The following is a 64,707-nucleotide window of genomic DNA, read 5'->3' on the forward strand; positions in this document are numbered from 1 at the left end:
CCTATGAAATAACTATTGTCTTGTGAACTCCCCTGAGCCTTCCCCAGATGTTGAGCATAGCTTTGAACACAGAGGTGGGTCAAATCTTGTTTTCTCCACTGGAAACTGTCTTGGAGAGCCTCTGTGTTGGATGTAAAAAAAGGCAGGGAAGAAGTGAAGATGAAACTGAAGATACAGCATTGGTGAGATTTCTGCAGGACTTTTCACATGAGAGGAGGTGGTGACTCCCTGGGAAGGCAGGTTCATAAGATACAGGGGACCAGAAGGTATGTGGATGCTGGGCAGGCAAAATACCAGATTACAGCACTGTCACAGACTGCATTTCTTTAGGAAATGTGGCAAAAAGCAAACCAGAACCAAACTAAACAATGAGGCAGTGGGATTCCAAATTTGCTGATGTTTTATTAATAACATCTTCAGCAAAAAGAGCCCTCTGCTCCTGGGCTGCTGCGCAGCTGTGGATATAACTTTGTTGTACAATTTTTTCAAGTCCATATCCTCATAGGATGCTGGGAGTCCAGGTTGGTCTGGGAATGGGAACAGAAGCATAGACATGATGAAACTCATTGGAAGCAGTGAAGCTGTTGGCAGTGGGCAGTTGGCTGATCTCCAGTCAGCAGATTCGTGGTAGCAATCAGCATATAGATTCTGGGCACTTCGTAGATGCTGAGGATAGTCTGGGGAGAAGGGCAGGGCTGAAGCAGCTGTTGGGACTCCATGAGCCCTAACAAATCTTACAGCGATTGTCCCTCAGTTCAAAAGCCATCAGGGGTATCCAGGCACAGGCTGGAAAAGTCTTCAAGGGTGGGGGGAAATTGGCCTCACCATCTAGTTCTGCGAGGCTGAGAAAAGCAAATTCCCAGAGCCAAGAGTACGGTTGCTCCCTCTTTCCTCTCCTCTCTCCAAGCCCGGCATGGGATGGGTTCGTGTGAGACGGAAGAAATGTTTCTAAACCAGAAAGCTGCCTGTTGGCAGATATGGTTTCCCACAGTCTCCTCCTAGAGAAACTGATGCGTTACGGTCTAGACAAGTGGTCCGTGCGGTGGGTGGGGAACTGGCTGACAGGCTGCACCCCGAGGGGGGTGGTAAATAGCTCCTTTTCAAACTGGCAACCTGTCCAAGTGGGGACCCCCAGGGATTGCTATTGGGTCCAACATTCAGTATCTTCCTAAGTGATCTCGATTATGGGATCAAGTGTAGCCTGATGAAGTTTGCTGACGATACCAAACTCAGCGGGGAAGCAGATACTTTGGAAGGGAGAGCCACCCTGCAGGAAGAACTGGGTAGGCTGGAAGAGGGGGCTAACAAGAATCTTATGAAGTTCAACGAGGACAAGTGTAAGGTCTTGCACTTGGGAAAATATAATCCAGGAGTGCAAGCTGGGATCTACCTGACTGGGGACCAGCTCCGTGGAAAGGGTCCTGGGGGTCCTGGTGGACAACAAGCTCAATATGAGTGAACAATGTGCTGCTGCAGCAAAGAAAGCCAAGAGGATGCTGGCTTGTATCAACACGGGCATCACCAGCAGAGATAAAGAAGTCATCATCCCACTCTACTCAGTGCTTCTCAGGCCACACCTGGAATACTGTGTTCAGTTTTGGTCCCTGCAATGCGAAAAAGGCATGGACAGGCTGGCGATGGTCCAGAGAAGGGCCACAAAGATGATCAAAGGACTGGGAAGCCTGCCATATGAGGAAAGGTGGGGACAACTGGGTTTGTTCAGCCTTGAGAACAGAAGGCTTAGTGGAGACCATATCACCATGTTCCATTATTTAAAGGGTGGCCACAAAGAAGATGGATACTCCCTTTTTACACGTCACACAGAAAGACAAGGGGTAATGAGTACAAATTACTCCTGGGGAGATTCTGGTTGGACACAAGAAGAAAATTTTTCACAATGAGAACAATCAACTATTCGAATAATCTCCCCAGGGAAGTGGTGGATTCCCCAACATTGGACACTTAAGATTTGGCTCAACAAGGCTGGCAGGGCCTTCTTGTCTAGACCGTGCTTTTGCCATGAAAGGTTGGGCCAGATGATCCTTGAGGTCCCTTCCAACCTGGTATTCTAAGATTCTATGATTCAGATTGCATGTGCACTAGGAAAGATCACTTTTAAAAATCAGGCCCTCCCTCACCCACCAGGGATGTTTCTATGTTCCCACGTAGCTTTTGTTCTATTTAAGTATCTGGCTCTGCCTATTTGGATTGTTTGCACCAAGATGGATTTCCGAGGTGTTACTATTTGCAGTTGCTGAAATCCTACCCTGACGCCATCACATGCTGATTACTAAATGCTGAGAAATGTAGACTCTTGGCTTTTGACCTGGGAAAGACACTTGATGATTTCAGGAATGGGCAGGACAGGGACAGCTGGGGGGGAGCAGCACACCATGTGTTGGGCTGCTACTGAATCAGCGAAGGGAGCATAAATTGTCATATTGTCAATTTTTGTCATAAAATGTCAATTTTTGCTGAATTTACAGATGCATTTGGGCATGCTGGAGACACATAGCATCTCTGATTCCCAAAGCTGATGGCAAAAAAATAACTTTATTCTTTCCCAGAAGAACGCTGGAGCCTTTCAGCGCTGTGTGTGAACGTGGCCTGGGCAAGTGGGGCCATTAGCGCTGGCAGCCCTCTGGTGTGGTTCAGCTCTGGGTGCAGCACAAGTAATTGTTGGGTTTGTTTTTTTTTTTTCTCTGTAGAAGGAAATAGCATGTTCTTGGGAATACAAACAGTTCACAACCTTTCTGTACCACTCCCTGCCACTCTTGTGAAGACTGGAGCCTGTTGGGAGCAGCAGCGGGGCTGCCTGGCCTGGGGTCCCGCAAGGAGTCGGACCCGTGCCAAAGGGTAGTGAGGTTTTAGTGCACCCAGGGAGGCAGATAGCGAAGGAGATGCAGGGTTTGGGGGATTGCTGGTGTTCAGGGCTGGTTGCCAACCCCACACTCCCATCCCAGCCTCCCTGCTGACCTTAAAGAGCTTTGGATCAGGCATTGCTAAATTTGTTCTTGGTAGCTGCATCTTTCTGCTCTGCTGCTACAGGGCTGTACCATGAGGTGGGTCTAGCCTAGACGATCAGAAACCCATTGCTGGATGCCTACCAGGGCATGTGGTTATACAACAAGGCACAAACAACATGCTCAGCATCTTAGGACCTGTTGTACCTTTTGTAGTTGGGCCCCTCTCATCTCCCTGATCCTCCTCCCTTATATTGGAAACACACATAAGAAATTTGGCAGGATGAGAGTTCCTATTGACACTTACTTTAGGTCTGTTCAGCCAAAAAGGCTCAGGGTGATGAAAGGGAGCATCAACACTCGTGCTGTTTGGACAAGACCTACCCATCCTACCCACTGAAGCTCAGCTGCATGTTTAGGACTACCACTGGAACTATGCTGGTATTTGCCTATTGACGATCATCTCCCAAAACATCTTGGTTCCTGGAAAGCCTCAACAAAATGTTCTGCAAGAGATAAGCAGGGAGCAGCTGGAGACTGAAGCTGTGAGTGCCCTGGGCAGAGCTCTCTGGTGAGTCTTCGCAAAGGAATTCTGCATTCCTCCCACTGCTTTGCCCTGCTCTTACTTTTTGCAGTCTGCCCAAAGTGACTGGAGCAGAGAAATGTAGCGTTGTTCTCTTGTAGACTCTGCAGAAGCTTTTCAAAGAAACTGGTACATAAAGACCTTTTTCCAGTTAATTTTAATGCAAATATTAAATGCCTCGATACTAGCAGAGATCTATTGCTGATGGAGCTGTGAGATGTGCTCTGTCCTCTTGGAGTCTCTGTCTTTTCTTGGGACAAGGTGTCTGACTAGATAAATGCTTCCAAGAACTCACCCTGCAGCTGTAGCCCTGGGCTACACATGCTACATATGCAGTAGGAAACTAAATGGCCCATGGCACAGGTCTAAACACTGTCTCATTTTCGTCTGTACTGCACACACCTTGGCACAATCTTGGTCCATGCCAAACAGCATCCTTCAAACAGCATCTAGACATGGTCCAAGGATAGCCCAGGGCAGAGACCATTCCCTGCAAAAAGCCTGGATGTGGCTACAGATGACTGAGAAGCAGTGGAGATGGGAGTCAAGCTGGGTCTCTTGGCATCAGGGACAAAAACTAGCCTCTGGCCCATTTATTTAGTAACGTGGATGAATCCAGTGTGTTTGCAAAGCCGTCATTATGGATTCACTCTGCTTGGTGACTTCTTTGAAGGTAAACGGTCTCAGCTGTTCACCTGCTAGCATCCCTGGGTGAGCAACATTTGCCCTGTTAGCACAGGGAGTCCAGCCCTTGCATTTTCCTGTGCTCACCTGGGTGAGAGCTCAGCATCCTAAGCTCTGCCATCACTTGCTGGATCAGCAAGGGCAGTAACCAGGAAGCTTCTCCAAAACACAGCATTATTTGTCTTCACATGTAGGGATTAGTGAGAGTATTAATCATATAACAATAAGTCTTCCTGTTAACCACATTTGGTCCTGCCAAGCCCATTAGCTGAACGGCCTCTTTGTTCTGTCCGTGCTACAATCTCACATTACCTTCTGAACTAAGCGATCTGTCACCGCACATCACGTGTGCCATTCGGAACAGCTCTCAATCCACAGCTTTGTGACTTTTTTTCACGGCTTCCCCATACTTGCTCATTTGTTTCATTCACGTTAATCTTCCCTGCTGAGCTCAAGTTCCTTATGGTCCTGGTTTTCAGGGGTACAAAAGTCTCAAATTTTCTATATCTGCCTGAAGCCTCTTATCTGGCGCTCCAGGACTCTTCCACTCAGGGCTTCCCATGGCGATGGGAAACTCAAATCTTCTTTCTCCTCTACAGCTTTGAGTAAAATTGCATCTGGGGACATCTGGGCATGCAGGGTCTTCATTTGTGCTGCTGGCTGCAGAGGTCATGGACCCTCAGCAAGAAAGCTGTCTAATGCTTGAACTTCATGACTGCATCTACCATTAAAGGACAAATCTGTTCTCCTGAGGCTAACCAGCGTAGCTGGGCCATGTTCATGCTAGAGAAATCCTTTTGCCACCAAGGAGTGACCACATGCAGACTACCTGTAAGGAACGGTTGCTTGCCCTGGTAACACCTAAACAGCACCTGGGTTACATTTGGCGTAGTGTTAGCTGGGGTCATACCAAAGCTGGGCCATGGACTGTTCCAAATTTCAGCCTCTAGGTGAATTAAATCCAGAGTCTGTGCTCTCGCATTCTTTAAGTTACTAGTATAGGTGTAGCCTGTGCCATGGGGTAAGGGCAAGAAGTCACAGTTTCTCAAGTATGGACTTTCTAGGCAAAGCAGTTGAATGGTTGGTACCTTCTCAGGCCCAAGCGAGGAGCCATGAGACCTCAGGCTGCCTGGGTCATCCCGGGGTGAGCAAACCATGAGTTATGGCCCCCACCCCTCATGCCATAGTATATTTTTTACTCTCACCTGTGCTGGAGTGCTCCCAAGTCTGCAGGAGGCACCTGGATACACTTCAGATGACCTCCAGCTCTGTCCCAGGAAACACACACCTGCTTGTAGAAGTCCTGGGAATGTAAAATCTTCCACCTTGTATTTCCCATTTGCATTCTCCTTGCCCACCAAAACCACCCCAAGCCTGTATTAAAACTCTTTCTGTGAATTTAATTCCAGACCAACAATCCGTATTTACAGCTGAATATATTTGAGCCTGATAATAACACATAATGGCTTTTTTATATCCCAGCCAAGTTCAATGCAAGATCAATTCACTCTGGCCATGGCAAACAAACAACCTCTTCACGTCCACAGACCATGATGTACAATGGCTGTTCACCTGGGCTGGAGATGCTCCAAAGCATGGTCTGTGTTGCTGGACACAAGAGGGATCCCCCAGATAGTCTTGCTCAAGCACTCATCTACTCTGAAGCTCATGCTGATTGCTGAAGTCACCAGTCCCAGGATGTGCTTTAGCTCAAGATCCTGTAAAGGTGACAAGGAGATGTGGCCTGGGGTGGGGATGGAGGCAGCTGTGCCATGAAACCCATTAGCTGGCAGGGGGACTTGCAGACCTGATTCCTACACTTCCACTCCATGCCAGCTTTGCCCATCCTTCCCAAACAAAGCTGTCCTGCTGTGATACAAGGTGGAGAAGAAAGCATGTCCTGTGGGTTGAGACTGGCAAAAGAAACAGACTAGTGCATGTGCAGAGGTGTTTTCAATGGCAAGGTATGCTTTAACCACAAGCAACGTCTGGGCTGCTTTATTTGACCATTCTTTGCTTTGTCAAAGAGGACTTTGTCCTGGCTTTATTACAGCTTTTATTACTGGGTGACAAGTTTCTGGTGGTAGCTACTGGCTGGCACACCTCAAGATGCAGGGAAACACCTAGAACACAATGCCGATCCCTCCCTGCGTCTGCGCTCTCCTTTCTTCTTCTCTTTTCCTGGTTGTGTCATCCACTTCAGTGCTCACCTTCACAGCACACTTTCTCACCAGGACCAAGCCCGGAGGTGAGTTGCAATAGTCCTTTGTTTTTTCAATAGTTAATGGAGGAGGAACCTGACTCAGGCTGTGAGATATAGGCACCTGGTACAGAAGGGAAGGGGTCTGTGGACATCTGCTTTCATCTCTGATTGCAAGGAGGCATTGCTTCTCTCTCTATTTTCTTATCATGTCTGTCAGTAGTACAGATACCGCTGATACACAAGATAAGAGGTGACAGGTGCTGCACCCACCAGCTTTTGCTGGAAATCCTGTTGTCTTGGGGGATCTTACAACTACCTGTAAGACCATGGTGGAGTGCAGGCTGGTGCTATATGGGTTTCCTTCTCCTTAGGTCAATATTGGTATGCAATGAAGACTGTCCTGTTAGAAAGTCCTGATTACTGCAAAAGCAGCAAGACCTGGGCTTTGAGACACAGACAGCAGCGCCATGCTTTAGAGACCAAAGCAAGAGAATCAGTAAAAGCAGTGGGGTGTTGCAGACCTGAAAGACCATGACTATTACCTGGTAGAGAGGAGTAGCCAGCTGGGTGCTGGTGATAAAAGCACTGGTGCTGGTGCTATGACAGAGACTGTCGGAAGTTAGAGGGGTGGTGGTCATACAGGTGCTAGCTGTGCTGGGAAGGCTGTGGCTACTGTTCACAGAACACTGAAGCAAAACACACAGTGACAAATAGAGCCATTAATTAGTGCAGATAAGCTGTTTTGAAACGTTCAATGAGGTCATCAACTGAAAGGTAAGTAAACACATATAGCACCAGCCTGCACACCAGAATGGTTTACAGGTAGCTATCAGATCCCCCACAACCACGGGGAAAGGGAGCTCCCCCCCTCGACATCTCTGTGTGACACTGACATCAAAATCCATTTTGTGGTTCACGGGCCCATTGGCCCATTCTTCTGATTTGTGTCATCTTTTTGGGGACCCCCTTGGGGTCTTTTCCTTATTGTGCCCACACACATGTTCTTCTGAAGTTGACATTTTGTTCTGGTTCTCCATGTTTGCAGACAGCGTTGCCTGTGTCTCGCAGCCCCATGCAAAGCCCAGAGTCTGCCCCAGTGCTCCTGTCATCCTGCTGGGCTTGGACGTGACAGGATTTGTGCTGGGGGCTCCTTGGTGGCTTCTTTGGAGGGGTCTGTTGCTCTTGGGCATGTTCTGACTTCTCTGTGCCCCCCCCTTTTGGTACCCCTCTGCCCTCAGGAAGTCTGAGCCCACCCCAGACATGGTAAAGTGGGGAACCCCAGCCTGGCCATTTTATATCTATGGCTTGCAGCTGTGTGTTTTTAATCTCTATAGCTTTATAAATATATATATGTATACACACAGAGCTATGCATGTATAGAAGAATATATAAAACAGTCTATCCATATCTAAATAAAAAAAAATTATACATATTTGTACACTCCTTTATGTATACTTCTATATATTGTATAGAAGCACAAAATATACATTTATATGCTATATACAGTAGATAAATGTATATATTTTTATTATTTTATTTATTTATATATTTTATATTTTATTTATGACCATTTCCCACTCCAAAGGAAGCGGTCAGCCAATGACAGGGCTGCCTGAGAACACACGGGGCAACGACACCGTCAAAAGTGGTGGTGTCCCTGGGGGGAGGACGTGGCGGTCTTTTTCTGATGTACTTCAGGCTCCACTGGTAGATAGTCCTGCCAGCCGATCAAAAGGCTGCCCGAGACCATGTGGGTAGGACGGTGTCAAGAAATGGCTGCCAGCCAATCGCGGAGCAGCACGATGTCTAAAAAAGCAGGCAGCTCCCTGCCATACGACGGTGGCACCCTGTCCTAAAATGGCCGCCAAACCAAAATGGCAGCCCCATGGAGGGAGACCAAAGGCCGACTGGGTCTGATGTACTTCCAGGTAAACCGGGAGGGGTGGCTGCTCCTGCTAGCCAATCACGACAGCGCACAGCCCTAAGGCTGCTGGGAGGGGGCGGGATTTCTGGCAGAAGCTGGTGGGCGGGGCGGCTGTGGCTCCTCCCCGTGTCTGTCAGTGGGACCTGTGGCATTTCTGCCCCTTCCCGGGTCCCTGAGGTGATGCCTCCCCGTGACGGGGCAGGCCACGGCGTGTCCTGAGGAACCCGCCATGGGCAGCTCGCGGCGCTTCCGGGAAACGAAGGGAGGGAAGAAGGGGCTGACGGGGCAAGGGAGTGGGTGGTGATGGAGGGGGCCGTGGAAAGGCGGCCGTGCCCCGTGGGCCAGCGTGCGCGTGAGCGCCTTGCGCATGGCGCGCTGCGGGCGACCTTTCTTTCTGCAAAGAGGCGGCTGGAGGTAAACGTACTGCAGGTCTTCACGCTGTCCCCTGAGCCCCTGTGCGTACCTCCCTGCCAAACGGGGTACCCAGAGCCACCTCCCTGCTGGGGTCACTGGGCACCCATCACTTGTTGTCCCATCTGTGGTGTTTGCAGATCCATTCATGGAGCTCGTGGAAGGGAGGAAGATCTCAAGCAAGAAACTCCTCATCTTCCTGCTCTTCAGCTTCATCTTCAGCTCCTGTCTCTTTGTTTCTCTTCACCAGTTCAAGACTCCCAAGCCAGAGCATTACAATTCCAATCCCTCTGCACAAAGAGCCCGTGCTGGAAATACCAGCACCCCACCAAAGGGTGAACACAGGCTGACCATCCTGCTGTGGAAATGGCCCTTTGGGCAACACTTTAACTTCATAAACTGCTCAGAGCTCTACAGCATCCCGGACTGCCATTTCACTGTCAACCGCAGCTGGTCCCAAAAGGCTGATGCTGTGATTATGCATCACAGGGATGTGTGCGGGGACATGGAGGGGCTGGCCAAGCTCCCCAGACTCCCATCCCAGCGCTGGATCTGGTTCAACTTGGAGTCCCCAAGTCACTCTCCAAACTTAGGTGCTATGGGCAACCTCTTCAACCTCACCATGTCTTACCGGAGGGACTCGGACATCTTCACCCCTTATGGGGAGCTGCAGCTCCTTGGCCAGCCTCAGCCCCTCAGCATCCCACCCAAGACCAAGCTGGTGGCCTGGGTAGTCAGCAACTGGAGAGCAGACTCCCACCGAGTAAAGTACTACCAGGAGCTGAAGAAACACATTGCTGTGGATGTCTACGGGCAGCATCACTTGCCCCTGCCCTGGGACAAGCTCCTTCCCACTGTGTCCCAGTACAACTTCTACCTGGCTTTCGAGAACTCACAGCATGAAGACTACATCACCGAGAAGCTCTGGAGGAACGCCTTGTCCTCTGGCACTGTCCCTGTTGTGCTGGGGCCTCCTCGAGAAAACTACGAGCGCTTCTTGCCCCCTGACTCCTTCATCCATGTCAATGACTTTGCCAGCGCTGAGGACCTGGCGCGGTACCTCTGGGAGCTGAGTGGGGACACCGAGAGATACCAGCGCTACTTCCAGTGGCGCAAGTGGTTGAAACCCATAGTGGGAGCCGGCTGGGAACTGCATGTCTGCAAAGCTTGTCACTTCTTGCAGACAACAGAGGCCAGGTACCAGGTTGTGCCCGATCTGTCTGAGTGGTTCGTGTAACTGCTGTTTACTCAGCTCTCTGCTGTGCTGCAATCTTTTTATTCTTGCTGGTGAGTTGCAATTTCATGGGATGATTGAATTGATGGAAATGGAGGGACAAGAGGAGCTTTGAAGTGAACAAGGACACGGAAGCAATTAGGTGTTTGTACATCTTTGTCTTACTGGAGAATAGACTGTCCGATAGAGTAGCACATTGGGGGTTTTTTTGATCTGTTAATTACCTGAACAACTTGTTATGCTGGCTGCAGCTTGGTCATTGGAGTAGTTCACCTTCAGTCTCTGCAAACAATTCTGGATCAGCTCCACAGGTTGGAGAGCCGAAGCAAGTGGCCAAGAGGGGAAAGTGAAATAGCAATACCGAGCATAAACATGTTTCAAGGACTTTGTACTTTGCAAAGCTGCGGCTTGAAGGGGTGGCCACACCACGAGGCTGCCTGCTGCTGCAGGAGAACTGGCTGCCCTCCTCTATCCCAGCCCTGCAGCCCCGGTCCTGCCCTTGCTCTGCCTCGGGCTCACCCTGACTGCCTTTGGAGTGCTGCATCAGGATGCTAAATGGGCAGAAGACAACTCAATTTATTTTACAAGGCTGTTTTTTAGACAGGTTAGCAAGACAGTGTGGGTTTGAGGAGGGGTCTGACAGCAGCAGACTAGTGCAGGTAAGGTGTGGGGTGCCAAGGATGCCCCTGAAAGAACTGTAAGTTTTAGTGACTGCAGCACCCTGTGGCAAGGAGACGCTCAGGACCCTCACGTGATGAGCTACCTCCTCCTCCGTGCCTCAAACATTGCAACTTTTGGCATTGGCTGATGCCTCTAGGCCACGTGTTTAAAAAACAGTGAATAATTGGCTTTTCTTGAGCTTCCTGCTGCTGTTCAGGTCGTATCACCAGAAATTGTTTCCTTTTCAGGTTGGGGAGCCCCATTGCATGGAGTCAGTGGACACAGCTGTGCCCTTCCAGGCTCCTTGCTGATACCTCTGGACATTCAGTTTGTTTTCCTGACTGCTACTGATCCCTAAGCTGTGCTTCTCAAAGGTTTGTCCTGACCGCAGGATGTTTCCATGAGGAAAATCAGCACAGAGTCCAGCGATGCATACAGAGATGCAATTGTTTTCTCCATTATCAGCATTTAGCAAACATTTCCAAAGAATTCCCTCTGCATTTCCTCCTGTAGTCATTCTATAGAAGGACCATCAGCAAGACCTTGTCTTTAGCATTGCGAGTCCCTTATTTTCATTAGCAACCTTTGCCACCTTGTTTTTTTTCTGCTTTGCAGATTGGTTGAATACATTGATCAGCACAAACCTAAGAACAAATCCTTCACTCTGAAATCTGAACCTTTATCCCTCCCATCTTTTTCCTGTCCTCCTAACAGTACCTGCCTAGATGACACCTTCCTGAGGCTGCTTAGTTTCTTGAAGAGCCCTGGCTGGACCTTAGGGAACCCCTTTGGAAATTCAGGTAGAAAGAGGTGCCACGTCTTCCTTAGCCATGTGCTTGCTGGCTGCTTCAAAGAAGAGCAATAAATTTGGGAGGCATCGGAATTTATTGCCAAATAATTATCCATGCTTTTGCCTCTGCCTTGTCTGCCTGTAGACATCTCTCCTCCTTTAGTAGCTCCTGGGATCTCATCAACTGACCCTGGTGCTCTTCCCATCTTTAGAGCCAGTTCAGTTCAGAGCAGCTGGAGAAATTTAAGATTTTAACAGTACTGATTGAACTGATATGGATGTGGAGAAGGAATAAATAATATTCTGCAGGTGAGCTCTATGAACAGTCTTTTCCCGTCAATGGGTGGCACTGGGTAGTTGGGATGGATGGTCATTCGTTTCATGGCTCCTGCTAGATTTGGAAGATGATGCCTGTCCCTCAGCTAAATCCTTCCACCTTGAGACTTCCATTGGGAAGACCAGCTTTGCGCATTGGCCTCCAGAGCTGCCTTTTGCTGGCATTGCCAGCAAAAATGATTACCAAACAGAGTGGTTGATTAAACTGAGCAGTGATGGAGCAAATTTCTAGGAGCTGCTAGAGACAACCCATGCTGCATGCATGAACGCAGCCAAGAGGAGCTTGCTCTTGGCTTTAGCCAATGTCATAAAAAGTCTTCCAGGAAGAAACCACAGTGTAAGACCCCATGAACACATTCAGTTCACCTGAAATATTTTTCTTTAGCCTGTTTTGAAAGGACATACTGCAGGGAAGAGGAGTTCCTGGGGGGTGGCAATGCAGGGTGTGTCAGGGCAGGGCCACTGTCTCCACGGTGTTTAGATGCCTCTTGCAGCAGTGGGTGACTGCAGATATGCAGCTCCCTTGGCCAACAGGGTTTCCAAGTATACAAGGTGGCATTTGCCGGGTGCAGAGCAAGTGGCCGTGCAATGGCAGGGAGCCTGGTTTCGGTCCTGTTGGAGACTTGGTGTTTACTGAGATCACCCAGTGCATTAAATAGACATCTTAATAAACAGGCAATTCAGTTCCAGCTTGGATCTCACTCCTTTGAGCGACCTGCAGGTTCACACCAGGGAAGTAAATGCTCATGAACAGGAGCTTCAGTCCACCCCCCTCAAGACCTGTTTTTGTGTAGCCCCTGACCCTGTCATTTGGATTGGGCTCAAGACTGCTCATGCTCCTCCAGAAGGAAACGCACCCTGGGCTCTGAAATTCTCCTTAATAAACACACTAGCAGCAAGTAAATATTATCAACAGCATGTTATCAAAGCAGATTGAGTGGCAAATTACAACGCAGCGATGTCATTAGAAAGGTTTAATTAGTTTGGCTCTTTTGCGTGCCTTTTTGAGTACTAGAGCGTGTATAATCTGTATACATGTATAGTGCAATTCGTGTACCTCATGCTCTTACCTTCAACCTGATTTCAACTTCAAAGGTAAGAAGAAAATCTCTCATTTCTGAGGAAGGCACTAGATTAGATACCAAAGGGGAGAGAGAATTGACTCCAGAAATGACTGAATCTTTTCTTATCCAGGAGCAACACTGCTGCCACAGCCAAGCAAGGAAGGCGATGGGGCCGGGCACAGCCAGAGCCTTTGCTGCTCTCCATCCCTCCCTCCCGCACAGACTGTGAATGGCTGTGGGTTAAACTTCCTTCTAGCTGCCTCAGTCTGTCAAGCGATCAATGTTTCTATCCAGCATGAAATGTTAGGCAGTAGCAGAGGTTTGGGAAACCCACCCAGACCAGCAGTACGAAGCAGGTTGCTTTAGACCCTCACTCAGGTCGGTTTGCAGAGGAGCTCCAGGTGAAGGGACAATGTTGCCCTGTGAGCAGCTGAAATTACAGGTTTGCACCAGTTCAAAGAGTGACAGACAAATTCAAGAGTGACGGACAAATTCCCAGAAGAAAACTTCATTAAGAGCCTTTCAGTGGAAAAACATTCCCCCACCCATTGGTCTAGGACATCCCCAAGTTACAAAAAAACTGGGGGAAAAAGAAACCCCCCCCAAAGTCTACACAAGGAAGGCAGGGTGCACGGTTGAAGCCTGCCCAACCACCCCAGGCTGAGATGCCTCGCCATGCAGATGGGCCCCATCAGAGCTGGCACTGGTGGCATTTTCTGGAAATGCCACACTTTGGTGTCAAGGCACTCTGGGAACAAGGAAACGCCAATGTTTTTGCACCATTGTGCTGTGAAGAGGCTGGATGGGGAAAACCCCTCTGGCGTAGGACTGGGAAGGGAGCTGGCTGCAGGGAAGAGGAGAAGGGAAGAGACTGAATTCAAAGCAAATGCTAGGGGTTTGTCAGGGGAGCACAAAAAAAAAATTAAATTTGGAAATTTTCAGTTGAGGTCAACCTGAAACACATAAATCACGTGCTGAGGGGTGGGAAGAGCCAGACTGAAGTGGAAAGAAATGCCTTTCCAAATTTGAAAAGCTCCCTGATGAAAATGCTGAAGTGAAGCCCCAGGCTAGGGAGGGTTTTCTCTCAAGTAGAACGAGGAGTATTTCTGCAAAGCAGATCAAATTCCATGGCCGATGGCAGGCAACACACACCTTAGAGCAGTGGCTAGCCTTGAGGTGGCCGTGTGCTGTGATGCAAGGGGCTGGGACATGGATGAAGTGGGACGTTGAATGGCAGGAGGGCACCTCAAAGAGCTTTGGGCTCCTTGGCATAGGGGAACCACAGGGACAGGGCTTGACACATCCATTTAGTAGACATCTCGCATGCAGAGAGGGCAAATTGTCCCAAATTTGGGCTATTTACCCTTGTGGAAAACCCCTTTTCCAGCTATGGGGAAAGTCAAACATAATTTATCCATCCCTGCTAATGCTGCCTGCTGCTGCAGCCTCTCCAGCTGTGGTGGGGAAGCATTTTGGGAGCACCTGCTCAGTGAAACAGCTGCAAGAAATCCCCAGTTTTCTCTTGCCAGCCTCCCAAGCCTGATTCCCTTTGCTTCCAAGACCTGGAGCCATTTAACACCTATTAAAAAGAGACAAGTCCTACAGGTTTTTGGACTCTTTTAACTGGGTAGCGACAGCACCAGGGTTATTGGCTCTCTCTCCTTTTGCACTTGAGCCTGGGGTTATTTTGGCAGGTCAAGGCCAGCCAGACTCATCAGCCTCATCTCTCTCCTGGGTCCAAGGGCTATTTGGGGACCTGGGAGCCTTGGGGAGAGCAGCAGGGCTCTTGCTGACCCCGAGGCCGGCGAGCCTTCGAGGCTGCAGGAGCAAAAGCAAAATAAATATGCAGGGGGCATATCTATGAATTGACCTCACCTTCATCCCCCAAATTGTGCTGCAGCCTTCGAGAGGGCAACTAAAATATGAATTTTAGTTCCACTGAAGCATTCAGGGCTGGGCAGACCATGGGGTGTTAGGAGCTTGCACCCAGCTAGGCTTAAGCCTTGGTCCTTGATGAGGGGACGTGGGTTTGGCAGGACAAAAATATCACATTAAACCTTCCTTCCTCTCCTCTAAGCAGCGGCTCAGTGCTGCCGTGGCCTGGGGAAGGGATGCCTGTGGGCGACACGGAGCCACACACAGGCTGATTTCGTTAGAGGATGGGAAAGCTGACACCGCACTTGGGAAACTCTGTAAGGGAGGACTTCATCGAGAGAAACATCTGGATGGCTGCTCCACGGGGGCCCGGGACCGGGAGACTGCACTGAGAAGTCACAGTCCATCTTTTCCCGAAACACCGGTGCTGGGGTTTGCAGCCTCCTTGCCAAAATGGGGTTTCCCCTCCAAACCCAGTTGGTGATACCAGCATGAGGGGCTGCTTCAGTCCCTTGCAGAGAAGATGTGAAAACACCCCATTTGCCCCCAAACCTCTCGTCTTTTTACCCAAAGGGGGTCGGAGGCAGGCTGAAGTGTTCCCAGCTGACGCTTTTGGGCAGAGATGGTCCAAAAAGCAGAGCAGGGGCAAGTTTTACAGGAGTATTTCCCCAAGAGGTGAGAAAGAGACTGCTCCCCATGGGAAACCAGGGAGATAATAATGTTGAAAATGGAGTTTTTGGAGCAGTGTCTGACTTCTGCTCTGCAGAGACACCAGGGCCGGAGGGGAGCCGAGGTGAGACGCACAAGAGGAGAAACACAAGTCCACACCGAGCCCGGCTCAGCAGAGCTTTGCATTTGGGGAAGGGAGGAGAAAAGGCTCAGATACACCAAAATCTTGAAAACAGCAGCTGGAGCCTTACAAGCTCCAGAGTTCCATCATCACTGACTTTGTCCTTCTGGGTATGTGAAGGTGCCTGAACCAGTTCTGTAAACTCAATTATTTCCAGCTTTCCTTAGCCTACAGGCAGATACCCCCCGTGCTTTGGAAACCTGCTCCTCATTTTGTCCAGTGAGGCTGGGAGGGGGAATGTGAAACTCTTAAGCCTCTGTTTTCTCCACAGCTGTCCAGCACCACCGAGCTCCCTCCTTCTCTTGTGGCAAAACCCCAGCAGCAGCTGAAGCAACGAATATTGTTGTTCCTGGGCTTCACATTTTTGGTAGTACTACCAGAGATATTGGGAGAGAAATCACCATATATGTGGGCTTGGGTTTTGGGTTTTTTTAAGACTTGCAAACTCCACAGTCTTGTCACTTTTTATTTCGTGTTTCCCAGTTTGAAGTCAGGCTGGGTTTATTTTCCCATGGTTTTTCTTATGGGGAGGTAATTCTGAGAAGCTCAAACTGAGCGGTGGGGTTGAGCACTCTCAGCATCCCAGTTCCCGCCTGTTACTTTTTCCATTTAAAAATGAAAAAATGAATACAGAACATCATTTGAGAGCTGGGATTTTTAAGCTGAGGCTTTAAAGCAAGCACCAGCCCGTGAAAATCTCCCATTTACACTATGAAAGTTGGCAATGTGCACCTCATCTCCAAAAAATTGCACCCAAAATCATCCTGGCCCCAGCCCGGCAGCATGTTCTGGTTTCATGCTGTTGCCTGCAACTGTTGTTTTCTTTCTATTTTTTTTGTGCTCTTGGAGGAGTCAGATTTTCCAAGCAGCCCTCTCCAATTTGGTCATTAAAACTTCAGTTTGTCCTGTTTTTTTTTTTTTTTTTTTTTTTTTTGGACAGGCTGGCAGCAGGATCGCAGCTTTTCTTAGTTTCTGGAGTGCGCGTGCACACGTACACACATGCACGCATGCGTGCGCACATGCGAAGATTTATGAGTCTCAAAAGATGCTTCATAAAATATTTACAAAGTGGAGCTTCGAGCGCGAATGTTTGACTCGGCCACGAGCCGTCCACGGCTGTCAGGCCTCTGGGTGGCATGAAGGGGGAATATAAACAGACCTTTTTTTCCATTCCCAAAAAAACACTATAAACCTTTGTGGTTCAAAAGCATTTTAGCTTCTTTTTTTTTTTTTTTTTTTTTTCCCAGTTGTTCCCCGCTGTCCAGTGCCAAGCCCGGCAGAGCAGCGGGACGGCTCTCTGCCTTCACTCCAAATGGGATGTTTTGCAAACAAATGCAAGAGCTTGTACCCACTCTCACCATGGACACTAGATAGTTCCAGCGTATTTTTCAGTGGAAAAAAAAATAAATCATATTTTTCTAGACAGACTGGGGTGGGGAGTAATGCTTTTAAAGGACAAGGATGCAGGCATTTCCCTGCATCAGGGACACTGATGCTCTGCATGTTAAATGCCATAATGTGTGTTAAATGGGGGTAATGTGTCTTAAGACAGGTAATATCTGTTAATTGGGGGTAATGTGTGTTCAGTGCAGTTAATGGTGTTAAATGGGGGAGTAATGTGTGTTAACCGGAGATAGTGTGCTAACTGAGGGGGTAGCACATGTTGAATGGGGGCAATGCACGTTTAAAGGGGTCAACGTCTGTTAAATGGGGTTAATGTGTGCTAAAATGGGGCTTAAACAGCAGGTCGCCTCTGGCTTTTGTCCCCTGCGCAGCTACTGGAAACCAGTAGCAGGGAGAAGGAGCTGGGGTGGGACTGGTGCATGTGCGGTGGCAGCATTGGTGCCAACGCTTCCATTTTCCACAGCTTTGAAAAGTGTTTTGTGTCCTGAACTTGGCTGGGCTTTCAAATTGCAACATTTCACCCAAAACAAAATATTAACTACCATAATCATCCTAATAAGAAGAGCAACAAAACCCCAGCCAATGCCTGCTGCTGACTTTGAGATGTTTTCCCTATAAAATAAAATAAATTTCTAAACTCAGCACTGCTTCCAGATGAGCAACTGACACTTTTTTTCTGGCTGACCTTATCAAAACCTTGCGTTTTCTTTTTCTTTTCTTTTTTTTTAATGTCATTTTGCCAGAATTGGCATGTCTTTGAGCCAACCCAACTGGAAGAGCCTTTACAAGAAGGCGGCAAAGATAATTATTTCTGTGGCTAAACCAGCCCAGATCCTTGCAGGCAATGACCCAGCCTTGGTAATGTCTCACGTCATTGGTTTGCATAAATATAGTTTTGCAGGAGATGAAAACGAAAGCAATGGGGCTGTTTGCAGGTCTGCATGGAGGGCTCTGCAGGAAACTGGAAAATAAAGCCAAGCTCCTGCCATCCTTCAGCCTGCAGCCAGCCACATGGACCCTCTCTGCTCTCCCAAAACAAAAGCCAAATTTCCCATTTCCCTGGCCATCCCCATCCCCATGTTGAGGACATAACATCGCTCTACCATCACTTACCTACAGGCAGCAGTGAAAGATGATAACCAGCGAGAAATCAATATAATCCTCATTTTATTTTCACTTTGTCGTGAGTATGTAACAGCATCACACCCGAGTTTATGTTTGTTTAAAAAAAATAATATCATACTGCACTTTTTTTATCCCAACGTTCAGAATAAATGGTAAAAATGTAATAAATGTAAACTGCACTTGGCACCATTTGGATCAATAAATAAAATTAAAAAAAAAAAGAGAGAGAGAAAGAACGCATTACGTAGATGGCACACTATGGTATCTAAATAAATAACATAAGTTACTTCGAATAAATAGAGAGTATCTAAAATATAGATGCATTGCATCAACTTCTGCAGATGGTCGGTCAGACCCGACAATACCGGAAGGGAAATGGATTTATCCGGATGGTGCCGAGCGGAGCCGTGGGCTGGACCGTGCGCTCCCACCCTGCTCCCGCCGACGGCAGTGAAACAAGTCGCCTTTTCTTCTTTTTTTTTTTTCCTTTTTTTCCTTTTTTCTTTTTTCCCCCTCCTCTTGGGCCTCAAGTTTGAGGCTATGCCTTGTTTAACCAAGAACAAAAAAAACATGTGGTAGCCCTATTTACGAAGGGAAGAAGGCTGAGGTTTTGAATACCACCGAAAAATAATTTGTCTTGATAAATTGGGAAAGTGATTTCTTCCCAGCAAGTTTCTGGACCTGTTTAAATAAGGAACTCTCCCTTTGCGAGCGCTTTCATCGAGTGGAAACAATGATGTTAGACCCATTTCCCCCTCACAGATACCAAATCGGGAGTGAGACCATGTCAGCAAATGGGATCCCAACCGATGCGAGTGACGGGTGGATCCCAGCCAGCGCCGGAGCTTCGGCCGCCTCCGGCACCGGCCAGCGTTACACAAACACAGGCGCGTACGTATATAGATGTGTATAGTAAAACACAATGAAACATCCCATAACTCATTGTCAGAGAGCCGGGATAACAAAACACTCATATTTTGCCTTGTCACAACCACGAGAACGGTTTTAAACATCTCCTCGTGTTTCCAAACCCCCTGATTTTTCAAACGCTGTGAAACACCCTCATCTCCTGGGGAGCGATGCTGCTGCAAACAGCAAAGCTGTAGCAATGGATAGGCAAGCTGCAAAAAAAAACCAGCCTAAAAACATCCCCCCAACAGATGTTGCACGCTGTTTATTATTATTAACATTAAATAACGCATGGGATGATGAGGAAGGAGCCAGATGAGATTTTGCTGTAGCTTTGAGTAGGGAATTTTCCATCCTTTTTTGCCCTTTCTGCATTGTAGACATTCTTCCGGACAGCTCCAGCTCCTATTACAGCAGAAAGGGCTGTAGAAATGGAAAGCATTAGGGAAATATCAGCCTTTCTATTGGAACCACATTTCCATGCCCAGGCGGCAGCGAAGCGGTGCAGGACAGCACGGCTTGAGCAACGTTCCTGCAGCGGAGCTGAAGGAGCTTCATGCAGAAGATGGGCCCCGAGTGAGACGCACGAAAGAAGACATGCAAGCAAAAGCCATCCTTTGGCCGCGGCTGCGATGCCGAAACCTGGTCAGGGAGTTTTGTGGTTGCAAATCCCAGCTGCGACCCAGCTGCACCCAAAAAAAAAAAAAAAAAAGCAGGCGCAGCGTGCTCGGCCGCCACGCCGGCAACGGCAGACGTCAGGCACTTCCCCTGCACCTCTGCACAGGCCGGTGTTCAGCTGCCGGCAGGGTGAAAGAAAAAAAAGACAAAAAAAAGATTAATTGGAGCTATTCACGTTGGTTTGTAACACACGCATTGCATCGTTTGTTTTTTTTTTTTTCCCCTAGTGCGCCTGTTTTGGGGGGTTGCAAGCTGGATTTGCGCTGTACGTGGGTGCACCTGGGGGCGTTTTGCAGCTGGAAAGTACGAGAGTGGGTCTGGGGTGCCCGAGCACCCTCTGCCTGCTCCCGAGCCCCCTCACCTCCCCACCGCTCCCAGCAAGACCCTGGTGAGAGGAGGTTCCCTTGGGCCGGGAGAGCCATTAGCCCTCTCATGTGCTCTTCTGGGTATCTGCAAATCACGGCACCCTAAATCCCTAGATATTGTAAAAAAATGCCCAAACCAGGGTGCAAACAGCCCCTTGGGGAAATGCAGCAGCTCCGATATCTCCCAGCCACCTCCTTGGGCTCAGGGGAATACAAGTGGAGGCAACTCCAGGAAACCCAGCTGTAAATCCTCCTCCGCCGGTGCCTGGTCCTGCACTGCTTCTGCAACACCTTACCTTGCTTTATTGCTCTAGTTCCTTTTTTTTTTTTACTGGAGGCTTCTGCAACAAAACTAATTTTAGTTTTATCGTAGTGAGAACTGGAAAGCACCCAAGCCCTTGAGAGTGCAGTTATTATTATTAGATTTGGGTGCTTTTTTTTTTTTTTTTTTAAAGTCAAGAGTGAGCTGCTTATCTGCTGTGAGCACGGTGTGGATCACGCTGACGGCTGCCCATCTGCTGTCCCCATCCTGCTCCCACTGCACATCCCCCAGCTGCTTATTTTGGGCCATCTTTTTAATTTCCGTCCAAACTCTCCCCCGTGGTGCTGCCGCACCTTGCAAAGCTGTTTTGGGAGCTCCGTGCACCTGCAGCGTGGCTCAAGTTTGGGCTCAGCAGCTTTTGCATCCCCCGGGGTGCAGGTTCGTCAGCCCTTGCCGGTTCACCAGCGTGTGCAATGCCCCACGGACGGGTTTCACACCCCGCGCCCACGGCTGCCTTCTCCCTTTCCCAACAGCGAGGGGGAAACTCTGTGTTACAGAGTGCAGGCTGCTTTCCTGGGGACGCTGGGTGCGCGGCCAGCCCTGCTGAAGGATGGTGTTTATATTGCTTCACTACATCCTGGCTCCACTCAGCCAAGAGCGGCATTTGGATGAAAAGCAAGAAAAAAAACCCCACCAGCCTGGCCCTTTGCAGAGGTCGGGAGTGCTGCTGGTCGCCCACGGGAGATGCAAGGGGGAGAGGTGTCTCCCATCCCAACCTGAGCTGTCCCACCCCGGGGGATGCTGACCTGCTCCCCGAAATCCTGCAGCAGCATCCCTCAGCTGTGGTGGTCACCTATACAAGCACTCCTTAACCGCTACCACGCTGGGATGGAGGTGCATGCGATTTTTTTTCCCCTATTTAGCTGGACCGAGGTGCTGGGACACCGTTGCGATTGGGGGGCGGCAAGCGGAGCATTTTCCTTCGCGTTGGTTAATGCCCAGGACATGACACCAATATTCTCCTTCTGTTTATGATTTGCTTTTTCTGGGAAGAGGGCCAACGGGAGAAAACCCATCAATCCCAGGCAACAAATATAGCCTGCCCAGAAAATGCAAAAGTCTGCGGTCTCATTTATTTCTCCGCAGAGTAAACAAGAGTGACACTGCTGTAAATGCGAACCGGAGCCAAACCCCAGGCCTGAGTCCCCTCTCCTGCACGATTCAAGCCCCGCCGAGGCGATGGGCAATACTCACGTGCTATGGCCGGGAGAGCTGGTCCGGCTTTCGGGGGATGCCGAACCGCGGATGCTCCTACCCGCGCTGCAAACCCAGCGGAGGGCTGCGAGTGCCGTGGCTTCGCTGGTGGCCTCGTGAGGCTCTGTCACCTCCCTGGCGGTGGCAGGTCTCCAGCCTGGCTGCCCGCAGGGGGAGGATGGGAGGTTAATCCAGTTACTTCAGATTATCGCGAGTTTTAAGAAGAAAAGCCCAGGGCTGCAGGGAGCGAGGCGACGGCAAAGGGGGCACGAGCGGGTGCGGGGAGCGGAGCCAGAGCCTTTTGCCCCGAGCGCAAACCACTGTTGATGCATCCCTGCTCCCAAACACGGGGATTTGGGGTGCCGAATTGCCCCTGGCGGTGCAGGGACCCTGGCACGAAAACCCTGGCAAACCCACCGGCGCCGTGCCGTATAGAGCAACACCCGCACGACACCCTCTGTGCACAAAACCACACGCGCCCGTCACCTCCGCCGCGTGCGGCGCCTGCTTCGCGACGCCCTCGCCGCCGGCAATAACGCGACCGGTACCTGTGACGTAGGATGCGCCTCGGCGCACCCCGAGCGTAGAACGTGCCCCCTGCATGTCGCACGCCCACCGTCACCCTCCGGAGGGGCCGACGGGGACCCCCTGGGCCAACCCCCGGCGGGGACAACAGCCGCAAGCGGCCGTCACCGCTCCAACAACCGCAGCCTCCGCCGGCACCCGACAACCACGTCTCTAGTCCTGTGCGGCGAGCGGGACGGTAACGCCGAGGGACGCGCCGGCAGCTCAGTCTCTCCTCCTCCGGCCGGAGGGCTGGGGGCTCGTCCTTCTCCCCCCGCCGCAGCCCCCGGTCCCTCTGCCTGGCGGCCGGCGGGATTTCGGGGCCGGGGCATCGCCTCTCCCGGGGGGGTTGGCCCCGGCCCTTCACACGCAGCCGCACTCCTTGGCCGAGAGCTCGTTGACGGTGTAGTAGCGGTTGTAGGCGTCCAGGAAGGAGACGTCGTCGTCGTAGGCCAGCGGCCGGCAGCAGGGTCGAGCCCGGACTTTTTCCTTCTTGATCTTCCTCCTGCTCCTCATGCTTTTCAGCGAGAGGTCGTAGCTCCGGACGGCCGCCTCGCAGGTGCCGCTGCAGTAGCGGAAAAGCACCGTCTCATCCGACTCGTAGCCCAGGCCCAGCTCGCTGACGCTCACCTCCAGCTCCTTCAGGGCGCAGGGTTTGTGGCGAGCGCGGGCGCGCTTCCTCCGGCTGCCCGTCCGGGGGAAGAGCGGCAGCTCGTGGCCCCCCGAGTTCATGGCCTGGCTGTAACGCTCCACCAGCGCCGAAATCAGCTGCCGGATCTCCCCCTCCGTGTAGCTCTCCAGCAAGCTGCTGTCTGCAAGAGAAGGGGAGGACGTCAGCGGCTGTCCCCAGGGGTGGTGGATGTTCCCTGGGGGGGGACGGGTGGCTGTCCCCCAGGATGGACATCCCCTGGGGAAGGTGGATGTCCTCCAGGATGGTGGTCCCCCGGGGCGGGTGGCTGTCCCCCCGGCTCCCTCTGTGCCCGGCGCCAATTGCAAAATTCATCCCCGCAGCCCGACAACGCGTGGCTGAACCGCAGCGTCTCCCAGAAGCCGCCTTTGAGGTGTGCGTGAGGTGCCCAAAGGCTTTAAAACCCAAAGCCCAAGGCCAGAGATCCCCGTGGCCTTGGGAGCCCCAGGGTGGGCACAGCCAAGCCACCCCCAGCCCGCGAGGGCAGAAAGGCGTCAGGGCAAAAAAACCCCAAACCCCTCCTTGCCCTTTCCCTCTTCTGCCCTATTTTCTTTTTTTCTCCCTACCAGCTCTCTCCCCTGCCTGGAGCTGTCCCAAACAGCCCCTTCCACTGCACAACATCAAGTGCATGCTTAAAAGTCAACTATTTAGGGGAGAAAAAACCCAACCCACAATTAACTCCTGCCAAGCTCATGGGTTCCAGATGCTGCGGCTGGGGAATGGGGCAGCCATGCTTCTCCGGCATGGCAGGATGCTTGGCACAGCAGTTGGGATATCGAAAGGAAGAAGCGCCTGCAAAGAGCATCCCGGCAGGAATTAAAGATGCCAGTGCTGCTCCTTGGTGGCATCACCCCAATGTGCAAAAAAAAAAAAAAGTAGAAAAACCATCTGATCCCAACCAAGAGATGATGCTGCAGAAAAGACGTGATGGGATTGAGGAGAAACACCAAAAAATTTAATATTTGCACTGTTTCCCTATGGCCTGGGTGGAAGGGCTGCACCCCAAGACCCCTAGGTCAGCAGCCAACATGCAAACTTGTCCCCAACCACCACTGGCAATTTTGTCCTAATCCTAAAGCCAGCGTTAGTCCAGCTCACTGCTGGGGGAGGCACAGGAAAAGCAGAGGAAAGTGTAATTTGACAACTTGTCATCGATTTCAAAATTTCAACCCAAAAAGAAGTTCTTCTGGTTTGGAATCAAAACAAACATGCTGGAGATTTTCAGCACGCTGCCAGCGTGAAGGGGCGAGCGGTGCTGCGGGGGAAGCCGCTGCCTCCCCGCGGAGTGGAGCCGTTCCCCCTCGTTTTCAGCTCCTGTTTGACATTTTGCGTTTGTAAAAATAGTGCAGAAATAAAAAAAAAAATAAATTAAAAAAGCACATTTGGAGCTAAAAAAGCAGCTTCTTCGCATTAGGATGAGCTGTTTGCATTCAGTTTCCCTAGGTGGAGAGCTGACGTGCTTGCACCAAGGTTTGGTGCCCAGCGGCTGCGTTTTTGTAGGATCCTTCACTCGCCGCCCCGAGCCCTCCCCGCTGTACCCCAGGCTCCTCTTTGACCGCTCATAAAGGGGATGCACAGAAGCGAGAGATGGCGGCGGAGAAAAGCAAACAGGGAATAAACCCGCCGGGCTTTGCTTTGCGAGGCGAAAGCGTGCCCCGCTGGGGTTTTGGGGCCGGATCCTGCAGGCGCGGGAGCGATGGTGGCCCTGGGGCAGAAGTGCAGCAGCTTACACTGGGTGAGCAGCGAGCTGTGGCGTTGCAGGGCCCGTGGGGATCTCCGCGGAGCCGCCGGCAGCGAGGAGGAGGAGAAGGAGGAGGAGGAGGAGGATGCCCGTGAGGAAGACGGCGAGGAAGGCAAGGGGCTGTATTTCCGGCTTCCGTTGAACATGTCTCTACAAACTAAAATGGATAACATGGAACTGAGGAGCATCGATGCAATGGCTGCAAACTTCCATACCTTCATCTTAGAGCAAGTCAGAACATTGAAACTCTGCAAAACAGGCAAAACAAATATCCTTATTACGCGGCCTTCGCCCGTGGCCCCCTCTTCCCTCCCCCCATCCCCATGGCTCGGGCTGGTGGACCATCTCCCGCGGGACCACCAGCATCCCCTTGGCTCCATCTCGTCCCCTCCACCCTCCCGAGACTGGTCCAGCGTTGCGATAGGGAAACTGAGGCACAGAGATATGGCGCAGCCCAGGGCTGCGCTGCAAAGGGGAATCGGCCACGGTGGGTGAGGGCGGCTCGGAGCTGGTGGTGGCAATGGGGACAAGTCGATGTCCTCGCCCCATCCATCCCCAACAGCACGCAGCCTGGCCTGGCAGGTGGATATCCACCTCCCCTCGCTCCAGCCAGGTTTCCTTGCACCGGGGGCCGATATCACAGTGGGCAGCTGTGAGTAAGGGATGGGCAAACTTATGCCATGCCGGTCTGTGACACCTCTTCGCCCGGCACATCCCCTTTGGGATGTGGCGAGCAGCGGAATGAGCTCCTGTCTCCATCGTCCTCCCCGCTCCCTCCCCGAGCCCCGGTGTGGTTTGATGTCCCCGTCCTTCGGCGAGGTGCGTGGAGCGCCGCGAGTCCGCTCCTGCCATCCTCTCACCCGGATGCTCGACTGGAGCCCAAATCCCTCCCCCGCCGGCGCACCGACACGGCAGCTCCATCAAACCCAGCCAAAATCATGAAAAACTCAGGAAAAATGAACGGGGCGGCTGGACTGTCCTGGCGCAGCTGGAAGGCTTGTGGTGGGACGGGGCACCTCGGCCACGCGGATCACCCGGAGTTGCAGCCCAGCATAAACCCCCCCGCTGGCATTTCCCTCACAGGTGAGCCAGGCCCTTACCTTAACGCCATTCAATTTTCTCCATCCAAAGCAGATTGGATCTGGTGGGATTTTACAACTGAACCTGCAGCCAGGCAGGGCAGCAGGGAATCGGGTCCGTGCTCCCGTCAATGGGCTGGCAGCCATTAAATCCCCATCAAAGACAGGCTCTGGAAAGCGGCACGGACTTGCAGCTGCCTCCTGGCCCCTTTTTTTATTTCAGCTCCTTGCAAACTCCAAACATTTCTCCTTTTTAAATAAATTTTCCACCAGGGAAAAAAAAGAGAGAAGGAAAAAAAAAAACCCCATAACCCCAGTTTAGCAATATTTGCCAAATAGAATTTACCAGGGGAAAAAAATGTTTATTTTAAAATGGAATTTGACAGGTTTGCTTTTACTGTTATTGTAGAAAACAACAAGAAGGGCTGTGAACGCTGCCTCATCGCCAGCAACCCTTTATTTTACGGGATGCAGATAATTGCACATTAACTAACAGTAATTATATGCCCCGTAGGTTACAAGATAATTGTAGAAACCAGCCAGAGTCTAAATATTTTCAACTGGGCTATAAACAATGCCAAGCTAGAAAAAGAATAGTTTTGCCATATAAGGAGGTAAGATCATGAAATCCCGCCGGGGTACAAAGCGGCGGAGCTGGCTGAGACACCGCGCCGATAAGCACCGGCAGCAAAACGTGCGTCGGGTCGAGAGTTTGCAGCCGGCTGGTGGGGAGCGTTGGGAGCACTGGGAGGGGGACGGTGCCGTCCTCATCTGCTGCCACTTCTCCTCCTGCGGAGCCAAGGTCGAGCCGGTTTCCTCGTCCCGCAGGCATGGGGAGGGTGATGGAGGCCGCTGGGTGTGTTTGCATCTACTTTCGTCACCATAATTAGGTGCCTTAAATTCAGATTTCTCCTCTGAGATAAAAGCAGGAGCAGGGAACAGCCACCGAAAATGCTCATTGGCATCAAACAGTTCCCGGCAAGGCAGCAGGGATAGGTGCTAAGTGGTGAAGGACCGAGGAAATTGCAGTTTGTTCTCGGACAGCTTGCAAAATTTGGGGAATGATGGGCTCGTGAAGAAATAGCAGCTTCGGGTGAAGCAGAGGGCACAGGTTTTGGAGGTGGGGAAGGGACCCCGCTTGCGGTGACGTGTTGGATGGCAGCGGTTGGTTGTCCGGGAGGAGGAAAAGCAGCTTTCGGCAGCTGATGTTCGGGCATTTTGGGAGGTGAATTCCATGGTGGACAACCAGCAATGGGATCACACAGGACCTAGAGCTCAACCTTCATCGTCACCTCCAGAGCTGTTCCCGGGGGGCTCAGCCCCCTTCACCCTGCGCCAGGGAGGAAAGGGCTGCGATGGAGCAAGGCTGCGACACTTGATCCGTCCACCTGAGGAAGGGCCTCTGGCTTACTGCAAGCCCATAAAATTTTAGGAGAGCGGTTTCAGCCTTGCTGCACGTCCCGTAAAAAAAGCCTCCTATTTCGGCAGCCAGTAATTTTGGCCCCCACCCGCTCACCGGTGACCTTTCAAAAGACTAAACCCCTAGTTCCAATGTGCAAAACAATAAAAAAAAAAAAGAAAAAAATTCTGGGCTTTGCCTTCAGTTTCTCTTGCTCTAAAAAGCCACAGACCACATGTGCCAACCTGTGGGGAAAGCTGAAGTTCAGGCTGAGGGAAAAGGAAAAACACACACACGCACACGCACACAGGAGTGACAGCCGTGACTCACCCAGGACGATGTTCGAGCTGCACCCTCCCATATTTCTGGTTTCTACGTATTTTAAACCCACTCTGAGCAACAATAAATAATCACAAGGGGTCTGACATGTGCTCGCTTGGACCCGCCGCTGCAGGCATCGCTGCGGGGCTCTCCTGCCACTCTGGACACATTGGGTACAGCCCCACTGGCTCAGCCCCATCCTGCATCCCTCATCCCCAAAACCTCCCCAGGTGCAGACCTGTAGCCAAAGGTGCCCGTGCCCCGGGACGTGCCATGCACCCTGAGCTGCCCAGAGGCAGCGGTTTGCGCATGAGCGTGCAAAACATTTGTGAGGAGCTGAAATGGGTGAAGCTGGCAGCCGGTGAGACTCAGCGACAGCTCTGGCCATGCTGATCGATGCCGGGCTCCCATGGGGAAGAGGACCCGGGGGCCAAACCTTCACATCTCGAGTGTTTGCTGGCAATGCCAGGCTGCTGTGAAAAAGTTGCCTATGGCTATTGCTTAGTATCTGGTGGGGCAAGTGTTCATAGAATCATAGACTTACAGAATGGTTTGGGTGGGAAGGGACCTTTCAAGGTCACCTAGTCCAACTCCCCTGCCACGAGCAGGGACATCTTCAACTAGAGCAGGTTGCTCAGAGTCACATCCAACCTGACCTCGAATGTTTCCAGGGATGGGGCATCCACCACCTCTCTGGGCAACCTGTGCCCGTGTTTCTCCATCCTCATCGTAAAACATTTTTTCCTCATATCTAGTCTGAGTGTTGATGAGTCCAAGTCTTGCTCCCGCTGGCACAGCAAGGCTCCAGCAAGGAAACACCAGGGTCTTCCCAGCCTGGACCGTGCAGTGCTGGGCACGGCCGCTGCTGAGTCTTGCTGCTGCTGCTTGTTGCTCCGGTCTCATTGCAGCTACTCCACAACGCAAAGGTGCAGCCACCTCCCTGTGTCATCAGCTCCAGGCTCGGCACGGCAGGATGGATATCCCATGTTCCCAGGGCCAGGAGGCAGCCCTGCCACTCAGGGTACCCCAGCTGGCACCCAGACCTGGAAAGTTGCCCATTAAATCCACACTGGTGGGTCGTCCCTCTTGCTCAAAGCAATTTTGGACAAAGTGTATTGCATGGGTGGGCACCCTGCTCGGCTTTTACCGTGCGTCTCTGGGAGCCAAAACCCATCGAGGCATCGCAGCTTTACGAGTCATCCTCTGCCACAGGCTGTACCTGTGCATTTACTCCAGCCCCAAAATACACCCACTGAAGCCACGCCACCCATGATCCATCGGTCTGTGTCCGTGGTGTGCTGTCAGGGGGCTTTTCGGTCGAGTCCTGGCAGGGTTTGGGTGCTTGCAACAGCGTTACATCCCGGGTAGGGACCCAGGGATCCTCCCCAGCTTGATGAAAGGCCAAAGTTTGTGCTCAGCTTTTCTTCTGGAGAACAGCCCGAAAGCTCCCTATTTTCCTGCATTCTCCTGATAATCCATTAATGCGATCACAACTGTCTAGCCGCACTGTGCCTGCTGCCAAGACGGGAAACTCAATCCCACAGAAGACCCTTCCCTGCCGGACAGCCCCCAAACCAGCCTCGTTTCACAGGAGCCCAGCACTAAAACCACTCTGGCATGAAGCCTTTGCTCCCGCAGCCTTTTCTGCTGTCACCTGCCCCGCTCTCATCCCCACTGCAGCCAGCTCCTGTCCGGGCTCGCTGCTTTCCAGGCAGAGGAGAAACCGCTCCGTGTCCTGAAGAATTGGAAATCTTAAGGAAAAACAACAAATAGCAGCACAGCCAACTCCCATTGCTTAGTCTGGAGGGAGCAAGTTGATTATCTTGGCTCCCCCCACCGCTGCAGATCCTCCCAAAAACCCTCCATGAGCTCCTCGTGCCTCTCATCTTTCTTTTCAAAGGGGATCCAACAAATCCACCCCACGGCCCTAAGTAAACTTTTCCAAGGCTTGATTACCCTCGCTGTTCAGCAAAAAAAAAAAAGTCAAATCAATTGACTCTCATTTCTAGTTGGAGTTTTCTTTGCTTCAGCTCCCGAGTGTCGATGTTTCCGCTGCCTTTTCCTACTAAATCAAAAAGCAGCAACCCCTTCCCTGCAGATGTGTTACCTTTGCTCACAAAAACAGAACATTATGGGCTTCTCGGACTTCCCTCGCTTTTCATGGTCTCAGTTTTTCTCATAGCTCTTTTTTTTCTAACCCATTTCCAATTTTTCAAGCAGACTGAGGATTTGTTTCCAATATCCGCTGACTCATTAAAGCCTCAGCTCCTGGAGTCACGAGATGAAGGAGGAAAAGCAGAGTTTTATTTTTTTTTACCCTAAATCCTCCTTGCTGCAGGGGGAAAGAGGAGACGCAAAAACTTTCAGTCCTCACGCTTCAAAGCCCAGAATGCAGAGAACCCAAAAGACATTATATTATAAGTGTGTCATAAATTTTCAGTCGATTCATGCTTCCGGGCATTGACTCATTATTTTCAAGCGCTCGGCCTCAGCCACGCCGCAAGAATGGATGAGGCCACGGAGTGGCCGAGGTTTTTTTGGCAACACAAACCACTTGGAAAGACGAAGGCCTTGATGGGACATCAGAGAGAGCTTCCACCTGCCACACACTGTTTATTTTAGTGCCTTACATGGGAGCCAAGCTGCTTTGAAATCCTGGCTCCTCATGACTCACCCCGCAGGAATTAAACAATTTCCATCCAGGCTCACCGTGAAGCAGCTCCAGGGGCTGCTGAAAAGCGGCTCCTCCAGCAGCAGTCTCCGGCTCAACGCCTGGTCCTGCTCGGAGGACGGTCGGCCGGTCCCGGAGGGGATGGGGGTGGCAGAGAGACCACCTGGGCAGACTTTCCGCCAAACTTATCGCAAGCTCCTGACATGCTTTTTGGGGAATTGAACCCCCCAAAAGAGCATCGGGGTGTCTGACACCCCTGACCAGGGCGGATGCTGCACTGAGAGTACCAGAGCCTGCAGCGGGATGGCCAATGCCCCAGGGTCAAACCAGCCTCCAAAATGGCAAAATTGGCCCCAAAACGGGGAGCGTTGAAAGGAAAAAAGCCCCAAACTCTGATCTGAGTTGAACTGTTGGATTTTCCTGCTCGTTTGACAGTAAGTGGGTGCATAAAGGAGGGGAAGGAGGACAATGTCCCCATCTCCAGCTCTGCTCCGGGGACATGGAGTGCCACCACCTCAGTGCAGACATCCCCTTGGCTGGGGACATGGGGCAGCAGCACCCACGTCCTTGCCAGCAGCTCTCTCACCCCGGCACAGCCTGATGCTTTGAATGCCAAAAGTGACGATGGCCGTGGCGCATCCCACAGGCCCGCAGCGTTGGCTCATCCCTGCACCGCCTTCCTCCCCTCCCCAGCTCTCCCCGCTCCCCCGTAAGCAAAACCAGAGCCGAGCGCGGGACAGATGGTTCTGCTTTGCCTAAGTGAAAACCAGCCCAACGCGAGAAACTCCAAAGCTCTTCCCGCAGCCCCAGCTTCCCCCAGTCCCCCCCCCCCCCCCAAAAAAAAAGAGCCGACCAAAAACAAGCCAGACCCTCATCCCTGGGCTCCCTGCCGCAGCCCAGCTCCTCTGGGAAAACCTTTTGGGGCGACCGCCAAAGCTCCTCCTGGCTGCAGCCGCTCGGCTCCGGTGAGGAAACGGCAGCGGCGGAGCTGGTCCCGGACCCACGGGATGGCGGAGGGGGAGAAGGGGCCACGGCTGGGCGGGGGGAGCATCAGCGTTCCCGGCAGCGCGGGGAGCCCCTTGGCTGAACACGCCAACCATCGGCAAGCTGCACCGTTCCCACGCTGACATGACATTTACATTCAGGCTGAATTACGGCGGGTTTGGTTTACATCCCTCCACGCAGCTGGGTAAAAAAAAAAACCAAAACAACAAAAAACCCCACAACCCCATCATCACAATAAAAATAATAAGAAAAATAAGTCCTCACCAAGCCCATGCGACACAGCTGAAGGATTTGCTAGGGGCACGTGCGCCCTGTGGTGCCGCAGGCGATGCCAGGGGATGATGGCCACGCTGTGCTCCAGGTCGTGGCTGGAGAAGGAAGATTTCACAGCTTTGCCACAGCTGGGATGCTGCGTCTCAACGCGAGCAGCAAGGTTGGGGCACAGCTTTCCAGCCCTGCTGAGCTCAGCCAGGGTAGTTGCCATCAGATGGAGCAGCCCCGCTCTTGGCCCCATCCATATTCCCACCATTTCCCTCATTTCGGATTTCAGGGAGCCAAACCAGCTCAGAGGCAGCCAGGCTGAGCACCGGAGATGGCACCAGGAGGTGGCAGGAATTTGAGGTACATTAACTCATCCGAGCCATACACGCATCCTGCACCCCTCGGCACCTCCGGCGATGTGCCTCACCGAAGGGCATCATCTTCTCCCCACGGGCCGTAGAGCTGGGAACGAGCAAGCACAGGACCCCCTGCAGACCCCACGGCATGGCCAGAGCCCCACGCCAAGGAGGAGATGCCCTGTCCCGTGTCCCTGAGCTGGAGGAGCCGATGGCACCGATGGGAACTGAGCAAATTCTGCCAGCGAGGGGGTTTGGCAGCTCTTCCAGGAGGGGATGGAGCACAGGGGAGAAAAATCCCAAATTGTGCCACAGCCAAGGGGCACCTTGAAGAGCTGTCCCTGCATGGCAGGGGACAGCATCCTGCTGCCCCAAGCCACGCTGGCTTGGACGGGCAGGAGAAGCCAAACTCACTGGGATGGAAAACCCAGAGCCAGTGCCCTGCGCAGCACCTGGCACCGCTCCGGTGCCCCCAGCCCAAAAACCCCAGGGCCACGACCCACTCATCTCCCCTGCCCACCTCCCGGAGCACAGCCAGCCCCACTCAGACCCATTTTGGGGCTCTACTCCTCCAAGGAGTCCTTGCGAGCCAGATGCCGGGATGATGCCGACCAGTCTCACCATCTCCCGTCCCTCCCGTGGGATTTCTGCTCTCACCGTCCGGCGTGCGCTCCGACACGGCGTGGGGCTGCGGGGAGGCGGGCGGCCCCGCGGGACACATCCACGCCGTGGGAGGCAGCGCAAGCCCCTTTGATTCCTTCCCTGGAGGTCCCACGCGAGCTTTCATGTCATTAATTAACAGGGGATACAGCGGGCGCGTGGCGGGGAGGAATCCCGCTGCAGACGCGGACCCGAGCGCAGCAGCATGGTGATTTCTGCCGCGGTGTCCCGCTGGGTCCCCTCGTTGGGACCGGTTTAGCCCTGGCTGGGCTTAGCTGATCCCTGCGTGGGCAAATAAAGATGCTGCTTTCTCTCCAGCCTTGGCTGCCCTCATCTCCCACCCTGCCGCTCCCGTCCTTGCTGTTCTCTCTGTCGCTCGCCGGGGCACGACGGAGGCAGAAACGCAGCTGCAATATAAATCAGCATTAAAAAAAAAAAAAAAAAGCGGTTTAAATGCAGCACGACTCACTGCAGTGTTCACCCTGCCCGGCCAGCACAGGGACACCCGGGTGATGCCTGCACAGAGGTCTGGGGGCACCCAGCCAAGACCTCCACCCCCAACATCCCTCATACGCCAGTTCTGCAAAAAAAAATCATTGAAAACATCACATTTTGGGGATCTCTGTTCTTCTTCCTAGCGACAGCGTTTCTAAATCCTAGCTGGTTGGACATGGGCGGTGTGGTCCCCAGTTTGTGGGTTCCAGCACGTGCTGGGCCCCAGCCCGGCGGCTGCAGGTCCCTACTGACCCTGACAAGGTGTAACTGCTTCGTCAAGGTCAGCAAGGCTACAGCAACCCAAAAACCTTTATAAGCTGATTCAGTCAGGTCTAAGCAGCAGCAAGAGCCACCCTTTATGATAAGAGATGAGTAATTAGAGACAAAATTATGATAAATGCTTCAGGATGGTATTGCTTGGCACGTCAGCTGGAGCAGAGAGTGTCGCTTGTGGCATGACGCGAAATAACGCTGTAGTGGGAAACAAGGTGGGAATAAAAACTGCAAAAAACCCCCATTGATGCAGCCAAATCCCATTTGCTGATGGGCAGAGAAAATAAAAACATATTGTTTGAAATCCCACTAAACCTAGGACAGTTTCTGTAACCCTGCAGGAAATCAGGGATAACTCCAGCCAAAAAAAAAAAAAAAAAAGCACAAGCAAGACCCCCCGCAGTGCTGGGCACCCATGGGTGCTGGTGTGCCAGCAAGCAGCAGTCTTATGCACTGCCTGACACTGTTTCTCCAGCCCCAAATTTCTCCCTCATGCTGAAACCTGAAGTTTGAACGTAAATTTTTTTTTTTTTGGAGTGACAAACCACCCCCCCCCATGCACTAAATAACCGCACGATGCCAAAAAGGGGCGGTTTGTCGGAGGAAACTAATTACTGTGGCTTGTTTGAACAATCCCAGTGCCTCAGGAAATAGGGTTAAAAGCTTAAATTTTGGCAGTGAGATGGAGCCCAGGCCCCAGATGTGCTTTCCTCTGGGCCGGTTTCGACACCGCTGGTATCTGTGAGCTGCCACGGGTGTGCTGGGGGCAAAATCTCCTTTTCCCAAGAAAGGAAAAGCCCTTGGTGGGATCCAGGAGGGAAAAACATGACGGAGGCAGGAGGGTAAGAGGGCTGCCATAAAAGCATCGCCTCCTCCCACGCAGCAGCTTTGGCTGCTTTCACCTTCCCTGTTTTGTAGGGTTTTCCTTCTTTGTGGATTTGGCTGGTGTCGTGGCACACTCTGGCTCCCCCAAATCCCCGGGGGGTTGGGCACCGTGCTGCAGTGTGCCTCAGTTTCCCCTTTGCAAAAATGTCCTGGGAGCATGATGGCCCTTGAAGGACTCCGTGTATTAACTCCCCATTTTTCCAAGGCGCCCGTGGGAGCAGAGTGGCCACCTCTGGCTTTTCCATGTGTCTCCGGTGAGCTGGCATTGTCCCTTCAGCTCCCACCTTAATAATTCCCATTCTCATCCCCAGAGAAACAGATCCTGCCCTATCCCAGCATCCCTGCAAGCAGGACAGACTGAGCCAGAAACAAGCCATGCCGGGGGCAGGATGGGGGAGTTACAGCCCCCAGGTGCCCCACGAGGGATGAGCACCCATCTGCATCCCTGAACAGCACCCATCCGCATTCCTCAACAGCAACCAGACCAAGAAGCACTGGTGATGCCGATGCCGCCTCCAGCCTGGCAATGGGAAATCCCCTGTATCTTCACTCCTTTTTTCCCCTCTATATATTTAATTTCTTTTTGCACAGAAGGAGCTGGCTTGTCAAGGCGCCCGCCGGGGATTACAGCGCTTTGCTGAGGGCAGAGAGACCCGAGAGAGGTTTGCAAATCCAATTTGCACTAAACCCTTCCAGTGGGTTTTGGACGGTGCACAGACTAATATCCCATTAGCATTTACTGTCCGACTCCAGCAGCAACTGCCGACATATTGAACCACTTAGTGCTGCTCCAGAGTGAACAAATGAGAAATTCCTCCTGAGACAGAAACAGCAGTGGACTGGGAATGGAGATTTTTGGGTGGTGGAAGTTCAAAACTGGGAGATGCTTGGGATAAAGAGGGCTGGATATGATGGGAATAGCTGGAGGATCCCCAAAAGGCAGCAGGTCAGAGTCACCTGGGCCTTTGCATGCAGAGATGCCGATACAGTGGTGCAGCATCATGCTGATGCAGACAGACAAGTCCCTGGAGCTTTCCTGTCGCTGTGGGGAAAACCTGCTTGGGATGCCCTCAGGGACCAGAGGCTTTCGGCATGGAAGAGCCACGCAGCTCCCGAACAAGCAAAGTTTTGCCCTCTGAGCCCTCTGATCACACCCAAGCGATCCCAGGACATCGGTGTGGAAGAACTACAGAGGCATTGCCGGCATTGCCCTTCCCACCCATCTCCTGCAACTCCAGATTGGATCGAATCGAGCTTGTGGATAAGAGATCGGGATCGGTTTTCCTGCCCCAGCCGACAGCGTGGTGTGCTCTGCGCTGCCATAAAACATTCTTTGCAATCGAAGCGCGGCCGTTCAAACCCTGCCCGTGCTCCTGTGGAGAAGCCGGCACCGTCAGCAAGGTGAGGGCAGGACTGCGAGGCGATGGGGGCAGGAACAATCTGCCCCTTTTCTGCCAATTTTCCACCCTTCCCAGCCCAGAGGTTGCAGCGGGACCCGCTGGCGCTGCTCAGAGCAACAGGAAATTAAAGAAAGAGCTGCTGGAAGATAACGGCGCGGCTGGAGGAAGAGCTCCGGCGAGAAGATGGGATTGCTGCGCATCTCCTCTCCTGCTGCCTGCGGGAGCGGAGCCGGCAGGCACAGCCAAGCCCAACACCCCGCCGTCATCCCCGTCCTGGCTGGGAGCCCTGGGCCGGCGTGCCGATGCCACCTCTCCTCCACAGCCCATCCCACCACAGCTCCTGTGCCGGTGTTTGGGGATGGAAAAGATAATTGTCCTCAGATCTGCTCCCGGAGATAGGAGGAGGGCCAGATCCCCCTCTCCTCCCCGTCAGTCCTCTGCCAGGGAGATCCTACCGCAAGTGATGCTTTGCCAGGGCACAGCTGGCCATCACCATCCCTTCATGCCTATGCATCCCTCCTCCATCCATGCTCAGAGGGCTCGTGCCACCCAAATCCTGGCTGGGTCCTTTCAGCCTCTCCCAAGCACCCTTGGGCACTAAAGAGGCGTGTGTGTGTCCCCGGTTTGGGGAAGCGAGGTGATGCCGCCGGCACCCAGCCCAGCTCGGCTCGGCAGAGCATCGCTGCCAGCGGCCGCCTCCCTGCGTCCTCCTGCCACGTGCGGCGGCTCCGCCGCTGGCACCGTCCCTCCCAGACAGCTCCGTGGAGCTGCTAAGCCTCAAAAATGTGCTCTTAATAAGCCAGCACCACTTAACGAAGACAGCAGCTGCCCTATTAAATCAGAGGCGAGCCTTTCCTCGGCGACACCCCAGAGGGACAGGACTGGTGTCCCTGGGTGGGATGCAGCACCTGCTCGAGGGGATGAAGATGTTTTAGTTGGTACCCAAGGTTTTCACTGGCTTTGGTCCCCCATGTTGCACAAGGGCACAGCATCCCTGCCTGTCGTGGGGAAGGCAGCAGAGAGGGAGAACCCCAGGGAAAAAACAAAAGGCCACTCCAGCACCTTTCTGGGAGCATCCCCTACCCGTACCTCCCGGCACAGCTCTGCCGGCTGCAGCCCAGAGCTGCTTGGGGATGACAACCACTGGGATGAACCCCACAAGGATTTGGGATTTTGGTTTGCAGCCCTGTGGTCAGTGGCACAAGGAGGAGCTGACCCTGCTCTGCTCTGGGAGCGCAGCACGAGGCTGCCCGGGGCAGCAGGACTGGGAGCTCTGCCCCATTTTACGGAGCCAAGAGGTCTTTAGCCACCAGCCGCCTTCACCCCAGTCCAACAGCCCCAGTCTTTTATAGGGGAGGGTCAGGGAGCAACAACAGCCGGCAATAAATACACCTCGTGCTCCCAGCCAGCTCCATCAGACCACAGCCAAAACCAACATTATTAAAAGCAAAAAGCCACCACAAGCCATGCAGAAGCCCGTGGCCTGGTCAGTGATGCGAGCGCTTAGCGCTTTTGCAAACAGCTCTGCCATCATAAGCGAGACCCAGAGACAGCAACGACAGGGCAAAAGTGGTTCTCAACCCAGGACTCGCCCAAAATGTGTTTGTCGATGCCTGGATGCCCCTGGAGCTGCCATGGCCTGGAGACAGCAAGGGTAGTGGGCTGCCAGCCCTCTCCAGCCCCAATGATGGCTGTTTACTCTAGCCATCCCCAAAATCTTGGCCTATTTGCTTGCTTTACATAGGCTTCAAAAATCGGCATTCATTTGGTTCCTTCGAGGACATGTTTTTCTCCCTGGGAAGGACTAGCGGTGGGCTTACAACCACCTCCCTCCTCTGCTACGACCTGGAAAAAAGCAGGCCAAGATGAAATCGAGGGGGTCCCTAAAGCCCTGAGCCCCATTACAGCAAACTCCGCAAGCCCAGACCCTGCTCACGAATGATCTCCTTGCTCAGCACCGGTCATCACCCAGGAGACCTCACAGATGGGATTTATTGCCCTGCCCCAAGCACCACGTAGCCAGGTCCTTGCGCTGCAAAAAAGCTGCTGAAATAGAGAAAAATGCAACTTCTGCCATGGATTATTGCGGCCAGGGTGTGATGCTAAAGAAGGAACTTCCCCTCCTGGGACATCTCCTGCTGCGCCGGGGCTGTGCGGGGATGCCGGCTCCTCGGAGCGCTGCCTTCCCCCAGCAAGCGCCAGGCAGGGCTACCCTGCTTCCCTCCCGGCAGCCACCATCCACCCCCTTACACGCTCGGTTTGGACAAAGTTCAAAGGAAACCTTTTCTGCTGGGAAAAAAAAAAAAAAAAATGTGGTTCCATCAAAATCAAAACACTTCATGAAAACCAGCGTTGATGCGGCTGACATTGCTTATTAGGGGACTGACATGCTGGCGACGCGGCCTTTGAACAGCTGCGGAAGGAAATGCTTTTTTGTCATCGTTTGAGAACAACGCGGTGGCAAATAGATTGTTTCAATTTAGCTCTTTGGATGCTAAGTTACAAAGTGAGCCCGTTTTGGGTTTCGTGACGAAGAAGCGGTGGGAATGAAACTGTTTGTGGCATTTCCCTTCCCAGGGTGATCGCAGAGGGGGTTGCTTCGTTCCTATGCTCTCGGGATGCTCCTTCACACGAGAGCATCTCTGCACCATGCCCGGCACAAGCAAGAGGGAGCAAGTTTGGGTTTCTTTTCCTCTCCTCCAAGTTTAATGGAGAAAGACTACTCCAAACTGGCCAATTCCCAGAAGAAGCTGGGTTGGGTGGGATTTCTCCAGTCCAACCAGCTAACGGTAGAGCTGGAGCAGACGGCTCACCCTGGCTGAGGGATCGGTCCACCCCATGGCTGCATCGCTGCGGCAGCACTTCTGGGATGCCAAGTGATCCCTGGCACAGTGGGAATGGAAGGACCGGGTGGTACCCGGGTCCTCATCCGCTCCCTACACACACCGAGCCCTGGGAGCCACTGGAATGGGATCACATGCTGCTGCTCTGCTGGGCTTAGCAAGGGTCCTAGAAGTGGAATAGTGCACATGTGCTTTAGCTTAGAGCAGCAATGAAATTACCTGTGGCACCAGGGGGGAAAAAAACCCCACACCAGTAAAACACACACCCCAGTCCTGAGCTGCACTACTGCACCTCCTGCGACGGGCACCCACGCGGGGCCCCAGGACCTTCCCCTGCTCTCAGCATCTCCCTCTCCGCCGAGGCTCAGCCCCACTGGGTACCATGAGATGCTCTGTAGGCAGAGGCTGCCATCAACAGGCAGTTGTTGGCTCTTTGTGACCCCCCCCAAGCCCACCCCTGCGTAGGCATGGCGTGGCTCAGCATCTCACAGGATGGGGCTCTCCTGGGTAAGAAGCTGCCTGCCCTGTGTGCTGAATGCCACCGGACCAGGAGTGTGCACGGCATGCTGCGCTGGGGACAGCCAAGGTGACGCCTGCTCTGGCCACGCTGGGCTGTGTTTAGGGCCACACGAGAGGTACCTCGACCTCAAAAAGTGGGTATTGCAAAACTTACATCCTCCCTTGCAGTCCCCCAAAGGTGGAAATCAACCTCAAAAGCATGCCCTGGAGCCCCCGAGCCTGGTATGGTCACAGGAGAGCAGCCCAAGGGCAGCCCTAGGAGGGGCCTTTCACTGGGAGAGCAGGGAGATGGCCGAGTGGAGAGCTGTGATTCGCAACTGCACCGTGGGAGGGCACCCAGTGCAGCCGCAGCCAGGCCTGCTCCAGCACCCAGCACCACCCAGTCCTCCCTCAGCACAGGCACCCAGGGGTGCCCACCTCCCAGTAAGAAGGGACACCAGAGCAGTGCCAGCACCAGCATGTCCACCCCCCCCAGGCTGTATCACAGCGGACTGGACCAGCTCGTCTTATTTACAGGAGGCCTGGAAGGTGCTGGGTGCTCCCCTTGCCCTTGAAAATCCTGTGACCGTTGCAGCCCGGGAGGAGCCTGGCCCCGGTGCCGCATCCTGCTGCGAAGTAGCTGCAACCGCACACAGACTGATTGCAAAGCGGGAGGGACAGCCTGGCATCCCCCGGGACGCCTGCAGCCGGCATAGGGATGCACTGCACCTCCTCTGCTCCTTCCTCCAAGCAAGACACGAGCTGGACCAGGATTGAGCAAGCACTTTGAAATCCAGCGCTACTTAAAAACTTGAAATATAGAAACGTAGGAAAGTCTCATTTTCTCCCACCCAGCTCAGCCCTGGAGCTGCTGGGGATGGAGGCGGAGGACGAGCCCGCAGCCTGCCGCCGGCTGACGGGCAGCTCTGTGGTGACACCGAGGATGCTCACACCGGGGCACTGCCACAGCCCAGAGCAAATCTCAGGAGCAAGCGTCTCTAGCTCTGCTTTGCAACCAGAGTCAGCGCTGCTCTGCTTTGCAACCCAGAGTCAGTGCCGCTGCAGGTAGATTTGGGTCTGAACCAAAGGCCCTGTTAAAACCAGCAGCTAAAAAACCAAAACCAAGCGCTCAAGCCTCCTAAAATCTTGCCCAGAAACCCTCACTTCCCTGCTCGATGCTGCCCTGTACCATGCAGCATCTCGACCGCTTCTACCATTAAATCTAGGAGCACCCACAAATACGAGAGTCTGAATTTGGGCTCCACAGATGATCCTGGCTTCAGACCTGGGAGTTCAGCACACATCCAGGACTCGCACGCCGCTTCCGACAGCAGGCAGTCCTTTCTCCCGCTGCGATAAACCATGCCCTCGACCCAGCGCCTAATTGTGGATTGGCTCCCGAAGCAACGATGGGATTTAAATCAGTGCTGGCTACAAGCTACCATATATGTGCAATAAAGACATCCGAGGTCTAAGTTGTTTTTTTAAAGCCTTCGTACAGACCGCAGCAAGAGTGGGAAATTCCCTCCCTTGACGCCGGGGTGAAATTCGCCTCCCAGCCCCTGCAAAGCTCTGGATATGGTTACCACAGCTCGGCGGCGGCCGAAAGCTGGCGGCTGGAGCCGGGAGAAGGTGACGGGGTTGCAGATGCAGGCAGAGCCCGGTCGTAGATCCTTCCGTTTCTTAAAACTAATATTTAGACAGGACGCATTTCCCCCCCCCCCCCCCCCCACCTCCTGTGAATAAACTGCACCCTGAGCCGTCCCTCGCCGTGTTTGTGTTTCTGCGTGGCGGGACGGTCTCCAAGTATGAAGCAAACTCCTTCGGCAGCCGCAAAGGCCGCTCCGACACCGAGCGGGAGGTGGGCGGCGGGGGGCCAGATCCTGGCTCTCCCCCCCCCCCCCCCCCAATTCCTCCTCCTCCTCCTCGCATCCTCCGAGGAAGCCCAAAGGACCCGATTCTGCCCCGTTTGCGGGTTGGCAGCATCCGACCCTGCCGGGCTCGGATGGGACCGGGGAGAAATAAAAAGGGGCAAAACCCAGGGCCGGGCACCGTGGGACCGGGTTCCTTCCCCCCGGGGGAAAGAGGCTCCGCCGGGACCCCCGGAGCCGCTCCCCGGGTCCCGCACCGCCGGGTGAAGGGCAGGATCCGTCCCGGTTACGGGCAGGTGCCCGTGGCCGCTTCTCCCGGTGGAACCGGGGACCGGGACCGATCGCGGGGCTTACCTGGACGCCGGGCCGGTACTCAGGGCTCAGCGGCGACTCCGTGCCGGGGCCGGGACACGCGTGGGACCGGGGACCTCCATGGACGAGAGGCGGAGGAAAAGCTCGCTACGGCGTGGGTCCGCCTGGGCTGGGCTGGGCACGGCACGGCGCGGCTGGAGCACGGCACGGCTCGGCACGGCACGGAACGGCGGGGGGGGGGGGGGGGGGGGCTCGGCCACCGCCTCCTCCCCGCGGCGGGGGGCGGGTTTGGAGCCGGCCGGTTCCCCCGCCCCACCCGCGACCGCCTCCACCCGGTGCCGAGCCGGGCTGCGCTCCGGTGCCGGTGTCGGTCCCGCAGCCCAGGCGTGTCCGTGACACCCCCCCCCCCCCCCCCCCGGTGGAGGCACCGGTCGCTTCTCGCAGCGAAGCCGCTGGGGCCGGCCCGGCCCCGCCCCGCCCCGCCCGGGCGCAGCCGGACCCCCCCGGTCCTGCCCCGCAGCCCCGGTTTTGTGTGTGTGTGTGTGTGTGTCCCCCGTATCGCCCCTTTCCCCCAGTTCCCTGCCTCTGGACCCCCCCGGTGCTGCCCCCGGACCCGGTGCCCGAGCACTGGCCCACGGGGGGGCTGTGGGGGCCGGGGGCTTCGATCCCCCCCCCTGCCCCCCGGGGAGGCACCCACCACGCAGGACTGGCTGCCGGCAGCGCCCAGCCCGGTCTCGGTGCCTGAATCTTCCCTCGCAGCGGTACCCAAAGCCCCCCCAAGCTGCATCCCCCCCCATAGCGGTACCCAAAGCCCCCCCAAGCTGCATCCCTTCCCAGAGTGGTACCCAAAGTCCCCCCGGCCACAAGGCACATCCCTCCCCACAGCAGTACCCAAAGCCCCCCTTGGCCGCATCCCTCCCCAGAGCGGTACCCAAAGCCCCCCCCAAGCTGCATCCCTCCCCACAGCAGTACCCAAAGCCCCCCCAGGCTGCATTCCTTCCCACAGCAATACCCAAAGCCCCCCTGGCCGCATCCCTCCCCAGAGTGGTACCCAAAGCCCCCCCAAGCTGCATCCCTCCCCACAGCAGTACCCAAAGCCCCCCCAGGCTGCATTCCTTCCAACAGCAATACCCAAAGCCCCCCTGGCCGCATCCCTCCCCAGAGCGGTACCCAAAGCCCCCCCAAGCTGCATCCCTCCCCACAGCAGTATCCAAAGCCCCCCCCCCGGCCACATCCTTCCCCACAGTGGTACCCAAAGCCCCCCCAGCCGCAGGGCGCATCCCTTCCATGTTAATTGAGGGCATCATTTATGTCATGTCTCAAACCGGTCTCAGCAGAGGCACGCGGTGGCTATCAAAGGCTTTGTGGCACAGTAATCTTTAGCTTTACATCAGGGCTTTTCCCACACCGGCTTTGCAGATCGAGGACACACCGAGAGCACGGCAGGATCTGATGAATATGTGGAACGTGTTGTCCGGTGATGAAGAGCGTTCTTGCACTTTCTGTGGGAGAACCAAATTGTTAGATTGGATTCAGCCACATTGTGCGCACGGTTCCCCTCACCCCGTGCCCGATAACAGCCCGGCTCAGGCAGGGTAAAGAAACGAGCCTGGCTGCACAGCTCCACAGCTCCCAGCCTCTTGGGACGAGTCACCCGCTTTGCTGAAGATTCCTGATATCCCAATCAAAAAAAAGGGTGCATTCAGGTAAACTGAAACTTTGTGGTTTATGTTGGGCAAAGCTAAAAATCCCAGGAGTGCATCACATTCCCCTAAAGATTCCTCTTAAATTACACTTTATCGGTTAAAAACTAATGCTCTTCATGTGCAAAGTATTTTATTTTTCAGTTGCATCGCTTCATCTCATCCCAAAGGTTTCTTTTTTCTGGCGACTTCTTGGTTTGCAGAAGAGAAAGAAACAGTTTGGAGCAGCCCAGAGATGATGGTCATTCCCAGCCTTGGTACACAAGCATATAACAGACCCCTACAATTTGTCCTGGCCACGCAGGGCTTGGACAGGGTTGGGGACAACGAGGGACCGGGGTGACAAACATCCCAGCTCCAAGCTCCTGTCTCTGGCCCCGGCTGCTGTGATGTTCTAATATGGCAAAGTTGGGAGAAGTTATTTCTAATAATAAATAAATCCAGGTCAGCTCTATAGAGAGCAATGTCAAGGAATTTAAATCCCACAAGAAACAACTTTTAATTTAAGCCAAATCTGGGACTCTGCATGCTTGAAGTGCTGCCGTCCCTCAGCCTAGCCAAGATCAGAGGGGTCGTTCTGGCTGCCCTGTGGTGGCCCTGGCTGGGGGGGGGCTGAAGCCCTTGCTGGGAAGGGCCACGGCAGCACCCACAGCTGATGCTTGTACACCTCGGGGCCTTGGAGGGGATGCTCAAAGAGAGCCAGGGACATCCCCCTGCTTCATCTTTTCCACTTGTCAGCTGTCTCCTAATGGGACATACACTTCCCCAGCCTCATGCATCCCCATACCCTCACCCCGAGGCCGTTGGGACTGATTTAAGTAGCCCCATCGCTCCCCTGGCTCCTTGCAGTTTGGTAATGGCAGTCACCTCGGGGATGACCACAGAAAGGCACTTTAGTTTACAAATGAAACGGAAAGTATCATCACTCCTTCTTGTGGGCTCGGTTAGAAACAAGACAGTTCTTGCTGCTGTTTGCCCTGACATCATTAGTCTTCAGAGTTAACAGCCAGCTTGTAGGTACAGACACCCCCTACCTCTCTGTGCTCTTGATGTAGCCTCTTTGCAAGCACCAGCAGATGCCGTAGTCCCAGATTTAGAGCTGGGTGAAGCGTTCTGATGTGGGAAACTGGAATAGGTGCAGACGGACATTGCTGCAAAGCTTGGCTTAATGATTTCTTTCCATAGTACAGGAAAGTTTCACTTAAATCCTCCCTCTCTCCAGCTCTCCAAAAGTGGCATCGGGTTTGTTTTGTGGCAGGTTTTGGAAGAAACGCGATCCGTGTTTTCCGCTTGCTGTTGTGTAAGTTGGAGGGGTGCAGGTCGGGGCAGGCTGCGTGCGCCGGCCGGGGTGCTGGGGGAGGCAGGCATGTGTGTCCCAGCTGGGGCACCCCAGGCACTTCGCTGTGGGCTGAGAAGGGTTCAGCTTTCCTGGAAACCATTACAAATTTCACAGAACAAACAAACAAACAGAGAACCCCAAACTGAATAGTTCCGATTGGAAATCTGCAAAAGAGAAATCCTGTTTATACGGATATTTTTGGAAAAGCACCAGGAAGAAAACAAAGAGTAGAGCTAATTGACAGACAGCTGGGCAGGTAGCTTGGATGGGGGACACTTCCTTGGGTTTGGGGACAGATTAACGCCAAGCTAGACTGCCACCATCTGCTGGGGACGGTGGGTCCCATGCTGGAGGTGGCAGGTCTGATCCAGACCAGAGCGGAGCAGGAGGAACATCCACTCCCATCCCTTGGGACAGTTTTGGGGCTGGACCCAGCCTGTATCCGTGCTGCTTGAGGAGGAGACTGGCATGTTGAGCAGCGCTGGTACTCTGGGCAACAAGCATCAAGGGAAAGCTGTGAGCACATTAGCCGTGTTTGGATTTAATCAACCAAAAGGAAAAAAATAATAACCTAAAAATTGAGTGAAATGGCACCACAGATATCCTCTGGCCATCCCCAACACCTGGGGCTGCAAGGGTGGCTCTGGGGGAGGAAGACAGCCCATCTTTGCCTCCAAAAGTCCTCTGGCCGCAGCGGTGGGGCTGGAGCAGCCTGGAGTGGGGAGGAAGGAGCCCAGCCCCAGCAGTGGGGCTGGAGCCGAGCGGGGAATACAACCCAGATGTGCCTGCTTTCATCCAGCTGTGCGTCTCCAGGACCCCTCTTGCAGGACTGGGACTTGAAGGCATTTTCAGTCCTCCCCCATACATCTCCAGTGCAGACCTAGAGGGACACTGCTGCACAAAGGCCTTCGTCTCCCTAGCTCAGGATGCTTCCCGATGGCACCAGCACCAGGGATGTCCGAGCAGGACATGGCTCAGGCACACATCAATGCAGTGGCTCGTCCCCGGTGCAGCCCGGTGAGCAGAGGGCTGCTCACGCACCGCCGGCAGCTGACAACGCTCACAACTCGCTGCATGCAGCAATTCCTCCTCGGCAGCAAATCCTGAGCGGTGATTTTGCACCGGGGTGGCAGGCAGGGAGGCTGTGGGTCCTCTCCAGCTCCAGCCGTGCCACCCACCTCGGGGCAGCTTTGGGACCACTCTGCTGGCAGAGCATCTCCTATGTGGTCTCCCTTGCCTGTTCTAGTCCCAAGGAGAAGGGTGAGCTCTCAGACATACCTAAACACCGTTAAATACCCTTTAAACATCCTTAAGCATGCAGATGCAAACTGGGATGGAGGTAGCCTCCCAGCGCTCCCCATCACATCTGCACCCCGAGTCCCAGCAGTGCTGCGCTGCTGGCTCGTGTTTGGGATATGCTCAGCATTGGCTTTCCCCCAGCAGGCTCCTGCGTGGAGGGGCTGAAGCCCCCCGACTCCTGCCTGCTTGGACCTCGGACGGGGGACAGGTCCTTCATCCTCAGCAGCAGGCAGAGCTGCGGGCAGGCACCCTCGGACCTGGGCCCCCTCCATCCCCAGGTGTCTCTTAGGGACCAGGCAGCCGCTGGAGCCAGGGATAATTCACCCTTACTCAGCCTCTCCTCCATCAGCCCTTCCCGGCTGGTTCCCGGAGAGGCTGGGCAATCTTGGAGATGGTCAAAACTCCTCAGGATAAGGCCCTGAGCAACCTAATTGAGGCCCTGCCCTGCACGGGGGTTTGGATCCATCACCTCCAGATGTCCCTTCTGACCTTCACCCCCCCCCCATCCCCAAAATACTCACCCAGTTCAGCAGGAAACTTTGGCGAAGCATTACCTTAGGACGAAGCACGGGCTACGGTGCGTGGCTTTTTGCGCTGCTCACCAGCTGCTTTCTCTGCCATGGGGTGCCGGGATTTCCTTCACTACCTCCCCAGCCACCCCTGCTGTCGTTTTGGACCTGCCACACCAGTCCCACGGCGAATTGCACACCCAGACGTGTCTCTCTGCAGGACCCGGTACCACGAATGCTTCTGGGTGAGTGGGCTGAATAAACCTCATTTGTGTCGCCTCCTCTTCCTAAGCGTGAAAGAACACAACGCTAACTTGCGTGCCGGTGCTAACCTCTTCCAGCTGCCACGCTCTGCAGCGTTAGCCTGATTGTACTTGTTGGGCTCAGGAACCACCTAAAATCAGTTGCTAGCCTCTCCTAAAATTAAAAAAAAAAAAATTAAAAAATTGATAAGTACCGAGAAGGAGAGGTAAAAACCCTTGCAAGGCCCTGGGAGGCATGTTGAGCTGCTGATCCTGCAGTGTCTCCTGTGGCCATGCCACGTCTCCCTTGGTTGTGGCTCCTCTCCACACTCTCCCACCCAAGCAGAGCTTTGCCATATTGGAAGTCAGGATGTTGCGTTGCAACGCGACTGCTGGAGTTGCTGAAGAGACCCTGAAAAAGAGGCAAATCTTGGCATGGGGTGTTCAGGGAGGCAATGGCCATAGGAAATGGAGGGATCAGAGGTCTAGAGAGGGGCGGCTTAGCGCTCCCTTAATGGCTGGCTCATTCCTTCTCCTGTCTTCCTAGTGTTTGTTTTTGCAAGTATTAATAAGCTGGGACTGTTTTCTTTAGTGCACATCGGGCCTGGAGGGTTTCGCTGGGGGTCTGGGATCTGGGTGACCTTGCCCCATGGGGAGACCTTCCCAGGAGTGGTCTACGGAGCCTGGTCCACGGTTGCCCTGGGTCCCCACGGCCCCGGCGGGAGCCGCAGGGACACCCCTGCCACCAAGACCGCCTGGCCTGAGCCCACAGGGTGCTGCGAGATGGTGGGACCCACGGGGCAGGCAGCAGCGATGGGTGCTGTTGCTCTTCTCTCTGAAACGAGGAGGGTTTACCTTGACATGCCTAGCTGCTCTGCAAAGCAGCATTGCATGACACCCTCCTGCTCTGCAACCCGCAGAAGACAACAGCTGTCCTGCCAAAAACCCAGTAGCTGCTAAACAAACAATTTAATGCGAAACAGCCTCAATGGAGCGGGAGCAAACGTGCCCAAGAAAGCGTCGAAGCCATTACAGAGCCGCAGCAAAAGCACATGACGTTGCAAAGGCTTCGCAGGCTGCTCAGGAAGCGCAGCCTGGTACGATCCGCATCTTTTGTTGTAGCTAACATTTTCCTAATGACGTGTGTAATATGGTTAGTGATATGTAGTTTCCATCTGCATTTGCTAAGAGCCCAAACGTCAGTCTGTCTGGTTGTCCCTGCAGCCAGCGCCTGCCTGTCCCCACACCTCACCCCGCTCTATCTAGCAGGGTTGGTACCAGCACCTTCTGCCTCAAATTACGAGGCAGTGAAATCCAGAGTGTAACGGGGAGCCTCTGGCTCGTGGAGGAGGTTTGGGAGTTGCTCGTATTTGGCTTGGCTGCCTCTTCTTGACCAGTCAAGCTGCCCTTAATCCACCAGGGTTTAAACCGGCCCCAAGCTGATGTCTTGCAGGCTGACTGTAAGCAGAGTCCGGAGATCTCCCTTTGCTCTTCCAGCATTTTCTGCTTGCAGCTGCAAAAGGAGCCTGAGCAGGATGCACATCTGGGTACCTAAAAAGGACACCCACCTGGGCATCTCACAGGGATGGGTCAGGACCAGGAGGGTTGCTAATAAAACCGTTGCCTGTAGCAGCATGGACTGGAAAGCTTGGGGTGCTGCCTTTGAGCTGTGTGAGCAGGGAGCAGACGGTGGGCACGGGGAAACGGTCGTGCAGCCATCCAGCTCTGGCCTCACAGCAACAGGCTGTCGAAATACAAGACGTTTTAGAAAAGCCTTCTCGCTGCAAGGCATGACGGTGCATGGAGCAGTCCTGCCCCGGGCAGGTGGGGAGCAGGCGAGGCTGAGCTCTACCTTGTCTCCATGGGGAGATGAAGCCAGACTTCACTTCCAACATGCACTTGGCCTCCTATCCCACTGTGCATCCTCTGGAAGGTGAGAAAGGATCACCTGTGACCTCAAGTCTCACCCAGCATGGTGGCCCTATGGATATGAAGGCCCGCTGTGATGAAGCAAGCTGCCTACAGTGACCCAGGCAAACCAAAGGCAGCTCAGAGCCCCAAAGGGCAATGCCTGCCCAGGTGCTGTGCAGCTTCCCAGCGCAGATCCGGGATGCTCCGAGCAGGGTTACCCAGAGCAAACCTTCATGCAGGAGTTGGGGAGGCACAGACAGGAGCAGCACCCAGCTGGTCTGCCCGCTGCAAAGGGTGGGGGCTCGTCAAAGAGGCAGCAGTCCCTAAAAATGAGAGATTTGGCAGAAAGCTGCTGAGGAAGCCTGCTCCCAGGCTTGGGGCTGAAACCAGCTGCCACCAGATACCATGGGCGACTCGCCCTGATCCCGCGTGGCATCTACAGCCCAGCCACAGAATGGGTACTGCACACTGTGCGATGACATCTCAGATATCTTCCTTATGCTGACATCTTAAAAGAGCCATTAAAGGCCCTGGATTCCCATGTCACTTGGCACAGGGAAGGATGCGCTGCAGGTTGATGTTACTCTAGGCTACCTCTCGCAGCCTTGCTTGCCCCATCGACCTGTTGGGAGATGACAGAGTCCAAAGACTGATCTATAGCAAGAGGAGATGTTGTGAACCACTGGGATGGAGTGAAAAATTGGAACCAGCCAGAAAATACATGGTACATAATGTCACACTCAGAATCTACTACTAACAAGTGTCCATAAACAATGAGTGGGAAAATCTAAGCAATTAAGTCATTTTAAATGTCAAATAGCCCACGGACCCCACATTTGGACATGACAGATGAACAAAAACATAGACATTAAAAATTCCTGAAAACTAACAAAGTAACAATGATTAATTTCTCTCTGTTCCAGGGCAATCGCATTATATACACACAAAGGAGTCATAAAAATTCCAGGATGACGGAACAAAATCCTTACAGAGCTCCACAGATAAAATACAACCATACTGGAAGGAGCTGGAACAGTCCAGGGAAGGAGCATGGCTGGGGCTGGCTCCTATATATCGTGTTGGATAAAACACCTTCCCCAGAGGATGCAACTACAAGATTACACGTGGTGAAAGTGCTGGTGAGCATCAATGACATGTCCCAGCTCGAGATGGGACAAAACCTGCTTGCTTACAGCAGCAGTTCTCCCATGCTTGCTGCAAACAGCCACCCGCGAGACGAACCGGGCATTGCCCTCTTTGCAAAACCTGAGTGCCACATGGCAAAGGAATCAAGGATGTGGATGTGTCAGTGGTGGCACAAGCGAGGACAGTGCAGAAGATGGTAGGAAGGAAACAGATAAAGAGGTCAGCATCCTAACCCTGCTATGGCCAATTTAAAACTCCTGCTGAGCCCTAGGTGCCGGAGCTGAGCAGTTAGGAATGCAAGAAAATGAAGGGATAAAGTCAAATCATTTCAGTCCAAGAGGGGGGCTTCTTTCTTCATTTAAGAGAAAGATATTCCAACCCAAAACCACAAAGAAAATATCATTAAAAGAGGCCGCACTGTTGCTCGGTGACTGCTCATTGGCTTTTTGTGGGATGTTTTTCATCAAAAACGGCTGTGTAGTCTGCAAAACTAATTAAGGAGGGTGCTGAGCGGTGCCAGGGGCAGAGGGGGGTTGTAGGGGCTGCCCCCGTGGGCCACAGACCCCGTATGAGGAGAACAGTCCCTCCGAGAGCAGCAAACACCAACCTCAGCTCTGCGGCGATGGTCGCCCGGGACAGGCAGCCACAGAGCGGGGGCAACCAGAGATCGGGGTCCCCAGCATCGGCCACCCCAGCACTGGGAGAGCAGCATCCCCTGCACTTCCTCGCTGGCCGTATCCTGAGTAATCCCATCCTCGCCGGAGGCTGTAGCCCGGCTCCGAGCCTGCTCGTAATTCACTCTCCGCTTCTCGGCAGCCCGGAGCAGTGAACCCAGCCGACGGGGATGTCGTTCCCTTATCCTAATGGGCCGTGAAACTTCAGCATGCTCAGGATACCCAGAGCCCTGTCTGGGAAAAGATATGGGAAAAAAGTGGGGCTTGTGGCAAAACGGTGTGAAACAGCTTGGGAAATGGCAAAATGCATCACAGCAAGAGAGGGGTGAAATGGGAACGCGGGGCATCGCTCTCAGCCGTGGTGCTGGGGACCGGCCAGGGCTGCGGAGATTCCTGCACCCTGGTACATCCCTGGGCGCAGCCGTGTCCCCGTGTCCCCGCCTGGCCCTGGCAGGCGATGGCAGCAGCCGTGCCTTGCGCCTTCCCCGTTCCAGTCCCCCGACTTCCCGACCAGGAGAGGTGTGCCGGGCGAGAGCCATGGCAACTCTTACACAGAGTGTCAACAAAAATCAGAAAAATAATGACTTTCTCATTGAAATCTCCGGGGAGGGAAAAAGGCTTCAGGCCAGATCTGCCTGCCATAAAACAGGCTTTAAAATTTTTCAGCGGATGCTGAAGCGGAGCTAAGGCAAGAGCCTGCTCCAGCTCAGCCACATCCCAGCCTGCCGGGAGTAAGAGCTGGGGGAGCCACGGGCACAGGCTGTCCAGTCCTCCCGCAGTGCCGGGAGAGATGGCACGGATGCGGTGGTTGCACCAGTCCCTGCACTTGAGCTGTCTCACCCCGGCCGCACCAGCCTGAGGACGGCTGGATCTTGGTTACTGGCCTGGGGAGGTGGGAGAGGGTCACCTTGGATTAATCTGTTTCTTTGTTTGGCTTACATCTTGAAAAAACTATTTTCTTTTAAACCCAAATCCAGTGGTTTCCAAAAAAATCTTTTTTTTTTTTTTTTTTTTAAATGGAAAAATTCAGCTAGAAGACAGTTTTCTACGCTGGGTGTGAAATGCTCCTCCTTCGCAGTCTGTCAGGGACAGTCCTCCACCTTCCATGCGAGCAAAGGCAACCCTCCCGCCTTGCTGCTCAGCAGGGACTCAATTACACATATGAAGCTGACCCGGCCAAAACGCAGCCCAGAAGAGTTTGACACAAAGTTGGGAACCTGCCAAGAAACTCCTAATTGAAAGTGGTTACTGAAATGTCTATCAGTGGGGTCTCTGCCTGGTGAACCCTCCTCTGTCACCGTGAATTACGAGCATGCTCTGGTTTGAAATGAGGCAGAGTAAATCTAATCATATTTTTATGAGCCCTTTTTCCTCTTGCATGGGCTGAGCTTTGGGCACACGCTGTGCAGCAGAAGAGCGGTGGCTTTGCCTTTTTCCATATCCATCTCCTTTTTTTGAGTAACATGTCAGATTATTAACAGATTAAAAATTCAAGCTGTAATAAACTGAGTCCCCAAAAACGAGTTGCAGTCACGGGCTGGGCAGCGACAGGCAGGCAGAAGAACAAATGCCATTTCCAGCAGCATGGACTCTGCCATGTGTGCCTCAGCTTCTCCCTGTAACGTGGTCCAGATGGGATGCTTGGAAGGGACGGGGATACAGAGCTATTGGGGGGACACAAGCCATGCAAGTCGCTCCTTAGTGGCTGAGCAGGGCTGTTGAGAAGCGAAGCAAGAAGTGCCGTAACATCGCTGGTGCTCCCGTGGGCTCTGCCTCGGTGCCTGGCAGCAGGGCTGTCCCAGCCGCCTGCATTCCTGCATTTCTCCCACCTCCACCTGAACTCGGACCGCCTCGACCGCCGCTGAGCCGCAGCAGGCAGCTCCCAGCAATCCCCAAAGGTCTCCGGGACCTTGCCCAGGGCTCCGCTCTGGAGCAATAACAAGCCACTGTAAAGCATCCTGCCTGCTGCGGAGCTATCTCCAAAGAGTTGTTTCACACCTCCTCGGGCGTGAAGGTCACAGACCAGATGTTCCCCATCAGCAGTCAGATCCTAGTACATTTTACACTGGATTTAAGCCCTGCAGTCAAATTGCCTTCATTTTCTCAGAGGCAAGTGATACTCATTCTTGGAGCAGTATTTGGCTGGGAAGGGAAGGGGATGAATGCTGATGCACAAGGAGCATGATCCTTGGGATACAGAGAAGAGCCTGCCTTCCCAAGGTCTCTTTCAAAATAACTGCTGGCAGCCGGAGGTGCCTGGCTCTGGAAAAGTGCATCATCATCCCGGATGCTGACCTTACCAGTCGGGATGCCTCAGGGTACTGGGTACCGCAAGCAAACTCATTTCATCGCCCACCCTGGCAGAGCAGGGATGCTCAGAGCTTCAGCAGCCGACATGCTGATGGGGAGCTGAGCTCTTAAAATGCCACAAGAAATGGCTGCACGTGGGCTCCTTGCTGCAGGTCCCCCACCAGGAACGGTCCTTGTTGTGCCACCGGTCCTTGTTGTGCCACCGGCCACCCACAGCCACAGGGACCCTTGGGATCTGGTCTTGCAGCTTCATCCCTGGTGCGGGAACCACAGCAAATCAGCGGGAGAGAGGACGGGTCTGTGACCCACAAGCATGTCCAGGGGAGAGGAACGGCTTTAGATAATATCCCTTCAGACAGCAGCAGCCTCTGCTCCCAGCAGGACAGCCCTGTGGGAGCTCCAAGCAGCAGACCTCGGCCTCGTAGACCTGTTTGCAGTCACAGCCTTGGGGGCTGCAAATCGATCACTGTGCACCAGATTTCGGTCTGCAACAGGATCAGCGCTGGTGGCACAGGGAGCAGCTTAAGGACATTGTCCTGGCACTGCCCAGGGAAAGCAGAGGAGGGGCCATTCTCACAGGAGGATTTATCTAATGCCCTCAATGCTGTCGAACACAATAGCCTAATCTCTGCGACATGCACCCTCCAAGGAGGACCGCGTTAGTACCCCTCTCACCAGCCTAAAGGGAAACGTCTTGAAGAGCAGCCCTGAGCCTGAGCCTCACCCAAGGCAGCAGAACCAGCCCAGGAGGTGGTTTGGGTCCTGCTTCCTCCAGTCTGCACAGAAATAACCCAAGTCCTGATCAGACAGCCTGGTCACTGACTACGAGCCAAATGCGAGAGAGGAGGGATCCGTTACAGAAAGCACGAGGAGCGGCTCCAGGATTGTTATCTCCTTGCAAAGAAATCTCATACCAAAGCTGTTGCTTTGTGCTTGCTTGTAAAGAAACCGTGCTTTTGCTGAATGCCAAAGCTGGGAGGTGCTGCTAGCTCTTGACTGACCATTTAGACAGACATAGAAAAAGATGGCTGGGTTGCTTAAGGGAAAGCCACGGTTTTTTGAGAATCAAAGGCTGGGGAGAAGTCCTGTTCACTGGGAACAGCGACCAGGAGACACAGTGCTGGCGTGTGACTGGTGGCAGGAGGGAGGGAGCTTGGTCTGGAGCAATTGCCTTGCAGGGCCATCTCAGCCAGGTCAGGAAGGCCAGAGCATCACAGAAACACGCTCCAATGTTCAGGTCCTGCCACGATGCAGACCAAAGGGTTGCCTCCCTCCACCCAAAACTTCTGTTGCTGAATGGCTTTCGCCAAGTGCCTGGGCAAATTCCCTCGTGCAGGCAGTCACCTGCCTCCTTCGTACCACTCTCAGCCCGGCTTGGGCTTAGAGCAAAGTGACACGGCGAGTTTGGGGTGCTCAGATCAGGAGCTGCAGGTCCGGAGGGATTCAGCATCCATCTGTGTCCCTACTACAGATCCTTGCGGGCAACCTCATGGCTCAGCCCTGGCAGTTCTTCAGGCCACATCCATGCTCCAGCACTAAGAGAGGGCATCGGAGAATTGGTTTAATTCCTCCTGGCAAAGCAGCGCGTGAAGGACTCACCTGCCCCTGGGTGCTGGTGGCCGTGCTGGCAGGGCTGGAGTGCTGCTCACTCCTCCCTCCCCTTTACATTCCAGGCGGGTATAATCCTTTAAAAGGCTCATAGCTGGGCTCAGCACGCAGCCATCCTGCATTACGGACCCACTGTGGGACTCCGGCTCTGGCTGAGGGTTTGCAGCTGGAGGTGCCTGCACAATCAGGCTTCCGACCCTGCTGCTGGTACTGGGAGAGCTGCTGGGGGCAGAGGGGGTTCACTTCAAAGCTGTTCCGCCTCTTATAAAATCCCCTGCCACGGAAATGGGGATGCCTGGAATTTACAGATGCCTGGCAGGTCTGCAAATAAAACATTCAGATCAATTGGCCGGCTCGGGGGCGTTTTTTTAAGTATTGATATGATGGTGACTTATGGAAGCATCAGCTTAGAGCAGAGCCTTGCACTGCACACACAGAGGCAGGTTTTGCCCCAAAGAGATGCGAAGCACTCAGAGAGAAGGACCTTGTGCATCGGGATGGAGGAATAAACCAGGCTTCGAGCTGAACTGAGCCACGTCCCAGCCGTGACGCTCGGAGTAGTGGTGGGGGTCAGCACTGAAACTGGAGGGGAGACACGGGCAGTGACTTGAGGCAGGTCCCTAGCAGCCGAGTTGCAGGCATTTTAAAAAACCCTCAAGCATAAATGCGATGCTGGGAGATCCTGCCTGCCCTTAGCCGAGGAGCAGGCTGCACGCGTGCTCCTAGTCAACAGCAATGCAAAATACAATGGATTTGCTTAAATCCCCCGCACAGACCACAGCCAAAGCAACCTGCCCCCAGGACAAACACATCAGGAGCCTGTTATCTCCTTTCCTGAATGTGCCTCTGTTCCCAGCAGAGTTTTCCCCCAGGGCCTATGAACCCCAACGTGCGGCCAGCCCTCCGCTTCCAGCTCCTGGCACAAGGACAAGTCTGTCCTGTTCCTCGGCTTTTAGCCATCGCTACTTGTACCGGGAGATGGTCAGCAGCTCTCGGGGATTGCTGGTGCTGTAGCAGGGACAGACGAGCATGCCAAGGGTGACCTTCAGAGGGCAAATCTCTTTTGACTGTCGGAACGTCTCTGGACATGATGTGCTTTAAAATACCATTAAAAAAGATGCACCCAGAAAAGCGACTGAACCAGCAGGGAAAGCAAGTTGCTCCATAATTATACTCCAAAAAAGAGACTTCAGATCCAGCCTTTCCTAGCCCTCTGGGCTGGCATCTACCTCCCTCTCCGCGGAGCACGCTGCTCCTGCCAGACGAGCCCTGCACACCAGCTCCACAGCCAATAAATCCTCTTCTGCATTAAACATTGCAGGTCTCAATTAATTAAATGAGCACAACAACCACAGTCCCCTCAGCAATTAGAGAAGTGGCTGAGTAATTAGATGGAATGTTAATTTAATTTCCAGGAGGGGGAAAGAAAAAGAATGAAAGGAAAAGAAGAAGGAGCAAATGGGATTACATTTGACGAGAGGAAAATTAAAAGTCACTTAATCATAGAGCAATTAAAGTTCCCCAAACTATGTGGCTAGAAAAAAAAACCCTAGAAGGACAGGACCACCAGCACGTATTGTGACCGATGCTCACCCAGGTAAAACACCAGCTGAAGGCCCATGCGTACATGGATTTGTATAACACCCACCCCGGCTTAGCCTTGCCTTTCCCCTTCATTAGGGAACCACGAGAAGGCTATTGCCTTGCAAACAACTGCTTCATCCTGGCCGTACCTCCAGATAATGCTCTTATCGGCCTTCCTCAGCTAAGTAAGATCAGTCGTCCTCTGCCAGGAGAAACAGAAATGCAAGGCGAGCAACTCCCTGCAGCCCAGAGGCCATGCTGCAGGGAAACCGGGGCTGGTGGTCCAGGGCACGGACAGGCAGGGCCACCCCCAGGGCCAGCGGGTCCAGGGCTGGGGGCCACCCCCCCACCACCAGCACCAGGCTCCGAGCAGCTGCACCCCACGTGGCACGTGCCCTCCCAGCGGGTTGTCTCCTCTCTGCGTTTTTTTTTACATCTGCTTCTGATTTAAATATTGCTTTCCAGCCATTTGGAGCATCAACAGGTACCAGGTTTCACCCAGGACCCTCCCGACAGACCACGAGTGGTCCTGCCACAAGCGATTCCCGGAGCCCATCAAAAGGTTTGCTAGAAGGATTGGAGACTGAAGTGGAAAAATCCCCCCCCCTTGGGCGTAAGACATGGGCAAGACATTCGGCATCAAATTTGCTAGAGGGCTGACAGCCCCTGTGAGGTTTGGTGTCATCGGAGGAGCTGGAGCAACCCAGCTCACACCTTTCCCTTTCCTGACCTGCCTTTCAGGGTGGCACACACGTTCCCCAGCCCCTCCACGCTCGGCGAGATGCAGGGGTGGGTGCCAGGCTCTTGGGCGCGATGAAGCTGCCTGAGTTCAGCTCCCGGTGGCCTCCTGCCTTATCCCAGCCTGCGGCAAGGTTTGGAGATAAAGGTAGGTTTTGTTCGGTTTAATTAGAGCTGGCGTGGCAGAGCTTCTTGCTGCCAAGGGCTGACAGGCAGATTAATTAATCCGCTCACCGTTGTCACTCGGAGACGGCTCCTCAACAGCAAAATGGGGGGAAGCCTGGAGAGGAGCTGAGAGCCTCAGCACCGCAGAAAAACCGGTGGGGAAAGGAGATGGAGGGAAATGTTTTCTCCCTCTTGATGCTTTTCCCGTTTTCCCTTCCCAGGGCTCAAACCTCCTCCTGCCCGAGCGTCTCCCAGGGGCTCAGGACCTACACTGACCTCCTGCGAAAGCCAGAACTTCTTTAGCTACAGAGCTGAAGGACTCAAACCCTCCACCGTGAAACCAGCCGGGACGATGGCAGGGGTTTTGCAGAGGGTAAAACAGGGAGTTAATGCCCCTGCAGACCTTTTGGGAAGCAGCAGATGGTTTGCTAGCACTAGAAGTCTGATTTTATTACAGAAAGCTGTGTGAAACAAAGCAGAGCAGAAGCCTCGTGCGAGCGCCGTGCCTCTAACCGGCAAGCAGCCCGCCAGGCTGCAAATGCCCGTGCTAATTCCAGTACCCACAACTCACTGGCTTTTAATTACGATGTGGCGCATTCACAGCGATCCAGGAGGAAAAAAAAACTATTTTCCACCAAACAGCTGCATCTGAAATGTTATTTGAAGGCTGGAAGCAATCACAGCGGGCAGGGAACGGAGGTGTAACAGCAGCTCAGAGCGCAGGACTGTCACTCAGGGCCAAGTTAGATGTTCCCAGCTCCGCTGACACGTCACGGGCAGGGTTTAGTGCTCATGCCCTGCTCCTGCGCAGGGCTGGCTGCTTCCCACCTCCAGCCGCCGGCCCCACGTGCCGATGGGGGCAGGCAGGGAGGATTGTAGGCTACAGCAGGTACAGACTTGCTCGGGAGAAAAGAACAGTAGGAGAGCGGGGACCGAGTCCTTGGGAAGGCTCAGGGGGAACAGTTGTGGTCACTCGTGCTCAAGAAAAATAAGGGGAAACTGGGATGGATGAAGAGGAACTGGGAATCAAAAGAAATAGAGTGGCCGGCTTGCAGGCAAGGACTACGGGACCTGGCCTTTTTAGCCTGGGAAAGCGAGGAGCGAGGAGGTAGGCTGGAGTGCTGTAAGCACCCTTGAAGGCAGGGGAGACCGCAGAGATGGGGGGGGGGGCATTTAGGCTAAAGACGAACATTTTCTCTGGTGTTAATGGGGACTAGCTGGCTGCATATAAACCTGGAGGATGGCTCCCAATCATTAGGGAGATAGAAACAGCTTTGCTAGGCAAAAGCCTAGCTGCTTTGGGGTAAGGCCATGCGATATATGAACTCTGTACAAGGGCCCTTTCCCCTCCTTGGGTTCCTCTGCGTACCCCCCGTAGACGACCTGTCCCCAACATGCTCCCCTGTGGCAGTACCTGCAGCCAGTATTCCCCAGCTTCACTCCAGCCTTTCTCTTGGCCTCTGGCGCAGCATCGTCCCAGCCTGACTGCAAAAAAAAAAATGGGTTTAGGAAGACAGAAGAGTGGCATCTCCAGCAAGCCCTGCTGCATCCCCCTCCTCGGGGGTGTTAACCCCCACCATGCCACAGGAGCATCAAAAAAGCTGACGGGGGATGTCCCTGGAGCGGGGAATTATTTTACGTGCGCCGCAGTCACTCCCAAAATGTGGCTTTGCTGGGCACTGCCCACGTTTAAAGCACACAAATCAGGGATGAAGCATAAGCGCCGACACAGTGCCAGGCATGAGACAGCCAGTACTTACTCTATTAAGAGTAAATGAGTGCATAAGCCGCGTCTCTCTCTAAGGTATGAAGGTCTGGCCTTTGTCGGCGAGGGCATGCCGCCGGAGGGGAGGCTTGGGTGGGCGCCAGGCTGGGCTGCTCCACCTGGCTATACACAGGCTCCAGGCGAGAGGCCAGGTCCTGTCCCGCATCCCTCAGCGATGCCCTGCCTTCCGAGAACCACCGTGGGCAGAGCTGCTGGACCATCCCTGGAAACCTCGCAGAGGTGACTCGCTGCTTGGCTGGTTTCATGGGGTGAGAAACTCGCTGCCTGCTCCACTGGCGGGCTCGGAGATCCCGCCGACAGATCCACTTGGATCCAAATAGCCCAGAAAGAGAGCAAAGAGGACTTTCATCTAGTGGAAAGGTGTCCTCGCTGTGCAAAATACACACAGAGACGCTTCGCTTTCCCAATTCCCTGTCTCCCCGGGCTGCTCCTGTGTCACCCCAACTTGCCCGGAGCAGGACGCTGTAAAATCAAGCATTTGCTCCAAGTCCATCCCCTGCTCTGCGAGCCCCGGGGGGAACGCACATGATCTGCTCCCAGGGTTTCGCAGAGGTTGCATAAGTCCCGCATGCCTCGGGGATGCTGCTGCCCTTTATTGTTTATTTGCTTAGCAGTAATTATAGCAGCGTAATTATAATCAGCGCTCGTTTACATAAAGAAATCACTTTGCTAGGCTTCTGGGCCCCCCTGCTCTCTGAGCCACGTGCCAAGAGAAACCTTGGGAGCGCAAAAATTGACATGACACTAGGTCCAGAGAAATGGAAAATAGGAGAGAAGGAGAGCGAGGGCACCCCTCTGCCAACTTGGCCCACGCTCCTCTCTGGATGAGATGCTGGATGGGAAAGCTGGGAGCGCTGCGGTGTTTACACACGCTGTCAAGGGGAACAGTACAGCTACACTGCACCTTTTAGTTGTGAATTAACAGCCAGCCAGCTCCATCCCAGTAATTAATGGTTTTGTACAGACCGGTGGGTGCATCACTCCTGTGATTGCTCCTCGCTACCTATAAAAACTAAACATGTTTATGCAGATTCAAGCATTTGGGCAGGGTCAAAACTCACCTTTTCGAGTGTGTGCAGCATCTAGAGGTGTCAGCTAAGGACAGGTTAAAATAAAAAAGACCAGAGACACAAGCTCATCCTGAGTTTTCTTCCTCCCCTGCAGCGAGCTGACTTGGCTTTACTCCTGAGAAATCAAAAAAAAGTCTGTAAGTATTAGGTTGATTTTCAAAACAGTTCCTGTCTGAGCTTTTTAAATAAGACCCAGGTTTTCGAGTAAGCTCAGTACAGGGCTGCCGAAGACAGCAACAAGGGAAAAAAACTTTTCATCTACAAAAACCGTGGATGAAAATATTTGCATTTTCTCCATCTGTGCTTTCAAGGCTTGGCTGAAAAAAAAAGAAGCCTTTTTATTTGGGAAAGCAGCTTTTCTGAATCTTTAGGGGGAAAAAAAATAATCCAAAAGTCAATTGATCTCTTCCAAAACTCAATAGGTGAGAATAAAGCCAGTCACTAAAAAAATTCTGTTTTTAAAATCGGATTCTTTGATAAGCATTTGGGGAGCTCCTGTTGAAAAGCAGCTGTATTTGGAGGGTTTATACTGCTGCTAGGCACACTCTCATCCTAGCCAATTCTTGTCTTCACCTTTTCAGATAAAAAAACTAATCTGAGGTTTTTGGCAGCTCTGTGAAGGTTAGGAGCATGTGAACACCAGGGATGGATGGTGTGGCATCAACGCATCTGCACGCCATCACGTGCCGGGAGAGGAGCGTCAGCTTCCCCGGCAGAGCTGCGCTCTCCAGCAGCCTCGGCCGTGGCTGTTTTTCTGGACAAGTTTGCCTGAGCCCAGACACTGTGTGCTGGGGTTACATTGGTCAAAATCAAAAAGGATTTATTCTCTTTGCCAGGCTCCAAGTGCAGTCTGAGCCTGCCTGTCCTGGAAAGCCTGCTGCCCTGTTCTGCCTGGAGATGGACTATCCCCAGCGTTTGTGCCTGGGCTAATAATTATTATTACTGGGGAAGGCTAAAGCCCACCTCTTCAGTCCTCTCTTTTCTTCGCCTTCCCCAGGATTCCCAGATTTTTTAAGTGTTTCCCCACTGCTAACTGCAAATTACTCGTGCCACTTAGAGGACCCACACCCCTTCCAGCATCACCCCCTCCTCGTCCTGCAGCCCTGCTCAGGCAGAGAGTTGGGGGGGGGGGGCTGAAAAAAGCCACCAGCAGCAGCTCTGCTCTCCATTCTGTCCTGCTAAACTCTCCTTGCTTGCCTCTGCCATTTCAGAAGCAGGCTTGCCCACCAGGGCACAGAGCCGAAACGGTGAGACAGGACCCTGCTGCCTTCATGCCCTTCCCCTGGATCCCAGGAGCTCTTTGGCTTTCCTCCTTCAGCAGCCAGTGACTGGGGGGCATTATTTTTCCCAGGGCTTTTTTGGGGATTTAAATAGGATCAACAAGGCAGGAAGAGTCCAGTCACAAGGGAGAGGATGTCTGTGAGTGCCTGCCTCGGGAGAGCACTTGTCTGGGCTTCCCGGCTGCTCAGCCCATGGTCTCTGGGATCTGTTCTCTATCCAAAGTGGCGACGACAGGCTTTGCCTTGCTCCTTTGCACAGAGGGATCCTGGCAGCCACCTCAGTAAGGGATATTCATCCCAAGGCCAGTCATGGGAGATGGTTTGCCTAGAAGTCACATCATTTGTGGTTTAAGGGAAGACATTCCCAAATCCCACTCTGCTCAAAAGCCTCCTCCTTCTTCTCCAGCAACATCTTTGCTCTGGGAGATGCCCTTCCTGGCCAATAGCCCACGCATTGCTGATCTGCTTATCATACCTCTAAAGATGGACGGGCACCCAGTCAGAAGGCTTTGAGTCCAACAGGAGTTACCGAATAGCTGGCAGGGATCAGTCGTGGAATAATACATTTTTCATGAGCTGTTTGCATTGCAGAGATGTTATAAATCACCCAGGGACAGCTGGTATGCGGATTAGGTAGGCTCGGAGGGTGGATGAGGTGCCTACAGATGAGATGCAGAAAGCAACCATGCACGAGCCACGCCAAGGTTTTGGTTTCATCGATTATGTGTCAGTCTCAAGGAAACAACTTTCAAGAAATAAACCAGCAGAGCTCATTACTCCTGCAATTCCCAGCTACCAAAATCAGTCGAGGGCACCAGTAGTGGCAATAGAGTTGGTTTATAAAAGAGTTCAAGTAGGGCAAGGCTAGAAAGTGAGGATTCCTGCCACAAAAGCCCTGGACTGCCCAGACACCTTGGGGACTTTGGTGTCCCAAGTGCCACCAGCAGCTGTAAATCCATGGGTAGTTTTTTCTCTTCTGTGAATTTTGTTCCCTCCCGCAGCACTTACTGGCTCCCTGGGGCTATAAGCCAAAAATGTGCAGGGTTAATGAGTTAAAATGATTTCATCCCAACTCATAGGCAGCAGCCACATCATGAGACATGGTAAGAACCAAGGTCTCTCTGTGCCCATCCAGTCTGGGGCGTCCCAGGCAGGGGGATGCAGCGAGGATGCTCGGGCACGACAGCCCACTCCCCCCGCCGCCATCCCTTCCTTGTTCTCTCTCTTTCATTAGCACTGATCGTTCCTTTGGGCTTGGAGCCAGAGCAAAATCTTGTCTCCGGAGGATACATTTTTAGACAGTTTACAGAATCTGGCTTCCTGCTTTGAAATATCTTGGGTTTGTTTCCCATCACCTGGAAAGTAGGTGTGAGAAAGGTCAGTGTCCCCAAGTAACTCTGTGGGTGATCTGGCTATGAGTGGGCAACCTCTGTGGTTTCAGAAGGAGCCAGAAGCAAAGTATCCTGAAAGCATCTAGGCATGCTGACCAAACCTGCAACCATCCCGGGCACCGCTATCACCTCCCGCTTCCCCACTTCTGTGATGGGATCCGACCTTCTCCCCTGCACGACGTACGGGCAGGACCGGAGATGACCGCTGTCAGAGTGGAGGTGCTGAGACACAAAGCTGGAATAAAACAAAAGAGCGGAAAGACCGACCGGCGTCGGTCCTGAGACTCCACCGCGGCTCCTCGAGTCCCAGGATGGGCCAAAGGGCCAGCACCGCCGTCGAGGTGGCGTGTCAGACCCCAGCATATTTCTGCTGTGTTTCTTCTCGCCAGGCAAGCCCAGGCCAGGCGTGACACAAAGCGTGCTCTGTCTCGCACATCCTCTTGGCGCCGGGTGCACGCTGGCACAGCCGCCCACCACGGGAAGCTGCTGGTGGGGGGGGAAATTGGCTACCTCTAGGCAGGAGTCAAAGGGGTTTTTACCAGGTCTAGGCTTCTCTTCATGGCTGCTGGCTTAGAGAAGTTTTGGAGATGACACCATCCCTGGACCATCCCGTTCATTCCTTTCTTCGGAACTGCAGCAAGTGGTTTTCCCACCGGCAATTTTACATCAAGCGGTGTTTGCTGAAGCAGAAAAAAAAGAAACCCTGTCAAAGGCTCTGAAAAATTGTGTGTATTCTCTTTTTAGTGGCAGCTGGCTGTCAGTACCTTGGCATTCATCTGACCTCTAACCCTGAGCTCAGAAACCCACTCCAGGCTGGTGAATAGCCCCTGCGGCCAGGCGGCAGCTCTCCAGGTAAGCGCAGCCTGGCCAGGGGTGCTAAACCCCAGCTCTGCCCCAGGGACCCCCCCAGGCCCCCTCCAGCCCCACAAGCAGGGAGGATGCTCCTCTCTCTGCAGAGGGGTCATGGGGTGAGTTGAGATTTCTGGGAGCTGCTTGAATAAGAGAAGCAAAGTGGGAACGCATCGGACGCTGCACTAGCTCAGTGACCAGAGGAGATGCTCCTTTGTAAAACATATTTCTTCAACTGCAAGCTCAGCAGCAGCTCCCACGCCATAAAGGATTAAGCGAGGACTAAACCCAAGGACAGCACTCTCAAGTTTTGGGAGCCAAAGGTACCCGGGTGCTCTGCTCCCAGGGACTTTGCGTGGAGGTGCCTGAGCATTTCTGCTTGCGGGATGCCCTTGGGCCACCGGCCCAGAGCACGAGGCAGGGGGTCCCCTTGCCAGGACCCCCGGCACAAGCCACGTGAGGGGCCCGAAACGCCTCTTGCCCTGGGCCACGGAGGCTGCATCCTGGCCTTTTGTTCTCAAAAGCGAGGGTGCAGGCAATTGGGTGCCAGCCACAAGAGCTTGTGCTGGTGCCTGCTTCCTCCCTTGGCACGCAGCGGTGCCGGGCGCCTCTGGCCAATTCTTGCTTGCGTAAACAGCCCGAGTAACGAAGATAAACGAGGCTGAGTGGCACGGGAGGGCAGCGTGTCGGCTGCCAGCCAGCCCTTCCCTGTGAATCAGGGCATGCTGCAGGGCTCCGGGGTCACGCTTTTGGTTAGGGACTACAGCATCCCACGAGGTGCTTTATGAGATGCCTTAGACTAGCTCCCCCAAATCACTGACGGCTTGTTTTACGAGTGCGAGCAGTGGGTTTAAAGTGGTTTTTCAGACTGGCAAAAAAATTAACTCACGGAGAAACACATAAAATACTCCAACTCAGTGAAAAAAAAAAATGTTCCCCGAGTTACAACCGTTCCTTAGGCATTTCACAGACCCAACCTCAGGCACATGTGCTCATAACCACGGCAAGATTTCCTGTGGCTCTGACGGGAGGGGCTTCAAAGTGTGTTTTCACCAGGCAGAAGGTTCCTCCTACTCCCTGGGTCTCACTGGGTGCTCCCAGCACAGGGCTAAGCCCACAGGTGAGCACTGCCGTTACCTCCACGTTGCTCACCCAAGGAGGCTGACATCTCCTCGGTCCGTGATGGCAGTCAGAGGACACCAACCCCTGCGGTGATGCCGATGCTTTCCACCGATGCAGAGCCTCGACTTGCTGCCGCAGCCCCAGGGTCTGTGTCTGAGCTGCATCTTCTAAGGGATACAAGAGGTTAATATTAAAAAAAAACCAACCCTGTCTTGAGCCATGCTAATGCCGCAGCAGAACTGAGCACCCCTGCCAAGAAGCTTATCTGAGGCTCTTTGTGAACAAAGTGAACCCTGGAAGGTGGCAAGGCTCAGTGACAGGGAGCAGGGATGTAAGCCAAGATCGCTGCCTCTGGCCAGAGGAGAAATTTCCATCTTAGAGAGGAGCCACCCCATTCCGATAACCCTGCTGTTCCCACCATGGCGAGGGGCCTCGGGGGGACCAGGGACCCTGCTCCCTGGGAGCTGCCGACACGGCTCAGCTCTGTCGCAGTAGCATCTCACGGCTCCGACTGCGCAGATGGACGCCTCGGCTAAAAAGCATCCTTAAGGGATGCAGCACAGGGCAGGCATCCCTCCACTGAGCTCCACGGTGGCTCTGCCTTTCTGCTGGCTCCTGCGCCTTCTAAATTGGGACAGAAAAGAGCCCCCTCGCCCAGTCATTAACCACGGCAGCGAGACGGTGTTTAGTGCCTCTCTGCTTTGCATGCTGTAGGTTCAAGCTCCCGCAGAAACCGCGGATCGCACCAGATAGATACAATGAGTCTTTCAGCCCTTAAAACCTCTGGAAATAAACTTGAATGAGCTGTATGTCTAATGAACGTGTGGGAAAATCTCAGAGCAGCCAGAATTTCACAGAGGCCCCGACTCGAACTTTCTGCTTCCCAAATCCTCCCGAGGCAGCACGGATTGGGAATGGAAAGAGAATGACTCCAACCGAGCGCTCTTTCCATCTCAACGCCCAGCCAGGGTCGACAAAAATCAGCTGTGGCCGAGCACAGCCTGTCTATAACTCGGTGTTTATTTTTAATCGGGTGAATTGGTGGCTCAAAACTGAGTCGGGCCCCACCAGTTCCTGGAAATTTA

General features: G+C 53.5%; 2 protein-coding genes and 1 long non-coding RNA gene across 3 annotated transcripts; 1 reads left to right on the top strand and 2 right to left on the bottom strand.

Moving 5' to 3' along the window:
* The first annotated feature begins 8,916 nt into the window (after positions 1-8,916).
* On the top strand, positions 8,917-18,642 carry LOC142035397 (4-galactosyl-N-acetylglucosaminide 3-alpha-L-fucosyltransferase FUT6-like). Its single transcript, XM_075037480.1, has 3 exons — positions 8,917-9,965; positions 11,377-11,462; positions 18,638-18,642. The coding sequence occupies exons 1-3, from the start codon at positions 8,917-8,919 to the stop codon at positions 18,640-18,642; spliced, it is 1,140 nt and encodes a 379-aa protein (XP_074893581.1).
* A 3,684-nt stretch (positions 18,643-22,326) lies between these two features.
* NRTN (neurturin) lies at positions 22,327-40,954 on the bottom strand. The gene is made up of 3 exons (XM_075037481.1): positions 40,939-40,954; positions 24,557-24,815; positions 22,327-22,950 (listed from the first exon to the last, which is right to left on the bottom strand). The coding sequence occupies exons 2-3, from the start codon at positions 24,786-24,788 to the stop codon at positions 22,502-22,504; spliced, it is 681 nt and encodes a 226-aa protein (XP_074893582.1). The 5' UTR covers positions 24,789-24,815; positions 40,939-40,954; the 3' UTR covers positions 22,327-22,501.
* Positions 40,955-45,498: 4,544 nt separating this feature from the next.
* On the bottom strand, positions 45,499-59,097 carry LOC142035399 (uncharacterized). The gene is made up of 3 exons (XR_012651877.1): positions 58,972-59,097; positions 57,539-57,609; positions 45,499-46,163 (listed from the first exon to the last, which is right to left on the bottom strand). It is a non-coding gene; the product is annotated as an uncharacterized LOC142035399 (long non-coding RNA).
* Positions 59,098-64,707: the final 5,610 nt, after the last annotated feature.

This window comes from Buteo buteo, chromosome 10 (assembly GCF_964188355.1).
Source record: "Buteo buteo chromosome 10, bButBut1.hap1.1, whole genome shotgun sequence".
NCBI classification, from domain to species: Eukaryota; Metazoa; Chordata; class Aves; order Accipitriformes; family Accipitridae; genus Buteo; species Buteo buteo.

Bases quoted from the DNA above. Each gene is read 5' to 3' on its own strand.
- LOC142035397 (XM_075037480.1), top strand. From the start codon at position 8,917: ATGGAGCTCGTGGAAGGGAGGAAGATCTCAAGCAAGAAACTCCTCATC. The intron at 9,966-11,376 runs GTACCAGGTTGT...TCCTCCTAACAG, and splicing joins TTGCAGACAACAGAGGCCAG to TACCTGCCTAGATGACACCT.
- NRTN (XM_075037481.1), bottom strand. From the start codon at position 24,788: ATGAAGGTATGGAAGTTTGCAGCCATTGCATCGATGCTCCTCAGTTCC. The intron at 22,951-24,556 runs GTAAGCTGCTGC...CTTCTCTTGCAG, and splicing joins CAGCTCGCTGCTCACCCAGT to ACAGCAGCTTGCTGGAGAGC.